Genomic DNA, 51,829 nt, shown 5'->3' with positions numbered 1-51,829 from the left:
TTTTTTACCTTTATAGATCAAACCTCTCCTTCCCCATGGGTCAATGTGCAAAGCGCAAATCGCCCAAAGATGTGGCGAAGTGCGTTATGCACTTTGTCCCATGTGAAAGGAGACGTTTGCAGCAGCTGTGAGTGAATGGGCCCTAATAGCCCTGTGTGCCTGTCCTGGTGAGATGATCCCTATGCTAATAGTGTACCTGTGAGTGGTACTTCCGGAAACACTCTCCAAAGCATAGGGCAGGGTGGTCAGGACAGTCAGGACAGAAATAGCGGGTGTCACGCCTTATTCCACTCCTGCTACAGACACGACATTTTTTTCGGGGTGGCGGTCGGTTTGAGGTACCAGGAACGACACTGGGGAAATGTCGCTCGTGTAGACGGCTAACTACACTGGTGGATGGGGCCACGGAACCTCCTGGGTACAGGAGGTTCGCGATGATCTCTTCCTGAAATTTGAGGAAGGATCCAGTTCTCCCAGCCTTACTGTAGAGAACAAAACTATTGTACAGAGCCAATTGAATTAAATATACAGACACCTTCTTATACCAGCGTCTGGTTCTGCGGGACACTAAATACGGAGCCAACATCTGGTCATTGAAGTCCACCCCTCCCATGTGGAGGTTATAGTCGTGGACTGAGAGGGGCTTTTCAATGACACGGGTTGCTCGCTCAATTTGGATTGTCGTGTCTGCGTGAATGGAGGAGAGCATGTAAACGTCACACTTGTCTCTCCATTTCACCGCAAGCAGTTCTTCGTTACACAGTGCGGCCCTCTGCCCCCTTGCAAGACGGGTGGTAACGAGCCGTTGGGGGAAGCCCGCGCGACTAGTTTGCGCGGTACCACAGGCGCCAATCCGTTCTAGAAACAAATGCCTAAAGAGGGCCACACTTGTGTAAAAATTGTCCACATAAAGATGGTACCCCTTGCCGAATAAGGGTGACACCAAGTCCCAAACTGTCTTCCCACTGCTCCACAGGTAGTCAGGGCAACCGGCTGGCTCCAGGGTCTGATCTTTTCCCTCATAGATCCGAAATTTGTGGGTATAGCCTGTGGCCCTTTCACAGAGCTTATACAATTTGACCCCATACCGGGCGCGCTTGCTTGGGATGTATTGTTTGAAGCCAAGGCGCCCGGTAAAATGTATCAGGGACTCGTCTATGCAGATGTTTTGCTCAGGGGTATACAAATCTGCAAATTTCAGGTTGAAATGGTCTATGAGGGGCCGAATTTTGTGGAGCCGGTCAAAAGCAGGGTGGCCTCTGGGACGGGAGGTGCTGTTATCACTAAAGTGCAGGAAACGCAGGATGGTCTCAAATCGTGTCCTGGACATAGCAGCAGAGAACTTGGGCATGTGATGAATTGGGTTCGTGGACCAATATGACCGCAATTCATGCTTTTTTGTCAGGCCCATGTTGAGGAGGAGGCCCAGAAAAGTTTTAATTTCGGAAACTTGGACTGGTTTCCACCGGAAAGACTGGGCATAAGAGCTTCCCGGGTTAGCGGTTATAAATTGTGTGGCATATCTGTTTGTTTCGGCCACAACTAAGTCTAAGAGCTCTGCAGTCAAGAACAGCTCAAAAAATCCCAGGGCCGAACCGATCTGAGCTGTCTCAACCCGAACTCCAGACTGGGCAGTGAAAGGGGGAACTAATGGTGCGGCTGAAGTTGGGGACTGCCAATCAGGGTTTGCCAGCACCTCTGGGATTCTAGGGGCTCTACGGGCACGTCTTTGCGGTGGCTGCGACGGGGTCACTACTGCACGTGCCACCGTACCAGCTTCAACTGCCCTTCTGATGCTCGCTACTTCACCAGGTTGTACGGCAGTGCTGGTACTAGGTCCAGGAAGGGCTGGGCTGCTGGTGTATGCCTCACCACGTAATCCGACAGCACCAGCCCCACTCTGCTGCTCTTGAAGCGGATCCTGCGCAACCTGCGGTCTAGCGACACGGGGCCGGGTACACCTGCTGCTATCAGTGACCTCAACCTCCTCGTCCGAACTTTGGGTCAGAGAGCCACTGCTTTCTACAGGTTCGTATTCTGACCCGCTGGATTCATCAGATGAGGGTTCCCACTCATCATCCGACTGGGTCAGAAGCCTGTAGGCCTCTTCAGAAGAATACCCCCTGTTAGACATTTGGGCAACTAAATTTAGGGGTATTCCCTGAGACTACCCAAGAAAAAAAAAGCAAGCCTGTCTTACAAAGGGGAGGCTAGCGAAGTACCGGAGGCCGCTGCGGTTGATAAAAAATATCAAAACTGATTTTTCTATCGCCGCAGTGCGTGTAAAGTGAATGTGCAGTGATCAAAAAAAAATAATTTTTTTGTCACTGCGGTGGGGCGGGCGTGGGCGAACGCACGTGTGGGCGACCGATCAGGCCTGATCGGGCAAACACTGCGTTTTGGGTGGAGGGCGAACTAAAGTGACACTAATACTATTATAGATCTGACCGTGATCAGTTTTGATCACTTTCAGATACTATAAAAGTACAAATGCTGATTAGCGATACGCTAATCAGCGAATAACGGACTGCGGTGCGGTGGGCTGGGCGCTAACTGATCGCTAAACTACCTAACCAAGGGACCTAAACTATACCTAAAACCTAACGGTCAATACCAGTGAAAAAAAAAAGTGATAGTTTGCACTGATCACTTTTTTCCTTTTCACTAGTGATTGACAGGGGCAAGAAGGGGTGATCAAAGGGTTAATTGGGTGCTGGGAGGTGATCTGGGTGCTAAGTGTAGTGTAGTGGGTACTCACAGTGATGTGTGCTCCTCTCCTGGAACCAACCGACCAAAAGAAGGAGCAGAGGAGCACAGCAGCCATATAACCCCATCATATTTACTAATATGTGGGGTTAAATGGCTGCTGATTGGATTTTTTGAAAATCATCAACCTGCCAGCCAATGATCGTGGCCGGCAGGTTGATGACGAACTTCTTCTTTGAATTTTGCCGGCCCGCGATGCGCATGCGCGGGCCGGCATACCCGGAAATCTCGCGTCTCGCGAGAGGACGCACCGGCGCGTCCACCCAGAAGAGCACGACCGCCGAGAAGACGCAATCCTGCGTACGGCGGTCGTGAGGAGGTTAAGCAGCTAGAAAATTAAAATGTTCTGGGTCTTGGAATGCGTTGACACTATTATTTGGTTAAAAATAAGGTTGTACAACCGATCCTGAGGATGAGTAATCAATCTTTAATTCCTGGAAAACACCTTTAGGCCTCATGCACACAACCATAGTTTCAGTCAACATGTGATCTGCATTTTTTTTTTTTTGCGGATCTTTTTTGCGGATCGGATACAGACCCATTCATTTCAAAAACACTGTGTGCTGTCTGCATCCGTATGTCCATTCCACAGCCTCGCAAAAAAAAAAAAATTGAATATGTCCTATTTTTGTCCATTCTGCGGCATGATGTACCGATCTGCAAAATGTAGAATGCACACAGCAATTTGCGGACCTCAAAACAGGATACGGCCGTGTGCATGAGGCCTTAGGATGATGTCACACATTTTGTGGTTTTTGGTTTCATTTATTTTGCTAGTATTTTTTGGGGTGTCATTATTTAAAGTGAAGTGCCCTGGAGCACGGGTACTTTGGACTATAGACATTTGCCCATCTTGCTACTATGCAAAGCCATCACCTCACTGCTTTATGACACTCTGAACTTGCACTGTGATTAAGGCCTCATGCACACGAACGTTCCATTTTTTGCGGTCAACAAACCTGGGATCCGCAAAAAATGGAAGTCGTCCGTGTGCCTTCCGCAATTTGCGGAACGGAACGGGCGGCCCATTGTAGAAATGCCTATTCTTGTCCGCAAAACGGACAACAATAGGACATGCTATATTTTTTTTGCGGGGCCACGGAACGGAGCAACGGATGCGGACTCAGTGTGCTGTCCACATCCGTTGCTCCGTTGTATGGTCCGCAAAAAAAATATAACCTGTCCTATTCCTGTCTGTGCTTTGCGGATAAGAATAGGCAGTTATATTAAAGGCTGTCCGTGCCTTTCCGCAAATTGCGGAACGCACACGGACGCCATCCGTGTTTTGCGGACCTCAAAACACACAACAGTCGTGTGCATGTAGCCTTATACTGTTTCATATTGTTGAAATCAGTGTCGGACTGGGGTGCGTAGGGCCCACCAGTAAAATTTATTTTGGGGGTCCACATAAATTTAAATAGGCTGGTGGAGGTGCTGTACGTTGAATATATGTATGTAGTGCAGTAAGTCTATGCGTTATATGCCACTTGTGCAGGGGGTGGGAGACTAGGGGCCCACCTTGCTCAGGGGCCCACCCTGTACCCCTGTAGGCCAGTTTGAGCCTGGTTGAAATGCATTTATATGTTTATTGTAATATATCTTGTTTAGGGATGAGCGAACTCGAACTGTATAGTTCGGGTTCGTACCGAATTTTGGGGTGTCCGTGACACGGACCCGAACCCGGACATTTTCGTAAAAGTCCGGGTTCGGGTTCGGTGTTCGTCGCTTTCTTGGCGCTTTTGTGACGCTTTCTTGGCGCTTTTTGAAAGGCTGCAAAGCAGCCAATCAACAAGCGTCATACTACTTGCCCCAAGAGGCCATCACAGCCATGCCTACTATTGGCATGGCTGTGATTGGCCAGAGCACCATGTGACCCAGCCTCTATTTAAGCTGGAGTCACATAGCGCCGCCCGTCACTCTGCTCTGATTAGCGTAGGGAGAGGTTGCGGCTGCGACAGTAGGGCGAGATTAGGCAGATTAACTCCTCCAAAGGACTTGATTAACTGATCGATCTGCAGCTGTGGATCATTGAGCTGCTGATCCTCAATTGCTCACTGTTTTTAGGCTGCCCAGACCGTTTGTCAGTCACATTTTTCTGGGGTGATCGGCGGCCATTTTGTGTCTTGTGGTGCGCCAGCACAAGCTGCGACCAAGTGCATTTAACCCTCAATGGTGTGGTTGTTTTTTGGCTAAAGCCTACATCAGGGTGAAGCTGTCACACCAAGTGCATTTAACCAGCAATAGTCTGTTCATTTTTTGGCCATATACAAAATCAGGGGCAAGCTGCGCCTGTCACCAAGTGCATTTAACCCTCAATGGTGTGGTTGTTTTTTGGCTAAAGCCTACATCAGGGTGAAGCTGTCACACCAAGTGCATTTAACCAGCAATAGTCTGTTCATTTTTTGGCCATATACAAAATCAGGGGCAAGCTGCGCCTGTCACCAAGTGCATTTAACCCTCAATGGTGTGGTTGTTTTTTGGCTAAAGCCTACATCAGGGTGAAGCTGTCACACCAAGTGCATTTAACCAGCAATAGTCTGTTCATTTTTTGGCCATATACAAAATCAGGGGCAAGCTGCGCCTGTCACCAAGTGCATTTAACCCTCAATGGTGTGGTTGTTTTTTGGCTAAAGCCTACATCAGGGTGAAGCTGTCACACCAAGTGCATTTAACCAGCAATAGTCTGTTCATTTTTTGGCCATATACAAAATCAGGGGCAAGCTGCGCCTGTCACCAAGTGCATTTAACCCTCAATGGTGTGGTTGTTTTCTGGCTAAAGCCTACATCAGGGTGAAGCTGTCACACCAAGTGCATTTAACCAGCAATAGTCTGTTTATTTTTTGGCCATATACTACATCAGGGGCAAGCTGCGCCCGTCACCAAGTGCATTTAACCCTCAGTAGTGTGGTTGGTCAAGCTGTGACACCAAGTGCATTTAACCAGCAATAGTCTGTTCATTTTTTGGCCATATACTACATCAGGGGCAAGCTGCGCCCGTCACCAAGTGCATTTAACCAGCAATAGTGTGGTTATTTTTTGGCCATATCCCAGTCTAATTCTGTCACTAAATCCATACCGGTCACCCAGCGCCTAAATACTAGGCCTCAAATTTATATCCCGCTAAATCTCTCGTTACCGCTGTCCTGTTGTAGCTGGGAAAGTTATTTAGTGTCCGTCAAAGCACATTTTTTGTTCTGGGTTGAAGTACAATTCCCAATTTAGCAATTTCATAATTTAGTGGTTTCTGCTATATCAGAGCTATTTGAAATCTATCCCTAAAAGGGTATATAATATTCAAGGTGCACATTGGGTCATTCAGAATAACTTCACACACACCCGCTACTGTGTATTTTCAAGTCTAATTCTGTCACTAAACCCATACCTGTCACCCAGCGCCTAAATACTAGGCCTCAAATTTATATCCTGCTAAATCTCTCGTTACCGCTGTCCTGTTGTAGCTGGGAAAGTTATTTAGTGTCCGTCAAAGCACATTTTTTGTTCTGGGTTGAAGTACAATTCCCAATTTAGCAATTTCATAATTTAGTGGTTTCTGCTATATCAGAGCTATTTGAAATCTATCCCTAAAAGGGTATATAATATTCAAGGTGCACATTGGGTCATTCAGAATAACTTCACACACACCCGCTACTGTGTATTTCCAAGTCTAATTCTGTCACTAAACCCATACCTGTCACCCAGCGCCTAAATACTAGGCCTCAAATTTATATCCTGCTAAATCTCTCGTTACCGCTGTCCTGTTGTAGCTGGGAAAGTTATTTAGTGTCCGTCAAAGCACATTTTTTGTTCTGGGTTGAAGTACAATTCCCAATTTAGCAATTTCATAATTTAGTGGTTTCTGCTATATCAGAGCTATTTGAAATCTATCCCTAAAAGGGTATATAATATTCAAGGTGCACATTGGGTCATTCAGAATAACTTCACACACACCCGCTACTGTGTATTTCCAAGTCTAATTCTGTCACTAAACCCATACCTGTCACCCAGCGCCTAAATACTAGGCCTCAAATTTATATCCTGCTAAATCTCTCGTTACCGCTGTCCTGTTGTAGCTGGGAAAGTTATTTAGTGTCCGTCAAAGCACATTTTTTGTTCTGGGTTGAAGTACAATTCCCAATTTAGCAATTTCATAATTTAGTGGTTTCTGCTATATCAGAGCTATTTGAAATCTATCCCTAAAAGGGTATATAATATTCAAGGTGCACATTGGGTCATTCAGAATAACTTCACACACACCCGCTACTGTGTATTTCCAAGTCTAATTCTGTCACTAAACCCATACCTGTCACCCAGCGCCTAAATACTAGGCCTCAAATTTATATCCTGCTAAATCTCTCGTTACCGCTGTCCTGTTGTAGCTGGGAAAGTTATTTAGTGTCCGTCAAAGCACATTTTTTGTTCTGGGTTGAAATACAATTCCCAATTTAGCAATTTCATAATTTAGTGGTTTCTGCTATATCAGAGCTATTTGAAATCTATCCCTAAAAGGGTATATAATATTCAAGGTGCACATTGGGTCATTCAGAATAACTTCACACACACCCGCTACTGTGTATTTCCAAGTCTAATTCTGTCACTAAACCCATACCTGTCACCCAGCGCCTAAATACTAGGCCTCAAATTTATATCCTGCTAAATCTCTCGTTACCGCTGTCCTGTTGTAGCTGGGAAAGTTATTTAGTGTCCGTCAAAGCACATTTTTTGTTCTGGGTTGAAATACAATTCCCAATTTAGCAATTTCATAATTTAGTGGTTTCTGCTATATCAGAGCTATTTGAAATCTATCCCTAAAAGGGTAGATCATATTGAAGGTGCACATAGGGTCATTCAGAATAACTTCACACACACCCGCTACTGTGTATTTCCAAGTCTAATTCTGTCACTAAACCCATACCTGTCACCCAGCGCCTAAATACTAGGCCTCAAATTTATATCCCGCTAAATCTCTCGTTACCGCTGTCCTGTTGTAGCTGGGAAAGTTATTTAGTGTCCGTCAAAGCACATTTTTTGTTCTGGGTTGAAGTACAATTCCCAATTTAGCAATTTCATAATTTAGTGGTTTCTGCTATATCAGAGCTATTTGAAATCTATCCCTAAAAGGGTATATAATATTCAAGGTGCACATTGGGTCATTCAGAATAACTTCACACACACCCGCTACTGTGTATTTCCAAGTCTAATTCTGTCACTAAACCCATACCTGTCACCCAGCGCCTAAATACTAGGCCTCAAATTTATATCCTGCTAAATCTCTCGTTACCGCTGTCCTGTTGTAGCTGGGAAAGTTATTTAGTGTCCGTCAAAGCACATTTTTTGTTCTGGGTTGAAGTACAATTCCCAATTTAGCAATTTCATAATTTAGTGGTTTCTGCTATATCAGAGCTATTTGAAATCTATCCCTAAAAGGGTATATAATATTCAAGGTGCACATTGGGTCATTCAGAATAACTTCACACACACCCGCTACTGTGTATTTCCAAGTCTAATTCTGTCACTAAACCCATACCTGTCACCCAGCGCCTAAATACTAGGCCTCAAATTTATATCCTGCTAAATCTCTCGTTACCGCTGTCCTGTTGTAGCTGGGAAAGTTATTTAGTGTCCGTCAAAGCACATTTTTTGTTCTGGGTTGAAATACAATTCCCAATTTAGCAATTTCATAATTTAGTGGTTTCTGCTATATCAGAGCTATTTGAAATCTATCCCTAAAAGGGTATATAATATTCAAGGTGCACATTGGGTCATTCAGAATAACTTCACACACACCCGCTACTGTGTATTTCCAAGTCTAATTCTGTCACTAAACCCATACCTGTCACCCAGCGCCTAAATACTAGGCCTCAAATTTATATCCTGCTAAATCTCTCGTTACCGCTGTCCTGTTGTAGCTGGGAAAGTTATTTAGTGTCCGTCAAAGCACATTTTTTGTTCTGGGTTGAAATACAATTCCCAATTTAGCAATTTCATAATTTAGTGGTTTCTGCTATATCAGAGCTATTTGAAATCTATCCCTAAAAGGGTATATAATATTCAAGGTGCACATTGGGTCATTCAGAATAACTTCACACACACCCGCTACTGTGTATTTCCAAGTCTAATTCTGTCACTAAACCCATACCTGTCACCCAGCGCCTAAATACTAGGCCTCAAATTTATATCCTGCTAAATCTCTCGTTACCGCTGTCCTGTTGTAGCTGGGAAAGTTATTTAGTGTCCGTCAAAGCACATTTTTTGTTCTGGGTTGAAATACAATTCCCAATTTAGCAATTTCATAATTTAGTGGTTTCTGCTATATCAGAGCTATTTGAAATCTATCCCTAAAAGGGTATATAATATTGCAAGGTGCACATTGGGTCATTCAGAATAACTTCACACACACCCGCTACTGTGTATTTCCAAGTCTAATTCTGTCACTAAACCCATACCTGTCACCCAGCGCCTAAATACTAGGCCTCAAATTTATATCCCTGCTAAATCTCTCGTTACCGCTGTCCTGTTGTAGCTGGGAAAGTTATTTAGTGTCCGTCAAAGCACATTTTTTGTTCTGGGTTGAAGTACAATTCCCAATTTAGCAATTTCATAATTTAGTGGTTTCTGCTATATCAGAGCTATTTGAAATCTATCCCTAAAAGGGTATATAATATTCAAGGTGCACATTGGGTCATTCAGAATAACTTCACACACACCCGCTACTGTGTATTTCCAAGTCTAATTCTGTCACTAAACCCATACCTGTCACCCAGCGCCTAAATACTAGGCCTCAAATTTATATCCCTGCTAAATCTCTCGTTACCGCTGTCCTGTTGTAGCTGGGAAAGTTATTTAGTGTCCGTCAAAGCACATTTTTTGTTCTGGGTTGAAGTACAATTCCCAATTTAGCAATTTCATAATTTAGTGGTTTCTGCTATATCAGAGCTATTTGAAATCTATCCCTAAAAGGGTATATAATATTCAAGGTGCACATAGGGTCATTCAGAATAACTTCACACACACCCGCTACTGTGCATTTCCAAGTCTAATTCTGTCACTAAATCCATACCTGTCACCCAGCGCCTAAATACTAGGCCTCAAATTTATATCCCGCTGAATTTGAATACAATACATTGGGCCAAATAATATATTTGTTGTTGTGGTGAACCATAACAATGAGAAAAACATCTAGTAAGGGACGCGGACGTGGACATGGTCGTGGTGGTGTTAGTGGACCCTCTGGTGCTGGGAGAGGACGTGGCCGTTCTGCCACATCCACACGTCCTAGTGTACCAACTACCTCAGGTCCCAGTAGCCGCCAGAATTTACAGCGATATATGGTGGGGCCCAATGCCGTTCTAAGGATGGTAAGGCCTGAGCAGGTACAGGCATTAGTCAATTGGGTGGCCGACAGTGGATCCAGCACGTTCACATTATCTCCCACCCAGTCTTCTGCAGAAAGCGCACAGATGGCGCCTGAAAACCAACCCCATCAGTCTGTCACATCACCCCCATGCATACCAGGGAAACTGTCTCAGCCTCAAGTTATGCAGCAGTCTCTTATGCTGTTTGAAGACTCCGCTGGCAGGGTTTCCCAAGGGCATCCACCTAGCCCTTCCCCAGCGGTGAAAGACATAGAATGCACTGACGCACAACCACTTATGTTTCCTGATGATGAGGACATGGGAATACCACCTCAGCATGTCTCTGATGATGACGAAACACAGGTGCCAACTGCTGCGTCTTTCTGCAGTGTGCAGACTGAACAGGAGGTCAGGGATCAAGACTGGGTGGAAGACGATGCAGGGGACGATGAGGTCCTAGACCCCACATGGAATGAAGGTCGTGCCACTGACTTTCACAGTTCGGAGGAAGAGGCAGTGGTGAGACCGAGCCAACAGCGTAGCAAAAGAGGGAGCAGTGGGCAAAAGCAGAACACCCGCCGCCAAGAGACTCCGCCTGCTACTGACCGCCGCCATCTGGGACCGAGCACCCCAAAGGCAGCTTCAAGGAGTTCCCTGGCATGGCACTTCTTCAAACAATGTGCTGACGACAAGACCCGAGTGGTTTGCACGCTGTGCCATCAGAGCCTGAAGCGAGGCATTAACGTTCTGAACCTGAGCACAACCTGCATGACCAGGCACCTGCATGCAAAGCATGAACTGCAGTGGAGTAAACACCTTAAAACCAAGGAAGTCACTCAGGCTCCCCCTGCTACCTCTTCTGCTGCTGCCGCCTCGGCCTATTCTGCTGCTGCCGCCTCGGCCTCTTCCTCCGCCTCTGGAGGAACGTTGGCACCTGCCGCCCAGCAAACAGGGGATGTACCACCAACACCACCACCACCACCTCCGTCACCAAGCGTCTCAACCATGTCACACGCCAGCGTTCAGCTCTCCATCTCACAAACATTTGATAGAAAGCGTAAATTCCCACCTAGCCACCCTCGATCCCTGGCCCTGAATGCCAGCATTTCTAAACTACTGGCCTATGAAATGCTGTCATTTAGGCTGGTGGACACAGACAGCTTCAAACAGCTCATGTCGCTTGCTGTCCCACAGTATGTTGTTCCCAGCCGGCACTACTTCTCCAAGAGAGCCGTGCCTTCCCTGCACAACCAAGTATCCGATAAAATCAAGTGTGCACTGCGCAACGCCATCTGTAGCAAGGTCCACCTAACCACAGATACGTGGACCAGTAAGCACGGCCAGGGACGCTATATCTCCCTAACTGCACACTGGGTAAATGTAGTGGCAGCTGGGCCCCAGGCGGAGAGCTGTTTGGCGCACGTCCTTCCGCCGCCAAGGATCGCAGGGCAACATTCTTTGCCTCCTGTTGCCACCTCCTCCTTCTCGGCTTCCTCCTCCTCTTCTTCCACCTGCTCATCCAGTCAGCCACACACCTTCACCACCAACTTCAGCACAGCCCGGGGTAAACGTCAGCAGGCCATTCTGAAACTCATATGTTTGGGGGACAGGCCCCACACCGCACAGGAGTTGTGGCGGGGTATTGAACAACAGACCGACGAGTGGTTGCTGCCGGTGAGCCTCAAGCCCGGCCTGGTGGTGTGTGATAATGGGCGAAATCTCGTTGCAGCTCTGGGACTAGCCAATTTGACGCACATCCCTTGCTTGGCGCATGTGCTGAATTTGGTGGTGCAGAAGTTCATTCACAACTACCCCGACATGTCAGAGCTGCTGCATAAAGTGCGGGCCGTCTGTTCGCGCTTCCGGCGTTCACATCCTGCCGCTGCTCGCCTGTCTGCGCTACAGCGTAACTTCGGCCTTCCCGCTCACCGCCTCATATGCGACGTGCCCACCAGGTGGAACTCCACCTTGCACATGCTGGACAGACTGTGCGAGCAGCAGCAGGCCATAGTGGAGTTTCAGCTGCAGCACGCACGGGTCAGTCGCACTACAGAACAGCACCACTTCACCACCAATGACTGGGCCTCCATGCGAGACCTGTGTGCCCTGTTGCGCTGTTTCGAGTACTCCACCAACATGGCCAGTGGCGATGACACCGTTATCAGCGTTACAATACCACTTCTATGTCTCCTTGAGAAAACACTTAGGGCGATGATGGAAGAGGAGGTGGCCCAGGAGGAGGAGGAGGAGGAGGAGGAAGAGGGGTCATTTTTAGCACTTTCAGGCCAGTCTCTTCGAAGTGACTCAGAGGGAGGTTTTTGGCAACAGCAGAGGCCAGGTACAAATGTGGCCAGCCAGGGCCCACTACTGGAGGACGAGGAGGACGAGGATGAGGAGGAGGTGGAGGAGGATGAGGATGAAGCATGGTCACAGCGGGGTGGCACCCAACGCAGCTCGGGTCCATCACTGGTGCGTGGCTGGGGGGAAAGGCAGGACGATGACGATACGCCTCCCACAGAGGACAGCTTGTCCTTACCCCTGGGCAGCCTGGCACACATGAGCGACTACATGCTGCAGTGCCTGCGCAACGACAGCAGAGTTGCCCACATTTTAACCTGTGCGGACTACTGGGTTGCCACCCTGCTGGATCCACGCTACAAAGACAATGTGCCCACCTTACTTCCTGCACTGGAGCGTGATAGGAAGATGCGCGAGTACAAGCGCACGTTGGTAGACGCGCTACTGAGAGCATTCCCAAATGTCACAGGGGAACAAGTGGAAGCCCAAGGCCAAGGCAGAGGAGGAGCAAGAGGTCGCCAAGGCAGCTGTGTCACGGCCAGCTCCTCTGAGGGCAGGGTTAGCATGGCAGAGATGTGGAAAACTTTTGTCAACACGCCACAGCTAACTGCACCACCACCTGATACGCAACGTGTTAGCAGGAGGCAACATTTCACTAACATGGTGGAACAGTACGTGTGCACACCCCTCCACGTACTGACTGATGGTTCGGCCCCATTCAACTTCTGGGTCTCTAAATTGTCCACGTGGCCAGAGCTAGCCTTTTATGCCTTGGAGGTGCTGGCCTGCCCGGCAGCCAGCGTTTTGTCTGAACGTGTATTCAGCACGGCAGGGGGCGTCATTACAGACAAACGCAGCCGCCTGTCTACAGCCAATGTGGACAAGCTGACGTTCATAAAAATGAACCAGGCATGGATCCCACAGGACCTGTCCGTCCCTTGTCCAGATTAGACATTAACTACCTCCCCATAACCATATATTATTGGACTCCAGGGCACTTCCTCATTCAATCCTATTTTTATTTTCATTTTACCATTATATTGCAAGGCTACCCAAAGTTGAATGAACCTCTCCTCTGCCTGTGTGCTAGGCCTAAATATATGCCAATGGATTGTTGCAGTGGTGGCTGACGTGAAGCCTCATTCTCTGCTATGACATGCAGACTGATTCTCTGGTGACATGAAGCCAGATTGTCTGTTACGGGACCTCTCTCCTCTGCCTGGGTGCTGGGCCTGAATTTATGACAATGGACTGTTGCAGTGGTGGCTGACGTGAAGCCTGATTCTCTGCTATGACATGCAGACTGATTCTCTGCTGACATGAAGCCAGATCCTCTGTTACGGGACCTCTCTCCTCTGCCTGGGTGCTGGGCCTAAATTTATGAAAATGGACTGTTGCAGTGGTGGGTGACGTGAAGCCTCATTCTCTGCTATGACATGCAGACTGATTCTCTGCTGACATGAAGCCAGATTGTCTGTTACGGGACCTCTCTCCTCTGCCTGGGTGCTGGGCCTAAATATCTGACAATGGACTGTTGCATTGGTGGCTGACGTGAAGCCTGATTCTCTGCTATGATATGAAGACTGATTCTCTGCTGACATGAAGCCAGATTGTCTGTTACGGGACCTCTCTCCTCTGCCTGTGTGCTAGGCCTAAATATATGCCAATGGATTGTTGCAGTGGTGGCTGACGTGAAGCCTGATTCTCTGCTATGACATGCAGACTGATTCTCTGCTGACATGAAGCCAGATCCTCTGTTACGGGACCTCTCTCCTCTGCCTGGGTGCTGAGCCTAAATTTATGAAAATGGACTGTTGCAGTGGTGGGTGACGTGAAGCCTGATTCTCTGCTATGACATGCAGACTGATTCTCTGGTGACATGAAGCCAGATCCTCTGTTACGGGACCTCTCTCCTCTGCCTGGGTGCTGGGCCTAAATTTATGAAAATGGACTGTTGCAGTGGTGGGTGACGTGAAGCCTCATTCTCTGCTATGACATGCAGACTGATTCTCTGCTGACATGAAGCCAGATCGTCTGTTACGGGACCTCTCTCCTCTGCCTGGGTGCTGCGCCTAAATTTATGAAAATGGACTCTTACAGTGGTGGGTGACGTGAAGCCTGATTCTCTGCTATGACATGAAGACTGATTCTCTGCTGACATGAAGCCAGATCCTCTGTTACGGGACCTCTCTCCTCTGCCTGGGTGCTGGGCCTAAATATCTGACAATGGACTGTTGCATTGGTGGCTGACGTGAAGCCTGATTCTCTGCTATGATATGAAGACTGATTCTCTGCTGACATGAAGCCAGATTGTCTGTTACGGGACCTCTCTCCTCTGCCTGTGTGCTAGGCCTAAATATATGCCAATGGATTGTTGCAGTGGTGGCTGACGTGAAGCCTGATTCTCTGCTATGACATGCAGACTGATTCTCTGGTGACATGAAGCCAGATCCTCTGTTACGGGACCTCTCTCCTCTGCCTGGGTGCTGGGCCTAAATTTATGAAAATGGACTGTTGCAGTGGTGGGTGACGTGAAGCCTGATTCTCTGCTATGACATGCAGACTGATTCTCTGGTGACATGAAGCCAGATCCTCTGTTACGGGACCTCTCTCCTCTGCCTGGGTGCTGGGCCTAAATTTATGAAAATGGACTGTTGCAGTGGTGGGTGACGTGAAGCCTCATTCTCTGCTATGACATGCAGACTGATTCTCTGCTGACATGAAGCCAGATTGTCTGTTACGGGACCTCTCTCCTCTGCCTGGGTGCTGGGCCTGAATTTATGACAATGGACTGTTGCAGTGGTGGCTGACGTGAAGCCTGATTCTCTGCTATGATATGAAGACTGATTCTCTGCTGACATGAAGCCAGATTGTCTGTTACGGGACCTCTCTCCTCTGCCTGGGTGCCGGGGCCTAAATATCTGAGAATGGACTGTTCCAGTGGTGGGTAACGGGAAGCCAGATTCTCTGCTATGATATGAAGACTGATTCTCTGCTGACATGAAGCCAGATTGTCTGTTACGGGACCTCTCTCCTCTGCCTGGGTGCTGGGCCTAAATTTATGAAAATGGACTCTTACAGTGGTGGGTGACGTGAAGCCTGATTCTCTGCTATGACATGAAGACTGATTCTCTGCTGACATGAAGCCAGATTGTCTGTTACGGGACCTCTCTCCTCTGCCTGGGTGCCGGGGCCTAAATATCTGAGAATGGACTGTTCCAGTGGTGGGTGACGGGAAGCCAGATTCTCTGCTATGGAACCTCTCTCCAATTGATTTTGGTTAATTTTTATTTATTTAATTTTTATTTTAATTAATTTCCCTATCCACATTTGTTTGCAGGGGATTTACCTACATGTTGCTGCCTTTTGCAGCCCTCTAGCCCTTTCCTGGGCTGTTTTACAGCCGTTGTAGTGCCGAAAAGTTCGGGTCCCCATTGACTTCAATGGGGTTCGGGTTCGGGACGAAGTTCGGATCGGGTTCGGATCCCGAACCCGAACATTTCCGGGATGTTCGGCCGAACTTCTCGAACCCGAACATCCAGGTGTTCGCTCAACTCTAATCTTGTTCATTTGCACTGTTATTACACTATAGCTGCGCTGCAGAGCTTAGGCGGAGTGCACATCACTGGTTATTTTTCCATTCTTCTGATCTGTCAGAAGGACAGAAAAATTATGAAAAAGATGTCTCCTGTAACAAAAAAAAAAAAAAATGGCTCAAACAGATGTCAAATGTGCATAACTAATGCTCAGGATCAGTTTTTTTTTTCTTCTTTATTTTCTGTTCTGCTGCCAGATCAGAAGAATGGAGAAATAAACGGTGATGTGCACTCAGGCTAAGCTGGCTGTGCATTAACCCTTTCCTCACTGCAGTGCAATGTAGAAAGCTTCTATCACAGGGCAGGACGTACCAATCCGCAACATGCAGAACACACACGGCTACTACCCCTGTATGGTGGATACAAATGGATACGGTCGTGTGAATGGACCATAAGGCTTGTTTCACACTAGCATTAGACTTCTCCAGCAGGCTAATTGGTCAGGGAACAGTCTGGATCCGGCATTGCCAGACGCTACCTGCTGGATCTCTTGGCATTCCAACATTGCCGGAAGCTTAAACGTTGCCATCTGGCCCCATTAACTATAATGGGTGCCTGCGGAGATCTGGCTGCAACCCGGCAAAGTTGCCGAGAATCGGCCAGAGGATAAGCGCTGCCCCAGGGGCTGGGGTAGTTTTTCAGACAGGCGTATGGACTGCCATATATAAGCCTAATTTATGAAGAGGCGCACACCTTGTCATAAATTAGCCATAAACTACGGCAGCACAGGGGGGACAACTAAGACCGGCGTAAAAAGCCGTCTCACTAAATGTTCCCCTATGTTCCGAAGAAAGGAGGAGGAAGAACCAGTAATAAACCACTTACGTCTTTTCCTCAGGGTCATGTGGCGGTCTAGGGATCTGACTGCAGGAGCAATAAACCCACACTGTACATGTATGGTGCTTCAGATTAAAGGACAGGTCATCAATATCAAATTGGCGGGCATCCAGCAGTCAGACCCCCGCTGATCGGATATTGATGACTTAGGCCTCATGCACAAGGCCGTTGGGCGGCCGTGGCCATATTGCGGCCCGCAAACGTGTGCACAACGCATCACAGATGCGGACCCATTCACAGAGTCACGGAACGGAACACAGGAAGCACTACAGAGTGCTTCCATGGTGTTTCTTTCCGTTGTTCCGCACCGCAAATAAATATGACATGTCATATTTTTTTGCGGTGCGGACAGACCATAGACCCATTTAAGTTGAATGGGTCTGGCCCGCTGCACGGATGTTGCCAGTGCATTGGGGACTGCAATTGCGGTCCCCAATGCACGGAATGGCCGCCATGTGCGTGAGCCTTATCCTGAGGATAGATCATCAATAGAACAAAAGCGGACAACCCCTTAAAAACTCAGCACCCGCTGCTGGTGCATGATCATAAACAGGTCAAAAATAAGTCGTGGTCATGTGAGGAGCACCCTGGAGCTGCTGGTTATCTTGTAGTGTCAAGCACCTGTGTGATGGAGCGCTAGAGCATAGAAAAACAAAACGCTATCAAGGAAAACCACTTGTCGTGTATATAGCCTGGCAGCGGGACCGGCGGCGGTTTTCTTCCGGACGATTCTCTGCATATTTGTCGGGCTGTGGCTGGATCTCCGCCAGTCCACATTATAGGTAATGCTTCCGGCTGAAATGCAGAAAGATCCAGCAGGCTGTACCGGATACCAAGCTCTAGTGTAAAACTTGTCTAAGCGAATATGAACCTGTCTAAGGGCTGATGCACACACCTGTAGACGTTTTTGAGGTCCGCAAATTTGCGGAATGGAACGTCCGGCCCATAATAGAACCATACGATCTCTGTCCGTAATTTGGACAATAATAAGACATGTTCTATATTTTTGTCGATGCCACAAAACGGACATACGGTTTCGGACAGTCCGTAATACAGAACCATTAATTTCAATGGGTCCGCAAAAAAACGGAATGTACTCTGCATGCATTCCATTTCCGTTCAAAGATAAAACATATCCTATTATAGTCTGTATAAAGGACAAGGATAGTACTATAAGGGGCCAGCTGTTCCGTTCCGCAAAAAACAGAATGCACACGGACGTCATTCATATTTTTTGCAGCTTTGCTTTTTGCGGACCGCAAAATACTGAAAAAGCCATATGGTCGTGTGCAAGAGGCCTTAGGCTGCGTTCATACCTGAGCGTTCGGGATGGAGCGCTCTTTATGCGCGATTGTATGCGCGTTTACCATCGCGGCTCCGGAACAAGCGAACGCCCATTTTTGCGCGTTCCCGGAAGTCTATGTACGGAAACGCGCGACAAGACGCCCCAAAGAAGCTCCTGTACTTCTTGGGGCGCCGGGCGTTTTACAGCGCGATCGTACGCGCTGTAAAACGCTCCGGTGAGAACCATTCCCATAGGGAATCATTGGTTCTTGCCTGTTGCCGTAGGAACGCGCTGTAAAACGCTCAGGACTGAACCCAGCCTAAGGGAAAGATCTGCACCTGTTCTGTGTTTAGAGCCGCACCTGGTTTTGGCTCACAATCACTGATGGAAATCACTGACCAAACACTGATATGTGAATGAGGCCTTTCTGCGACTCTTCTCACCGTGTAGCCCCAGCCTATAAAGATGTAAAAGTAAAGGGTGCGATCCGCAGCAAGTCTGTAGGAAATCTACATTTTGTGGCTCATCTGTTTGTGGCATAAAATGATATCATGGGTCTCTCCGCACAAATGGGGAGTTAAAAAAAATATATATATTAAGTTGAATTGTGCTAGGTCTGGGAATGGAAGGAAAGCAATGCGGAGGTCTTGGATAAGGGAAAGACACAAAGCATTCACTATATAGAAGGGACAGAGCACGGGATGCCAAACATCTCTATGGGTCTACAACAACCTTGTGTGCACCTCTTGTACTGAGGGACGCCCTTGGTGCACTTGGAGACTCATTTGCATATTGATCAAAAGTAGGATTTCTCAGCATGGAAGCCACATATTGATAAAAGACAGAAAACGGTTTACTTAGGTGAGAAAAAATGATTTGTCACACTCTTCTCCCCCCCCCCCCCTGTGACTCTCTTCTCCCCCTCCTCCCTTGTCACTCTCTTCCTCCCCCCCTTGTCACTCTCTTCTCCCCCTCCTCCCTTGTCACTCTCTTCTCCCCCCCTCCCTTGTCACACTCTTCTCCCCCCTCCCTTGTCACTCTCTTCTCCCCCCTTGTCACTCTCCCCCCTCGTCACTCTCTTCTCCCCCCCCTCCCTTGTCACTCTCTTCTCCCCCTCCCTCCCTTGTCACTCTTTCCCCCCTCCCTTGTCACTCTCTTCTCTCCCCTCCCTTGTCACTCTCTTCTCCCCCTCCCTTGTCACTCTCTTCTCCCCCTCCCTTGTCATTCTCTCCCCCCCTCCCTTGTCACTCTCTTCTCCCCCCTCCCTTGTCACTCTCTTCTCCCCCCTCCCTTGTCACTCTCTTCTCCCCCCTCCCTTGTCACTCTCTCGCCCCTCCCTTGTCACTCTCTTCTCCCCCTCCCTTGTCACTCTCTCCCCCCCTCCCTTGTCACTCTCTTCTCCCCCCTCCCTTGTCACTCTCTTCTCCCCCTCCCTCCCTTGTCACTCTCATTCCCCCCTCCCTCCCTTGTCACTCTCATTCCCCCCACCACTTGGTGAGCACTTCCTGTCAGTCCGGCCGTGTACAGGAAACAAAAGCTCTTGTACCACGGACCGAACAGAGCTCGGCCACGCTACATTAGAGGCGCTTCCCTCCTGTCAGTCCCTCTCTTCAGGCTGCGCCCGGGCGGTGCACAACCATAGACGCGCCAGCCCGGGCAGTACGGTATCCGCCCGGTGTGGGGGAGGGCCCGCCGCCGTACTTAAAAAAATAGACGGCTGAGGGGCAGTAATGGTCAGTTCGCAGTGTTCGCCAGCAAATGCGAATGTGGTCACCGGGAGCAGGCAGTTCCGAGAACAGCCCGATGAAGGCCCCCGGTGGCTGTTCTCAGAACTGCCTGCTCCCGGTGACCGCATTTGATTTTAGACCGGCTCCCGTCACAGGTAAGGGCTTACCTGTGCATCGCCGGACGGGTGAGTCTACCTTACTAAAGATGGCAGCCCGCATGTGTTCGCTGGCGAACACTGCGAACTGACCATCACTGCTGAGGGGAGATCTAATTACTACAGTCCTGATCAAAAGTTTAAGACCACTTGAAAAATGGCAAAAAATCTTATTTTACATTGTTGGATCTTAACAAGATTCCAAGTAGAGCTTCAACATGCAACAAGAAGAAATGAGAGTGAGACAAAACATTTTTGGAGCATTCAATTAATTGAAAACAACAAATAAACTGAAACAGGCAGTTTTTCAGCTGATCCAAATTTTAGGACCACATGCCTTTAAAAGGCCAAATCTGTGCAAAGATGTGGATTCATTGTCATTTTCTGTCAGGTAGTCACACGTTGTGATGGCAAAGGCAAAAGAACTCTCCCTTTTTGAACGTGGTCGGGTTGTTGAACTGCATAAGCAGGGTCTCTCACAGCGCGCCATCGCTGCTGAGGTGGGACGCAGTAAGACAGTCATTTGGAATTTCTTAAATGATCCTGAGGGTCAAGTGGAAGACCCAATTTTTTTTTATCAGCACTGAGCCGGAGGATCCAATTGGCTGTCCGTCAAGACACTGGACGATTCTCGACCCAAATTAAGGCCCTTACTGGTGCTGACTGCAGCCCCATAACCATCAGACGGCATCTGAGACTGAAGGGCTTCAAAAACAAAAAACGTCTTCAAAGACCTCGTCTCTTTGAACCCACAGAACTGCTCGTTTGGACTTTGCAAGAGAGCACCAAACATGGGACATTCAAAGGTGGAAGAAAGTTTTATTCTCTGATAAGAAAAAATCTAACCTTGATGGTCCTGATGGTTTCCAACATTACTGGGAACCCTCGTCTGTGTGGTAACGACTGGGTTTTTCAACAGGACAACGCTACAGTACACAATGCCCGCAGGACAAGGGACTTCTTTCAGGAGAATAACATCACTCTTTTGGCCCATCCTGCGTGTTTCCCTGATCTAAATCCAATTGAGAAACTTTAGGGATGGATGGCAAGGGAAGTTTACAAAAATGGACAACAGTTCCAGACAGTAGATGGCCTTTCTGCGGCCGTCTCCACCACTTGGAGAAATGTTCCCACTCACCTCATGGAAACGCTTGCAGCAAGCATGCCGAAACTAATTTTGGAAGTGATAAACAATAACGGCGGAGCTACTCATTACTGAGTTCATGTTTGGAAGTTGGATTTCTGTTTTGAGGTGGTTTAGTTTTTTGGGGAGGTGTGGTCCTAAACTTTTGATCAGCTGAAAAACAGCCTGTTTCAGTTTATTCGTTGTTTTCATTAAATTAAATGCTCAAAAAATGTTTTGTCTCACTCCCTGTAAGATCCTCACCTGCTTTGCACTCCAGGGGAACCAAGAGGGGTCCTCGTGGAGTTGCGGGACAGGTTATGCGTGTCTCTGATGCACCAGCGCTGACCCCTTTGCGAGCCAGTGCGGAGATGCGTTCGCGTGGACATCGGAGGGGAGGACCGTCGGAGTCCCGGGGACAGAGTGGCCAGGCGAGTGACAAGACGCCGCGGCCAGGGTTGTCTCCGGTGTCTCCTGCGACTTCCGTTTCCGCATCTGGGTCCACGCGCTCGCATATTCGCGCTGAGTCAATCATGCGTCCGTGCGTACGCACGAGGGCAGGTTCGCAAAGAGATACACGGTCGCGAGTACGCGCTTCTTATGCACTTCGTCGACCAGTGGGGCATATTATACTGACTCACAAGAGCAAAGTGGATTAGGGAGCCAGACATGGGTTAATCAACTTGTGATTGCCTTAGGCCTTGTCCTCAGGTGCAGGGCAATTTGTTCACCTATGGTAGTGGACACTTGGCACCCTGGGATTGGTCAGCAGGCATTTAAAAGGAGGTCTCTCAGGGTGATCAGTGCCCATTGTTATTTTCCCTCAACCAGGTATAGGTCACAACTCCTAGTGACTGAAGACTGCCAGGAACTTTGTCCTTACAGCGGACCCAAGATCTGGAGTGACTCGACTGCCAAGTGCACAGCATCATTCAGCACTGGTTGGGACTATTCCTGGAATCTCCTTGCCTGGTTTTTTGTTATTATTCCTTGTTACCAGCAAGTGTCCTGGACGTTTATGTTTCTGGTGAATAAACACCTTTTTGCTTTCATCACTGGTCTGTTTGTTGGTGCCTTGCATTACACTCCCATTTCTTCTTGTTGCATGTTGAAGCTCTACTTTGAACCTTGTTAAGATCCAGCCATGCTAAATATCATTTTTTTCCATTTTCAAGTGGTCTTAAACTTCTGATCAGGACTGTATGTATAAATATATCAGGGGTCAGTACAGAGATCTCTCCCATCTATTTATCCCCAGAACTGTGACGAGGGGACATCCTGTGTCTGGAGGAAAGAAGGTTTGTACACAAACATAGAAGAGGATTCTTTACGGTAAGAGCAGTGAGACTATGGAGCTCTCTGCCTGAGGAGGTGGTGATGGTGAGTACAATAAAGGAATTCAAGAGGGTGGATGTATTTCTGGAGTGTAATAATATTACAGGCTATAGCTACTAGAGATGGGTCGTTGATCCAGGGAGTTAGGCCTCTTGCACACAATCGTGTGTCCCCTGTGGTCGTATTGCGGCCTGCATATGGTGGGTCTGCAGTACATGGGACACCGGACATGTGCATTCCGCATCATGGGTGCGGACCCATTCATGGGTCCGCAAATCCGGAGATGCAGTGCGGAACGGAAGCACTACGGAGTGCTTTCGTGGGGTTCCGTTCTGTGCTTCCGTTCCGCAAAATGATAGAACTTGTCCTATCTTTTTGCAGAACGGACAATTCACAGACCCCATTCAAGTGAATGGATCCGCGATCCTTATGCGGCTGGCCCACGCTCGGTGCTCGTGCATTGCGGTCCTCAATCTGTGGTCCGCAGCACAGGCACGGGCAGCACACGTTTGTGTGCAAGAGGCCTTATTCTGATTGCCTGATTATTTTCCCCTTAAGTGGGGAAAATTGGCTTCTACCTCACAGGGTTTTATTTGTCTTCTTCTGGATCAACTTGCAGGATAACAGGCTGAACTGGATAGATGGATGTCTTTTTTCAGCCTTATATACTATGGGGGACATTTACTAAGACTGGTGATTTAGATGACGGTCTTAGTCCATGTCCGCTGCCGCTTGATGCGCCTAAGTTATGTAGACGCGCCAGCCACTACATACTTAACTTAGGCACTTTACCGGCAGCCATGTGACTTGCGTAAATCAATTTTAAATCGCCTTGCTGACGTAGATTTAAAGGGATTCTGTCACCTCTTTTTAGCTTATAGAGCTGCGGACATGCACGACTAGATCGCCGCTAGCATGTCCGCAATATACCTGTCCCATAAAGATGTGTCCTTTTATTCCAGCACCGCCTGCGTCCTCCGACTCTCCTCCTTGCTCACAGTTAGATTGCCGTAATCTCGCGGTGCGCGAGCTCACGCATGCCCAGTTCCTTCCCTGAGGCTGATGCCAGCACAGAGAAGGAACACTATACCGGCACTGTGCATGCCCAAGCTCGTGCATCGCGAGATTACGGCAATCTAACTGTGAAGAAAAGAGGAGATTCGGAGGACGCAGGCGGTGCTGGGCTCCTTCACAGGGGGCGTGGCTGGGCTCCAGGAAGGTTAGTACAGCCCCTTGGGCTCCTTACAAAGCTCATTTACATATCTCTAAAATCTTTTTTTAAACACAATAAAAGCACACAGCCCTATAGGACAGGTATATTGCGGACATGCTAGCGGCAATCTAGCCGTGCATGTCCGCAGCTCTATAGGGTAAAACGAGGTGACAGGATCCCTTTTAAGAAAATTTCTATGTAAAAAACAGGCGTAGAAAATGATAAATGGGGAAAAGTCGCAGATTCGTCCACAAATGCTCTTTGCGACCAAATCTTCGACAAAAGTACGCCCATACTTCCCATAATAAATGACCCACCATGTTACTATGTAAAATGAAAACCCCCGGATACGTGGCAGATTTAGTCGCGGAGTAACATCCCCTCAGTATGCTCAGCGCACAGGCTTGTTCCTGCTGACTGACTCCTTAGTATATTAGTCACACAAGTTAACTAATATAAAAAGTCTTATTTTTCAATGTATTTATGCATAAAAAACTTGATAAACGTGCCCGAATGTCCTTATGACAACACTTACTGCTTAGGCCTCTTTCACACTTGCGTTGTCCGGATCCGGCGTGTACTCCACTTGCCGGAATTACACGCCGGATCCGGAAAAACGCAAGTGAACTGAAAGCATTTGAAGATGGATCCGTCTTCAAAATGCGTTCAAAGTTACTATGGCATCCAGGACGCTATTAAAGTCCTGGTTGCCATAGTAGTAGTGGGGAGCGGGGGAGCGGTATACTTACAGTCCGTGCGGCTCCCAGGGCGCTCCAGAGTGACGTCAGAGCGCCCCATGCGCATGGATGACGTGCCATGCGATCCATGCGCGTGGGGCGCCCTGACGTCACTCTGGAGCGCCCCGGGAGCCGCACGGACGGTAAGTATGCTGCTCCCCCGCTCCCCGCTACACTTTACCATGACAAACAGGACTTTAGCGTCCCGGCAGCCATGGTAACCATTCAGAAAAAGCTAAACGTCGGATCCGGCAATGCGCCGAAACGACGTTTAGCTTAAGGCCGGATCCGGATCAATGCCTTTCAATGGGCATTCATTCCGGATCCAGCCTTGCGGCAAGTGTTCAGGATTTTTGGCCGGAGCAAAAAGCGCAGTATGCTGTGGTATTTTCTCCGGCCAAAAAACGTTCCGGTCCAGAACTGAAGACATCCTGATGCATCCTGAACGGATTTCTCTCCATTCAGAATGCATTAGGATAAAACTGATCAGGATTCTTCCGGCATAGAGCCCCGACGACGGAACTCTATGCCGGAAGAAAAGAACGCAAGTGTGAAAGAGCCCTAAGAATAGAAGAGAAGGTGTTGTCAATTCTTCCTTTAATCAGACTAAGGCCTCATGCAGACGACCCTATTTTGCGGTCCGCAAAACACGGATCCACAAAAAATATGGATGACGTCCGCGTGCATTTCGTATTTTATGGAACGGAATGTCCAGACCCTAAGGGCTGTTTCACACGAGCGAGTCCATTGCGGGAATCGCGCTCCGTGTGTGAGCATGATCCTCCGCTCTAGACTTGCTGGAGCGCACGGCATTATCATGATTTATAATGCTGTGTGTCTCTGCATAGGCTTTTTTCCACAGAATCATAGTGACATAAAGCTGTCAGTATGATTCTGTAGAAATAAGGCCATGCAGAGACACACAGCATTATAAATCATCATAATGCCGTGCGCTCCTGTAAGTCCAGAGCGGAGGACCACACTCACATGGAGCGTGATTCCCGCAATGGACTCGCTCGTGTGAAACAGCCCTAATAGAACAGTCCTATCCTTGTCCATCATGCAGACAACAATAGGACATGTTCTATTTTTTGCGGAATGAAAATACGGACATACGGAAACAGAATGCACACGGAGTAACTTCGTTTTTTTTTAAAAGAATGGTTCTGCATACGGCAAATAAAAACTGAACGGACACGGAAAGCAAATACGTTTGTGTGCATGAACCCTAAGGGGGAGATTTATCAAAGTGGTGTAAAGTAGAACTGGCTTAGCAACCAATCAGATTTCACCTTTCATTTTTTAAAGGAGCTCTGAAAATGAAAGGTGGAATCTAATTGGTTGCTATGGTCAAGTACGCCAGTCCTACTTTACACCAGGGTTGATAAATCTCCAATGTAATAATGCAAATCTATACTTCAGATCCAAAACAGGGACATTTAAAGCGCAAAAAGGGACAGAGGGACTTTGGTCAAAAGTAGGGACTGTCCCTCCAAAAGAGGGACGCTTGGGCGGTCTGCATACACGTACTTCACTTCCCTCTTCCCCTCTACACAGTATGTCCCCCTGTAATGCGCCGCTAGCCTAGAACTGCTCAGCAGCTCCCCCTCTGGTCATGTGCACAAGAGCCGCTCCGCTCTCCGTGACGTCACCGGTCCTTCTTTCGCTCTCCAAGAACTTTATGGTGCTGTTGCCATGGCTCCGCTCAGCTCCGTGGGAGAAAACGTGACGTCAGGCGACTTCCGCTTTGTAGAGGTCCGCGGCGTCTTGTGAGGGCTCCTGTGTTTATCTCTGGGCTTCATGGAGCTGTACGTGCGCGGTGTGACGGTGAGGAGGGGGTAGACGGCGAGGCCCGCTTCACAGCCTGCTAGTGGCCGCACCTGTGGGCAGGTCATGTCGGGGGGCACTAGGTATTTACTGGGTGTATAATGTGGGGCTGGAGACTGTGTGTGACAGACGTCACCTGTCTGGTGGTATCCTGGGAACTGTCAGTGTATGTGCCATCACCTTACCATCAGAGGGGAGACTGGCCTAGGAGCCAGCTTAAAGGGGCTGTCCACTTTTTACAAGTGATGGCCTATCCTCAGCGTAGTCCATCACTATCTGACCAGCCGGGGTCTGACACCCCGCACTCCCCCGATCAGCTCACCGCTGCGCCCACAGACTTCACTGCCTGTGTGATACTACTTGGACTTCTTGCTACAGGCTGGTTTCACATAGTGTTAGCACAGGAGCAGACCGCCGGAGTGCATGGTATCCGGCATAGTCCCAAATGGCCGGAGAACCGCCAGATCCCTATGACTATAATGGGGTCTGCCATTAGTGCTGGGATTCGGGCGTAGAAAACCAGTTCCTGTAGAGGTTTTTGTCTGAGCAGATCCCCTCTGGTCGCAGTATAGTAAACTGTGGACCAGCCGGCCCCTAATAGGACGGTCCTTTTCTTGTCAGTGGTAGGACATGTTCTGTTTTTTTGTGGAAGGGGCATATGGACATACGGAAACGTAATGCACACAGACTAACATCAGGTTTTTTTTTGCGGACCCTTTGAAATGAATGGTTACACATACGGTCTGCAAAAAAAAAATGGAACAGACACTGAAAGAAAATACATTTGTGTGCATGAGCCCTTATATCGATGGTGTTAAGGTTGGAAGGGGTCCAGTTTTCAGTTTCCAGGCATGCGTCAGTGGTCGATTACCTGTTCATCCTTAGGGGCCATTCACACGTCCACATTATGGGTCCAGAACGGGTGCGGGCCCATTCATATATAATGGGACTGCATAAGATGTGTGCTCTCCGCATCCGCACTTCTGTTCCTCGGCCCCGCAAACAAAATAGAACATGCCCTATTCTAGTTCGCAGCCACTGACAAGAAAGGGCATTTCTATTCTTGTGCCGGCCATGTGTGGTCCGCAGAATGCAGAACGCACATGGCCGGTGTCCATGTTTTGCGGATCCACAATTTGCGGACTGCAAAACACCTCCGGATGTGTGAATGGACCCTTAGAAGACACAGCAGAGGCTTTATTTTTGGGCTCGGTTATGTGGTGAAATACTGGTTGTTTTTTATCGCAGCACCATTGAGAGTATTGCGACCAATTGCGTTTCCGTTTGGTTCGGCAGCTGTTCCGCATCTGACCGCAAAGCCCTTTAGAGGGTTGGTAAATCTGCGCAGTGGATTATCGGCGTGCGATTGCCCTGATGTCAGAGCATCTATTTAGCACGCGGTTTGAGGCGGGCGAGAAGAATCTTTGAAGATGATTCTCACTCGGGTCGTAAGTTTTGCTCCCTACTTCCATCGGGGAGACGGCACAGGAACATGTGTTGCTACATGACAAGGTTGAGGAAAAGTTATTTTCCAGAAAGGAAAACTGGCTTAGTTGCCCATAGCAACCAATCAGATTTCTCCTTTCATTTTCAAAAGGAGCTGTGAAAAATGAAAGGTGGAATCTGATTGGTTATTATGGGCAACTAAGCCAGATCTACTTTACACCAGTTCGATAAATCTCCCCTATTGTGTTTTATTGGCATTGTACTTGTACTCGCTCAATGACAATAAAGTTTAAATATATTTAGTTTTATTTTTTTGTGGTAAGGTGTACAGTACAGTCCTGGAAGCGGTGTATATCAGTCAGGGCCTCAGCTGGGTGAGATGGAAGAAATACAGAAAGCTGCATTTCTTTCAGCAGAGTGTAGTTTGCTGAAGCTGTTTGTTTAGATTCTGTTTTGAGCTGGATTTTTTTGGGACTGGTAGGTAGGTTGGTAGTGGGACCCAGCGGTCCACACACTTGCTCCCCTAGCCGGAGGCGACCCCAGGTATGACTGTTCGGATCATTACTGGGCAATAAAAGAGGCCTCAGACTGTCACTCTGGGTCAGAAAGCCTGGAAGCTAGCTGACCTGCCAGCGGTCTGAGCCTGACTTCCCCATGTGAACTGCACTGTATAGGTGAGACGGAAACAACTTGTCTAGGTGGCGCCCAGACGGACAGGAGTTTATTTTGTTTGTTTTGCCATGCTGGTGCCAGTTCGTCACCCCACCAACTGAAGTTATAACTTTGAGGCTAGTTTGTATGCAGCATAGCAGAAAATCAGCCGTTTGGACTGTTTAACCTGCAGTTAGGTATTTACTGTGTGTATAATGTGGTGCTGGAGACTGTCTGGTGGTACCCTGGGTACTGTCAGTGTGGCTCTGTATATGTGCCTTCACCTTAAAATGAAATGTAACCATCAGGAGGGGGATGTCTGGACTAGGATAATGGGAAAATTAAAAATTGGTTTAACATAAAAACAATAGGTCATTTTCTGACGACCCATTCCCAGGATTACAGTATTGGTCTCTTCTTTGGATAGGCCTTCAATATCAGATCAGTCGAAGTCTGACCCCCCCCCCCCCCCCCCCCAGTTCCCCCTTTGAAGGGCGAGTGCTGTGGCCTCTTCATGCGCTGTACACTTGCACGCCATACATTTTACAGTAGCTGTGCTGACCCCCGCCGACCACTAGTTTTTAATTATGCCAGGCAACCCTTTTGGCCCACTATAAACACTTATCCCCTATACATTTGATAGGGGGATAAATGTCTGATTGACTGGGGTCCAACCACTGGGTCCCTTGCTGGTCAACAGCACAGAGGCCTTGTGTTCCCCAGTTTGAATGGAGTGGTGATGACGCATGCGCACTGACTCTCCATTCATCTATGTGGGATTGCCATAGATAGCCAAGAGTAAAACATAAAAGAATTGCTGGATACTTAAGACCCCAAATAGGCAGATCTTCAGGGGGTTAATTCTTGACTTATCAATGCAGTCAATCATTTCATAGATGTGCCTTGCATATGCAGCTGCTAGGGACAGAACTACCAGTGTAGCAGCCAGAGCAGAAACTATGGGACTTGCAATATCAAAAGGGCCTGGTCAGTAAGCGAGGCTATAGCCGACCGGACAGGACGCTGCTTTAATCTGCCATTCCTCAGGCTGTGTAGCAGCTACAGTTATGAGTTAAGGCTTGTTTTAAAGCTGACAATCTAAGCTTTAAAGCACCAGGGTCATGGCACTAGCCAACATACAGCCAAAGATGGAGCCTTTAGAAACGGGGTTGAGAGTTCTGCAATTAAAGGGGTTATCCTGGAAAAGTTATTGATGACTTAGGCCTCATGCACACGGCCGTTGTTTGAATCCGCATCCGAGCCTCCGTTTGGCAGCTCGCATGTGGACCCATTCACTTCAATGGGGCCGCAAAAGATGCGGACAGCACTCCGTGTGTTGTCCGCATCCGTTGCTCCGTTCCGTGGCCCCGCTAAAAAAAAATATAACATGTCCTATTCTTGTCCACGCTTTGGGGACAAGAATAGGCATTTATATTGATGGCCGCCTGTTCCGTTCCGCAAATTGCAGAAGGCACATGGGCGGCTTTTTTTTTTTTTTGCGGATCCGCGGTTTGCGGACTGCAAAAAAACTGAATGGTCGTGTGCATGAGGCCTTATTCTCAGGATTATCGCGTCAGTGGGCGCCCAATCCCAGCATCCTCAACGACCCCCCCCCCCAGGTAGCCACTGTGCGCACCAAAGTTCTGGGGAGCAATGCAGACTCCCAGCAGCTTTCCAAGGACAGCGCTGTACATCCTATAGTGCAGTTATGGCGAACCTTTTACAGACCGAGTGCCCAAACTGTAACCCAAAACACACTTATTTATCTCAAAGTGCCAACACGCACTTTAACCTGAATGCCAATATAGTGTATCTTCCATGTACTTTATCATGTAGCTGTAATAGCCTGCCTACATTCAGTGCGCTGCCTGTGCTGTTCATAGTGAGCCCTGCGCTGATGAATGGCAGGAAAAGTCTAAGGCATATTGGTACACCATACCAGGGAGCGGGTGCCCACAGAGAGGGCTCTAAATGCCACCTCTGGCACCCGCGCCATAGGTTCGCCACCACTGCTATAGTGGAACTGCTTGGTATTGCAGCCCAGCCCCTTTGATTTGAATGCGGCTGAGCTGCAACTAGGCCATGTGACTGATGTACAGTGATGTCACTGAGGAAGAGGCTGCAGCACTCAAGGCCACTTCTAACAGCTGATCGGTGGGGTCCCGGGTGTCGCACCCGCGCAGATCTGATAACCTATCCCGAGGATACGTTATAAATATCTTTTTCTGGAAAACCCCTTTAAGACATATCTACAGATTCTGTTTCTGGCTGTACGTCGACTTGAACCATAACTTTTAAAGCTGACAATCTAAGCTTCCATTAATGCTTAGAAACAAGAACCCATATGTCTAGCTGCTACCCAGCCTGAGAAGAGAGCAGGTTAAAGCAACTGCCCCTCCTCATCTGGCTATGCTCAGCCAGCATTCAGGAGGAGGGGGTATGGGGAGAGGACAGAGGCCTACATCATCTCCTCTCTGGGTAACTACAGTACATGTCTCCAAGGGGAGGGGTAACATGCACTTTTGTGTTATCCATCAATCGCAGAGTATACTGATTGTCACATATGGGGAGTCTTATTTTCCAGAAAAGGATTGAGCGGACCGCTTGCTCATCTGGTCACCCGTCTGCACCCAATTAGGCTGTGTGTTGATGCCATGACCCATAAATTTACCAGCGTCCTGATCTTGGAGTAAAATCAATCCCCCCCGCACTCACACTAACATCAGTGGTGTTACACTGTCCCTATCCTGTCCTTTTTACATGAAATGTGCTATTGCTATAGAAAAGTAGTGGAACATATAAAAACTGCACATATTTGAAATTACTGATTGATGTTATTATTGTACTGGCCCAGAGAATAACAAATTATTTATGCCATGTGGTGAGGAGGGGGGGCCCGTTAACAAGTTAGCTATGGGGCCAGTCTTTGCTAGTTTCACCCCTGCAGGTACTGTACAGACTGATATAGAGGGCTCATGTGACATCTTGCACTATATTCACACTGTCGCAGCAGCAATGTGATTCCGAGTCTGTTCACCATGATGCTGCTACAACATGAAGTTTTTGCAGCACAATCTGAAATCTGTGCATTCATCGTTTTAGGGTCCCAGTTATCCCAAACATGAGGCGTTTGGACAAGGTTGGTCATTTCTACAGCCTGAGATGTGAAAGGTGAGTAAGTGATGACTATACCCAATGGTCTACAATATAGACTCTCGCATCGTAGCCATGGGAGTGTAAATGAAGAATTTGATGTTTTTATAGTTGCGTAAAGGGGTTTTCCAAGACTTTTCAACTGATGACCTATCTGATTGGTGGGGGTCTGACATCCTGAACCCCCGCTGATCAGCTGTTTGAGAAGGCACTGGTGCTCATGTGAGCTCCGCGGCCGCCTCACGGCACGCGGTGTGCTGTCCGCATCTTTTGCAGCCCCATTGAAATTAATGTATAAGTAAAAGAGTAAATCCAGCTTCCAATCAACCATATAAATGCTTTAATGAAAAACGTGCTAAAATCCAGACATGTACATCAGGTCTGCGTGTTTCAGATCAAAAAATTCTGATCCTTACTCAATAAGTAATGATTTTTTTAATCTGAAACGCGTAGACCTGATGTATATGTCTGGATTTTTAGCACGTTTTTCATTAAAGCATTTATATGGTTGATTGGAAGCTGGATTTCCTCTTTTACTTATATTTCCATTATCGCTGAGTTCCTGGCGAATATCCGTGCCTCCACTTCAATCTGGGACCAGGTGAGCCTCGACCATTGCTTTTTCTTGGATTACCCATTGAAATTAATGGGTCTGCACCCGTCGTGAAAAATTGCGGAACGGATGCGGGCTCATTCATATGGTCGTCTGAATGAGCCCTAATACTGAGACATAGTTTTATGTCAGAATTGTGGAGCAATTTTGGAACGAAATGTTATAGCCCTAGATGCGCCAATTTTGGCCACTTTTTGACAGATTTTTGGCACAGACACGTTAGTAAATCTGGGTCAGTCTGTTATATCCCTGCCCTCGTGTCTTTAATTATCCCACGGGGCCTCCACAGAGAAAATGAAGAACTGTTTGCTGCCCTTTAAAATGTATGGGCTGTTCTCTCAAAAACGAGAGGTGCTCTTTGGGGCGCTCTCTGCTGGAGGTTCTGGGACCTGAGCTTAGTTTCTGAGTAGTAAGGCCAGTTTGTTTTCTAGGTACTTTAAACAATATGTATACATTACAACCCTTTTCCACAGGAAGATTTGCGAGACAGTGGTCAGTGTAAATTTTAATGTTTAAAAAAAAAAAAAAAAAAAAAAAAAAAAAAATATATATATATATATATATATATATATATTTTTTTTTTTTTTTTTGGAGCATTTTGATGAAATTGAGCTTTACCTGAGCAGAATCGAGCATTGACAGTTGTGTTTTATAAGGAAACACTTGTACGGCGTAGAACTAGTCTGACCAGATATAAGCTTCCTACCTGTTTTATGGAACAGAAAATATTTTAACGCTGTATAAATGTTCATAACCTGCTAGACCTCACCCTGAAGCTGAAGACTGAAGTCCTTCAGGAAACTATGGCAGAAAAGGTCACCGGAGGCTTTGTCCTTATCTAGTCCAGACACATGTACATAGTAGGCATCTCTGTACTTGTACTCAACATACAGTAAAAGTATATTTGGCATCTACAATATGTGGCAGAAAAAAATTAAATAGGTGGAATTGCATTTTTTTAATTTTTTATAAATAGTTTATATGTAACCCAAAATAATAATTAAAAAAAAGTACAACTCCTTGCACAAAAAAATAGAAAACAAGTCATGTATCAAAAGATAATCACGTATTAACTTCTTAACGAGTAGGACACTTTTTTTGTTTTTTCCTTCTTTAACTTTTAAGATATATATATATTTTTTTTTTTTGTTCAAATAGCCATATAAGGGCTTCTTTTTTTTGCGGAGCAAGCAATATTCTTTTTTTTTTAACCCCTTCCCAACATCCGCTGTGCATGTATGGCGGATGTCGAGTCTTTAAAGATGGTGCCCATAGCGAGCGCCATAGCCCCCGGGTGCCTGCTGTTTAATAGAGCCAACACCCGCGGCTAATGTCCTCAATCGTCAGTCAAATGTGACCGCGGTGTCTTAGAGGGCTAAAACCTGGAAGTGCAGCAATGCTTTCCCTCGGTGGATAATGGGGAAAGCGCTCTATGCTGGTAATGAGCCTGTACTAAGCCTCCTGGCTCATTACTTGCATATAACAGTACAGGCCAGCAGGTGGCAGCACTGATCTGTAATTTACCAATTCTGTATAGAATAAAGGAGCAAATTCTATTCTATACAAATTACAATCAGATGATTGCAAGTTGGGATCCACTTGGGGACAAAAAAAAATTAAGTTTTGAACACTATAAAAAAAAAAAAAAAAAAAATTAAAATCACCCCCCTTAAATAATTGATAAAATAACATCATGGGCATTGCTGCATGTGAAAACACCCATGCTATAATTTAAAAAAAATTTTTTTAATAACTATCCCATACAGTAAATAGCGTAACGGTAAAAAAATTAAAAATATCACCCCCCCCCCCCCAAAAAAATTAATAAAAAGTGATAAAAAAATTCATACACACCTCAACGTGGTATTAGCAAAAACTACACATCGTCCTGCATCTGAGAATCTGTGCGGAAAAACTGTGCATAATCCGCAACGTGTGCAGGTAGCCTTATACAGCCTGCACCCCCCATGTATGGAGCGAGCTCAGTGTGCGAAACTGCTGCATACCACCCCTTAATACTTGTGACCTACATGTTCGTGTCTAGTGTTAAGGGGATGTCCAGGAGGAAAATATTGGTCCTATCCATCCTGAGGATAGGACATCAATATCTGGTGGGGTTCCAACAGCCAGCACCCCCACCGATCAGCTGTTTGAAGAGGCTGTGGCACTGCGGTGAGTGATGTGGCCTCTGTATAGCATACCAGGCACAGTGACGTGCCGTCCATGGTAAAGCGCTGTGCTTGGTATTGTATCCCAGGCCCTTTCACTTGAATGGGACTGTATGTGACATTACTGGCCTAGGAAGAGGCCATGGCGTCTTCAAACAACTGTTCGGTGGGGGTGCCAGGAGTTGGACCCTCAGCGATCAGATATTGATAGCCCCTTTAAACAGTAAGTTGCTTAGGATAGTTTCACACTAGCTCTTGAGATCCCGCCGTGAGCAGCGCTTTTCTTCGGGCCGATTCTCAGCATACTTGATTGGGTCGGATGGAGACTGCAGAAGGATACAGCCGAGTGTTCCCTGCCGGATCAGTCGACCAGATCTTAAGTGCTAGTGTGAAACTAGCTTTAGCGCTTTGGAATTTCTTACTGTGTTGGAAGTGCTGGAAGTTGTCCAGTAGTTATGTTTCTAGTTAGTAGACATTTGCTATCAATTAGATATGACCCAGAAAGGCAGTGCATGTTGCAATACAGGGCTGATGTTCCAGTGCTCCTGTTTGTTGGTAGATTATATATATATATATATTTTTATGTTTTCTTGTACTCGGTTACTATATCAGTAAAATTACAGTTGACTATATTCAGATATTGCCCGTACTGTATACCGAGGGTTTGTAGTTTGGATAAAAAAATACCTTTGTACCTATTAGCTTATTAGTATCTTGCATTGCTCCATGATGAATATTTTCTATTTTTTCCAAGGTGCAGTTGATGCAAGTACATCAGTTCATTCATATTTTCATACACCATGCCACATGGAAGACTGAGTTTTTCCCGTGATGGGCTGTGGGACAAGCAAAGTGCTTCCCGAACCTCCAAAGAACATCCAGTTGGATTTAGTCAAAAAAGTCGAACCATTCCTAGCCCCAAAGAATGACCAATACAAGCATTTCATTACAGACCATGGGCGAATTGACGCTAAAGGGGCCTCCCCGGCTCCTCCGTACGCAAATGGCCACCCACACAGTCACTCTGAGACCGCTGATCCCCGGAGACACAAAGTAGCGAAGTACAGAGCTAAGTTTGATCCACGAGTAACCGCAAAATATGACATTAAAGCCCTCATTGGTCGGGGAAGCTTCAGCCGTGTGGTAAGAGTGGAGCACAAGGCCTCCAAGCAGCCGTACGCTATTAAAATGATTGAAACAAAATACAGAGAGGGCAGGGAGGTCTGCGAGTCTGAACTTAGTGTCCTGAGGAGAGTGCGACATACAAATATCATCCAGCTTATTGAAGTCTTTGAGACACAGGAAAGAGTCTATATGGTCATGGAACTGGCAACAGGGGGCGAACTTTTTGACCGAATTATCGCCAAGGGTTCCTTCACGGAGAGGGACGCCACTCATGTACTGCAGATGGTATTGGAAGGGGTGAAATATTTGCACACTCTTGGGATCACACACAGAGACCTGAAACCAGAAAATCTGCTGTATTATCACCCAGGGACAGACTCCAAAATTATGATCACAGATTTTGGTCTTGCAAGTGCTCGAAAAAAAGGGGATGACTGCTTGATGAAGACTACCTGTGGAACCCCGGAATACATCGCCCCGGAAATTCTCGTAAGGAAACCGTATACAAACTCTGTGGACATGTGGGCACTAGGAGTCATATCCTATATTCTGTTGAGTGGCACTATGCCGTTTGAGGATGACAATAGAACACGTCTGTACCGCCAGATTTTAAAGGGAAAATACAGCTACTCTGGTGAGGTAGGTATTTTTTTAACTTGTTTAGATACCATGACATTAAAAGGCATATAATATTTTAATATACAATAAAGAAAAAGAGGAAAAGATGGCACCTACTGCCAGCAGTGGGACAGGGGATGCCATCTTTATGACCATCAGCCATTTTGTGTCACCCAACACTCTCTCTCAGGGCACAGATATCCCCAGCCTTCTATTAGGTACACTGAGGGGTACGGTAAGTTTTGACCATCTTCTCTTATACTGGCTTTAAATTCCTTATAATGAATAATAAAGACTCCAAATAATATAGAAATTATATTTGCTAAATGTACATCGCCTGCCAGATTCTAAGTGAGCTGTGATCCTTTAATCAGCCTTTCAGTTCCTATCAATTGAAAACGGTTTTCCAACGGGATTGTATCATCTCAGGCATTTGTGGCATATTGCTAGGATATGCCCCCGATGTCTGGTAGGTGCGTGTACCAGAGGTAGGACCTGCACCTTTCTCTAAAACAGCACCTGCAAAGTGAAGGAGAGCAGATCGCACATGCCCAGCCGCCCTCCATTAATTTCTATGAGTGTAACGAAAATAGCCTATTTCTGTTAGCCCCATGCGGCGGTGCGCTTCCCATTCATTTCTATGGTTCTGAGGAAAATAGCCGCTCTGCTGTTTTTGGCACTCCCAAATATAAATGAGTGGAGGGCGGCGGTGCATTTGTGGTCCGCTCTCCTCCACTTTGCGGGATCCATTTTAGAGATGGGTGGGGCTCACAGAGGATACCACCAATGCTTGAGATGACATGACCCCACAGAACCTAAAAATTACTGGCAGGAGATAAACTTGCCCCCATTGTTAGTCTTCTGTGTTTTCTGCATTTTCCTAAAATATACAGGCCCAGATTTAGGGCTTGTTCACACGACCGGATCTGCAATACACCCGCCGCCACCCCCATAGAACTGCCTATTCTTGTCCACAATTGCGGACAAGCATGGGACATGTTCTATTTTTTTCCGGAGCCGCAGACCGGAAGATTGGGGGCGCGCTCCGGAAATGTGGATGCGGATAGCACACTGTGTGCTGTCTGCATCCATTCCTGCCCCATAGAGAATAAATGGATCCGCACCCGTTCTGCAAATTGCGGACATGTGAATGGACCCTAAGTAAACCAATAGTTGGTATAGAGCAGGCATCCTCAAACTGCGGCCCTCCAGCTGTTGTAAAACTACAACTCCCACAATGCCCTGCTGTAGTCTGATACCTGTAGGCTGTTCGGGCATGCTGGTAGTTGTAGTTTTGCAACAGCTGGAGGGCCGCAGTTTGAGGATGCCTGGTATAGAGTGAGAGAAAAGTGCGTATCCCTGCACTGCATTTATCATCCTGCCGGAGCCCCTGTGGTAAATCTGGTGCAGGTCTAGACAGCCCCTCTAAGCTTCCGCCATCTACAGGCTTAGTAAATCTGGGCCACATTCTTATATAAAGCCTGAAGGGATGGGAATGGGAGTGGGGTGATTGGGGGGGGAGGGGGGGTGAGGCTCCTGAGGCACCAGCCATCATGCAGACTTGGTTGTATTTAGAAGGTGAGGGTGAGTCATGGCTGATCTCCAGGGACTTGTTTAGATTTTTAAATATATTTTTAATTGTTTTAATCAATAGGAAGGAAAAAATGCTCTTCCTTGTGTAAGCCATAGCAGCTGCCTGTATGCCATAAATACACAGAATAACATAGTAAACGAATCCGTCAGATTCTGTGTACCCTACTTTAACACGTGACTAGAGGACATCCTCTACATCTACAGGAAAGAAGGTTTCACCCTCATCTTTACTGTAAGAGCAGTGAGACTAGGAAACTGCCAGAAGAGGATGTGATGGTGGATTCACTGTACACGTCATATATACTAGGTTTCTGGAGAAGTGACGTTGATCCAGGGATTTATTCTGGTGGCCATATTTAGAGCCTGGAAGGAATTTTCTCCCTTAGTCCTGTTTCAGATGAGCGTGTTCTGTACGGAAATAACGCTCCATGTGTCGGCATGATTCCCCGTTATGGACACTGCTCGTTTCTCAGGTGCTCGTGACATTATACTGATTTAGACTACTTTCACAATAGCATTGTTTAAATCCGGCGTTCAATTCCGACACCGGAACTGTCTGCCGGATCCGGAAAAACTTGTGAAAACGGATTACATTTGAATCCTGATCAGGGTTTTGATCACAATAAATAAAATGCATTGGAAAAAAACTGATCCGCCATTTATGGACTTTAAAGAGGACCTTTCACTAATATAGAAACTAAAAACTAACTATACCTGTGGGCAGAGCGGCGCCCAGGGGTCCCCCTGCACTTACTAGTATGCCTGGGCGCCACTCCGTGGCCAGCACTGCAGCAAGGGACACGCCTCCTACAAAAAAATCTGTCCAATACAACAGACGGAGCTGAGACACCGGAGCATTTACCGGGCGAACGGAGCGGCGCCCAGGCATACTAGTAAGTGCAGGGGGACCCATGGGCGCCGCTCTGCCCACAGGTATAGTTCGTTTTTAGTTTCTATATTAGTGAAAGGTCCTCTTTAACTTTTTTTTAAAAAATTATCGGGTTTAACGCGCAAAAGCCGGATCCGGTTTGACTGAACACATGGTGCCGGCGTTAATGCAAGTCAATGGAAAAAAGTCCGGATCCGGCATTCAGTCAAAGTGTTCAGGATTTTTGGCCGGAGGTAAAAATACAACATGCTACGGTTTTCTGAAAAGCCTGATCAGTCAAAAAGACTAAACTGAAGACATCCTGATGCATCCTGAACGAATTACTCTCCATTCAGAATGCATGGGGATAAAACTGATCAGTTCTTTTCCGGATTTGAGCCCCTAGGACGGAACTCGGCGCCGGAAACGCTAGTGTGAAAGTACCCTTATAATGGTATGTGTCTCTGCATGACCTTGTTTCTTCAGAATTATACTCATGCAGAGACTAACCGCATTATATATTATTATAATACCATGCAATCCAGAGAAACGAGCAGTGTCCATAACCGGGAATCGCGCTCACACACTGCGCGTGATTTCCGCATAGAACATGCTCGTCTTAATGAGTCAGTTACCATCTGCCCCATCGGGGATTTTTGTCTTCCGCTGGATCGCCACAGTAGGATTATAGGTTGGAGTTGATGGACCTGTTTCCCTTTCCAACTTTACCATATATGTACAACTTAAATGCATACCTACAGATAAATCTGTCACCACTATCCCGGACTATTAATTTAAAACAAGTAGAGCGACCCCGGGCCCACCACTCGCCAGAGTTATAAAGTCTGTATTGTCGGCCTTGCAGATGCCTTTATTTTTCCCATGCACGGGAGGCTGATTGGTTCATGTGGTGATGAATTAATAAGTCTGTGTATCATAATATCGGGCACTGACGTGAATGAAGAACTTACCCTGTAGAGGCAAGTCTGTCCTAATAAACACAGAATAAGATGATTAAAGGGATGACTGATTCAGTCTTCTTCCCCTTTCTATTCACTTGCCCTGGTGTTCAGTGATTAGTAAATAATTGCAGATATCCCCAACTCTATGCGCTGGTAGGAAAAACATTCATTCGATCAACGTGTTTCAGCGTAAATCTGCATCACCAGGAGCCATTTACTATGTAAGTGCATACTCACTCTGACCTCCCCTGGTGCGGCGCTGGCACTGGTTTCCTTATGCGTTCCTACCTAAATCAGCCTATATGAATGCCGTGCCCACACCAGGGTATGCCAGTGTGTTTGTTCGCCTAGGGAGTGAGACTTGATTGTGATGACGGTAACCTATGATATATAGTGCTGCCAGTTGCTGACCTCCCGTGGCTGTGCTGACTGAGAGCGAGCCGGACAACCCTAACTAGTTTGGTAGGGGGCCATTCTTGACTGTCTATAGGTTTAGGTCCTGATCCATTTGGATTTCCCCCATACTGTATATTGGGATACACTGACAGCCACTGTTTCCATGTTGGCAGTAATGAATTCATTACCATGGTAACCGATCCGTGTACCAACTAAATGCGTTCTCGTATGTCTGTGAGCACATTTTGTAATTATACTAATTTGTATAGCCCGGGGGAGCAGTGGCTCATGATTACTCTTGTTTTACTGTGTGTTTACTAAAAGTTGTGTTTTTAATCTTCCTTTTAATGTAGGTATCTGTAGGCTAATGTAATATCAAAATGATTTAAAGGGGTTTTCCGATATTGATCACTTATCCTCAAGAGTAGAGTATCAGATCAGTGGCCCCCACTGAACAGCTGATAACAGAAACTATAGAGTGTACAGAAGCCGAAGGCTCCTTCCACTGCGTAGTGGCTGCGCCGGGTACTGCAACTCAAGTGAATTGGATCTGAGCTGTAGTGCTCCAGAGCCAGAAACTACATGGTGGATGAAACCTTCCATACTCCATATAGCTTTTGACACTGGCGGCTTCCCCAAACAGTTGATTGGTAGGGGTTCTGGTTGTTGGACCCAACCAATTGATATTGATGACCTATCCTAAGTCTCCCACCCTTAAAGAGGACCTGTCACCCCCCTGACATGCCCGTTTTAATATATTTGTGCATTCCCCATGTAATAACCATTTTGGAGCATCTATTGTTATGACTCTGTTGTGCCATTCCTTTATTATTCCTACTAGAAGTTATAAATGATTTGCTATTAGCCTTCAGTAAGGGTACAGAGGGGAGGTAACCAGCTGGGGGGGTGTACCTGCACACATGAGCATGGCAGCACTGATTGGATAGTCAGTCTGTGCAGGTACACGCCCCTCTGTACCCTTACTGAAGGCTAATAGCAATTCATTCAGAACTTCTAGTACAAATAATAAAGGAACGGCACAACATAGAGCCATAAAAATAGATGCTCCAGAATTGTTTGTCACGGCCTCTGTGGTGTTCGCCGTGACACGGTTGCCGTGCATGCTGTTGCCAGCGGCAATGTGTTGTGGTTGCAGCATGTAGGTGCCTCCTCCTTTCTCCTGGGGCCTTCCCTGTCTGGTGCCGGAGGGGTTAATTATCTAGCTGGTGGGGATGTAGGTGTGGCCATGAGGTTTATATTGCCTGTGGCTTGGTGGCTGGGTTCAGTGTTCCTCCAGCCTTGCTGTGTGCTGAAGCTGTGCTCCTGCCCGGCTCTACCATCTGCCCAGTGCTTGAGGGCCACCTTGTGGAACATCAAGGTCATCTATTTCATCCCGTTGTCTACCTTCACTTCAATACCCTTTCATATGTTTGGTGATGTTTATGTATGGGTGGTTGTTGTCTTGTCTAGTGGTTGTTACATGTCTGGTCTGTTGGTGTCTGTAGTCCAGCATGTTTGCTAGACATGTTCCCTGTATGGTGTGCCTCCGGAATGGGGTCTCAGGGTTTCCCAGAGGGGGAACCACTAGCCTCTATGCAGTGCTGCCTGGGGCCGCTGTGCATCTTGCTGCATGGGGGTCTAGGCAGTAACTGGTGTGCTGGGCACCTGCATGTGTTGTTTGTACGGTGTCCTGTTTGGCGTGTGGGCTCCAGTACTTATGCACTGGTTCCAGTCGTGGTGGCAACGGCAGGTAAGTGTCTTGTTCTGTGTTCTTACCTGTCGATCCAGTTGCTGTTTATGATCTAGGCCAGGGGAGACTCCTGTTTATACGTGTCTGGGATGAACAGGTCGACTCAGCCCCTTCCCTATTATGAGGGATTATCAGGACGACTCGGGGTCCGACGTTCCTGGGTATAAGCCGTCCTACCATCCAGATCCGCTCATATGGTGAGGATTAGGGGAGCATTAGGAGGTGATCTGCTCCCTTTTCCCGGTGCCCAGGCCTAGCTGCTTCCCCGTTTTCCCACGTCTTACGGTAGGGAGTTTTCCCCCACTCCCCACTGTGACATTGTTATTACATGGGGAATGCATGTAGATATTAAAACAGGCATGTCAGGAGCAGTGAAAGGTCCTCTTTAAATATGTCATCAGTATCTGATCGGTGGGGGTCTGACACCTGGGACCCAAGCTGATCAACTGTTTGAAAAGGCCTCAGCATTCCTGTTAGTGCCACGGTCTTCTCAGTGCTCACCAAGTACAGGGTTGTACTTTGTATAGCGGCTGTAGTTGGTATCGCGCTCAGCGCCATTCACTTCAGTGGGGCTGAGCACGATACCAAGCACAGATGCTATACAAAGTATGGCACTCCAATAAGATAGGTCATCAATATCAAGATCCCGTAAAACCTCTTTAAAAAATATTGCACTGTTTTATAAAAAAAAAATAATACAAGAAATAAACTGCAAGTCCCTCAAAAATGTAATATACTGTTCACTCTAATCACAACTGTAACAGCCTAACAATTAGGGTTGCACCAGGGTTCAAATTATCAATACTGTTTTATGCAGTTCGGTTCGATACCGGGATTGTTTTTTTTAATTTATTTTTTATTTTTAATACTATGCTGCACTATTGTGCTGCTTAGTGTCAGTTAGAGAACATGGTGCGAGCAAAGCGCAGCCCACGCCATTCTCTCATAAGTGGTCACACAGTGAAGGAGGAGGGAGAATGTCCTCCACACTGTGATCTGGCCGGCCACTGCCACCAATGAAACAACTGTGTAGATACATTGCACACCCATTATTATTATTTATTAAAGCGCCATTCATTCCATGGTGCTGTACATATGATAAGCGGTGCACATACATAATATAAAACAATTGCACTAAGCATGAACAAGACAAGTTACATACTGGTACAGAAGGAGAGAGGGCCCCGCCATCGAGGGCTTACAATCTACAAGGGATGGAAGATGGATACAGTAGGTGAGGGTAAAGCTGGTCATGGCGGTATAGAGGCAGCAGGGTTACTGTAGGTGGTAGAACTGTCTGAAGAGGTGGGTTTTCAGGTTTCTTTTGAAGGTTTCCACTGTAGGTGAGAGTCTGATATGTTGGAGTAAAGAGTTTGAGTATAGGAGCTACACAAGAGAAATCTTAAAGGCGATTGTGCGAAGAGGAGAGAAGGCGGTCTTGTGGGGATGTATCGGGAAAGCAGCTCAGAGATGTACAGAGGGGACAGGTTGTGGACGGCCTTGTATGTCTGTTAGTATTTTAAACTGAATTTGCAGGGCAATGGGGAGCCAATAAGGGGAGAGGCAGAGGAGTAATGGGGGTAGAGGTGGATTAGTCGTGCAGCAGAGTTGAGGATAGATGAGAGGCGTGCGAGGATGCTAGATGGGAGGACACAGAGGAGGATGTTACAGTAGTCTAGGCGGTTAGATGAGGACATGTACAAGCATTTTTGCACACTTTGGATTGAGGAATGCAAGAGATGTTTTTGAGTTGTAGGCGGCAGGAGGTGGAAAGGGCATGGATGTATGGTTTGAAGGACAGGGCAGAATCCAAGGCAGCAGACTTTGTTGATTGGGGACAGTGTGCAGCCATTGACTGTGATAGAAAAATCTGTTGGGGCGGCTGAGTGAGATGGGGGGAAATGATAAATTCTGTTTTATCTATGTTAAGTTTTAGAAAGCGAGAGAAGAAGGCTATAGAAGATGGGCATTGTGGGATTCTGGATAGTAGGGTGGTGATATCTGGACCAGAGACTTAAATTTGCAAGTCATCAGCAAAAAAGTGATACTGACGTCCATGGGACTATATGAGCTATCCCATGCCGAAGGTGTAGATTAAAAAGTGCAGGGGTCCTAGGACAGAGTCTTGAGGGACCCCGGCAGAGGAGGGGATGAGGAGGTGGTGTGAGAGTGGGAGACGCTAAATGTCCGGTCTGTGAGGTATGATGTGATCCAGGAGAGGGCCAGGTCAGTGATGCCAAGAGATGGGAGAGTTTGTAACAGAATAAAGAGTATAAGAAATAGATCTGTATAGGAATTTACAGATGTTGGCCTACCCAGGCTAAGCAAAAACTGTTAGTGTCTATGAAATGATGTATACTAACACTGTAATCTTTTCGATCTGCAGCCATGGCCTAGTGTTTCAAATCTGGCAAAAGACTTTATTGACCGTCTGCTTATGGTGGAGCCATCTGAGAGAATGACTGCGACCCAGGCACTTAAACATCCCTGGGTAGTAAGTATGGCGGCATCTTCCTCTATGAAAAATCTGCACAGGTCCATCTCTCAAAACCTCCTCAAGCGCGCTTCATCCCGCTGTCAGAGTACAAAGTCTGCACAGTCTGTTCGTTCCAGTCGATCCACGAAGTCAACAAAGTCTCGGCGCGTGAGAGAACGAGAATTGCGAGAACTCAATCTGCGCTACCAGCAGCACTACTATGGCTGAGCACATGGTGCAAAAGTTACAGTGGAATTTCCAGTGCCTTTTTTATTTTTTTTGTGGACCAAATGTTCCTGAACGTGCCCCAGTATATTGCTTCTTAACATCAGAGCTGTGCAGGAAAATATAGTTCACAGGCTGCATCTCTTAACCTGTTACACCTCCGAAATCTCCCGAAAATATGGCCTTCAAAAGTTGGGCGTCTGCAGTAAGTATTTCGGTACTGTGGCTACCAAGTTCCTGGAGCACTTGCTCTGTCAAGCATCATGTAATGAATGTTTAAAGAAACATTTGAGCAGCCAGTTGTGAATTTTTGAATCAAAGCATTTCTTCTGGAGCTCTGCCAGTGTCAAAAACCAACATAATATTAGTCCTCCGCAGTAAATGAAGTAGACTACACCACTTTTCCGCCATGTTAACATCTATCAGTTGTACGGTCAGTTTGGTGGAAAGGAAAGATCTGTCAGTTCTCTCGTAGAAATTCTATCAAATGCTTGACAGGCATTTTAAAAAAGTAGTCCTAGATTTCGATACTGATGGCTTATAGGTCCTTCCGTATCTGATTGGTGGGGGTATGACTCCCGGCACCCCTGCTGATCAGCTGTATGAAGAGGTGTGGTGTTTCAGTGAGCAGAATGGTCTCTTCCTAGGCCAGTGACGTCACGCTCATTGGTCACCCGGCCTAGACACCGCTCAGTCCTATTCAGTTGTTATGCAGTGTGTGCTTGGTGTGATCAGTCAGCAGTGCTCACTGGAGTGCCACCACCTCTTGGAAACATCTGATCATCAGGGGTGTTAGGAGTCAGGTCCCCGCCAATCGGATACTGATATCCTCTTGTGAAGATACACTATCAAAATGTTGGACAACCCCTTTTAATAAAGTCTATTTTCACATCATTTCTGTGCCGTTTGTAAAATCCGGACCAAAGAGAAATTTTGTATAAACTATGCAAAGAAAAAACAATGCTGCAGACTGCATACTTTTTAGCCATTTCTATAAAACACCACAGAGCTGTTTTACTTGTGTATTATACGTTTCAGTTCATTTTTATGTTTTTTGTTTGTTTTTTCTTCCCCATTTAATGTGGTCATGTACAAAATACTGAACCGTTTTCTGCCAGTTTACCCTTTTTGATTCAGGAGATCGTCTAGATTTGCTGGAACTGGACAACAGAATTTTTATTACAGTATCTGTAACATTATTTTGCCACTATTATTGACCTGGAAGTTTTGGATGAGTTGGATTTAAAGAAGTTTTGGGGATTTTGATTACCACATCAGGTTATGCCTCGTTCACACGTGTTGCATCTGTGTGTCATCCGTTTTTGACTGATGCTGCCCAACTGAAAATGAATTTCCATAGCAGCTCCTTACCAGCAGTCCGTGAAAAAGGGATGCAACATGGATGCCATCCATATTGTGCCCGTGATTTTCAATGGACGTGTTTGGTCCACATCACGGACCAATGCAGTGCATGTTTCAGTCATTTATTTTCTCACTGACCCTCAGTCAGTAAAAAAATACTGTTGTGTGTGTGTGAACAAACTTTGAAAATGTGAACGAGGCCTTAAAAGCTGTTTTACACGGGGCAATGATCAACCAAACTTTCTCTCCTGACAATTGCCCGGTTTAGGCATACCCTCAGATCAGCGTCCAGATAAGCAAATGTTTGTGGTTGATTGCATCTTTTATGCGGCAAAAAAATAATCTTTTGCCTGCAGAACGTCGCCTCATGAAAACAGGAGATGTGCTGCCAGAAATCTGCAAACCATGACCAATCAACAAACGTATTAGCAGTAGGATGATGGTGCAAGTGATCGGCGTGCCATTTTGTCAATTAGCTTGTTTCCTGCCAGATAATCGGCCCATGTAAAAGGACTGTAAAAGCGTTCCTGTCACAGTATACATGCTGTCTGATCTGCAGGAGCACGTTGTAGAGCACATGATCTAAACAGATTGATAAACTGATGATCCAGAAATTTAAGATAAATCCACTTGTTTTCAATTTGGAGTTTAGAGTCGCCATACTTTGACATCATTTTACTTAATAGAGAATGATGTAACTAGCAAATTTTCAAAAAAACGTCATTTAAAAAAATATTCCTGCATCAACCTAAAAAAAACTGTAAAGTCAACTTAAAGTCAAACTTCCATGTCATTTGAAGTCCACTGCCAGTTTTTTGGGAAGATCAATCCCTAGTAAAAGAGACCTAGAAGACAGCTCACAGGAAATAGGGTCTTGTCAAAGCTAGCCGAGATCCTGAGCCTGATTAAAACTGCTTCTTCACCGCTTTTAAAGGGAACCTGTCACCTCCGAAATGCATGTAAACCCGCCAGCAGGACCTCAGGGTAGCTCGCAGTGTGATACTAATCATACTTTTCATCCTGCAGTCCGGTGCTGCATAAGGACATGGGATCGCGCAGTAAAACAGAGGGCACCGCACATGCGTGAGACTTGGGAAAGCAAAGCCGAATTGCAGGCTGTCACTCAAAGGCAAATGGGGGCAGTGGTTACCTTGACTTGAAGCATAGAGGCCGCTGCCCCGTTGACTTCAAGCTGACATGCAAATTAGCACGGACAGAGGATAAAAGATAGTTTTCTGACCTTATGCAGCATCGGGCTGCAGGATGACGAGTATGATTAGTATCACACTGCGGGCTACCCTGAGGTACTGCTGGCGGGTTTACATGCATTTAGGAGGTGACTGGTTCCCTTTAATGATTATAAGAACCCCCTGTGTGTCTCCAAGCGGGATTTCCCCCTACTTATCTGTTCTGTGAGTGCCACAGCAGGCAGTCACAACAGTACAGTGCTGACAGATTCTACAAAAGGGATACACCCCCTGCTTCTGAATGAAATGCATATAGTTGTGCAGCTGAAACAGATAATATAGGTGAAAGATATTAAGGAAGCCCAAAAAAGACCTATTCATTCACAGTTATCATTGTACAAAGAAGCACAAGCCATAATACAATTTTTAATTTTTTTTTGTAATCTACATGATTATCAGAGTTGCTTCATTTATTTTATATTTGATTTTAAAAACCATTTAAGGGTACAGACACGTGTGGTGTAAATGTTTTCCACAGCAGAATTGTGTAGAAAATCTTAGCACCAAAGTGGATGAAATTGAAAATAATCTGCAGCAGAAATTTTAAATCCCCAGCATGTCGGTTTATGCTGTGGTTTTTCGCCCTTTACAGTGCACAGGGAGAAATCTGCAACAAAACCGAAGCAAAATCCACAACTGTGTGAACTTTTTTCGCGGTGTGTAGATGAGATTTCATAAATCTCAATCATTTTGCTTCTACTGTAAAACGCTGCAGATTTACCCCATGCAAATTCAGGGGCGGAAGATTTGCAGCGTATCCATCCACTATGGACATACTGTAACGGAATCAAAATCCCATTACCAGCAGTGCAAGACACAAAATTGCCTTTCATATTTGCATCATATATGATCAAGTATTCTGAATATGAGATTTTGTAAGTAAAAAAATACAGGATGTGTTTTTACTGCTACAGGAAATCCGAGTAAAACTGTAGGATGTACAGTTATCTGGCAATAATTTAAAGTGTACCTAAACTTTTGAATATACTGTATTTTCTGTACTATAAGACATACTTTTTAGCAAGAAAAAGTGCCTGCGTCTCACAGTCCGCAGTCAGGATGATCCAGCAGTGCCAGACCTCCCTGACTGCTTCTGCACTCATACAGCGCTCTGCTGGATCAGAGAGAGAGTTGTGCACACTTCTGTCTCCCTGCCGGACATTGATCTGTGGGAGAGGAGGCTAAACCATGGGTTAGCATGTGCAGCACAGTAAAGGACTGTGAAAGTAAAAAACAAAAACAAAAAAAAACTCTAAGCTGCAGTTACTGAGATGAAACTGCAGCTTAAGGACCTTCTATGATGTCATCGGTGGGCGGAGTGAGACAAAATGCTGAAAAAACGAGTTTTTACTAAAGATTTACCCTATGTCTGTGTGTGTGACCGCATGGACTATGTTTGTGTGCGTGTAGCAGAATTGTGTGTGTGTGCGCATGTGTCAAAGAGTTATATTTTATAATTTTCTGTTGTCTAAACCTTGGATGCATCTTGTAGACTGGAAAATACGGTACTTTAACTATTCTAAATGCCATAAAATTAATAATACACTTTTTATTTTTCACATTTTCCTTACGAAATAGACATGTGCCTATAGCGCGTTGGAATCTGTATACTTGTACCATATACAGGCAGGAGCAAGCATTGCTGTTCCTGTCAGCACCAACTCCGTTCTTCTCAAAGCTGGAACAGTGGTGTGTGCTCCTGCCCGTACATCGCTCCCTGCGGCCCCACAGTGGAGTCCGTAGCACTTTTTACAGCCCTATAGGCACATGAAAGTAGAGTACCTTTTTGTAAGAAAAATAAAATGCATTATAAATATAAATTTTATGGCATTAGAATAGATTTTGAAAAGTATATTCAAAAGGTACACTTTAACATCAGCTCTTTATCATCAGTTTTATGAAATGTGAAATTATTTATAAATCTTACCACTTTATCATTTTATAATCTATCTTTTCTATGTGTAATGCATTTGAATTATGAATTAGATGTTGCAAAATGATCTCTGTATCATAGCAAATTTTGCATGTATTAAAAGAAAATACTTTTTGTATGTGTTTTGTCTATTGTATAACATTTAATAAGTGGCAAAACTTATTCTTGAATTTTTATTTTTTTTAAACTTTGTTATAGCATTTAACATGTATTTGGCCCAATATTTGGTAAATTGTGATAGAAACAAACCTAAAATTTAATTGGACAACCATTTGTTTTATACACAATAAAGGTAATTTACACAGAAGTAAAAGGTACTTGTATGCATCTTTATTTGTGGAGATTTTCCCCATTGTCCTTTTGGGTTGGCAATACTACTACAAATGTATTTATAAAGAACAGAAATCGAGCCTCTTAAAACTTTTAAAAACTGTGCTGTACTTTTACTTTAGTTTTGTAGATATTAAAGGGGTTATCCCATCTTAGACAATGGGGGCATATCGCTAGGATATGCCCCCATTGTCTGATAGGTGCGGGTCCCACCGCTGGGACCCGCACCTATAAGGAGAACGGAGCAGAGAAAGTGGAGGCGGGCGCACTGCGCATGCGCAGCCGCCCTCCGTTCATTTCTATGGAGCCGCCGAAAATAGCCGAGCGCTGGCTCGGCTATTTCCGTCGGTCCCATAGAAATGAATGGGAGCGTTGGCCGCGCATGTGCGGTGCGCTCCCATTCACTTCAATGGGAGAGGCGGGGAGCTGCGCCTGGTGGTGGTCGGACCCTGGGAAACCCGGGGTCCTCCAGCCACAACTCTCCCCGGCTCCGTTCTCGTTATAGGTGCGGGTCCCAGAGGTGGGACCCGCACCTATCAGACAATGGGGGCATATCCTTGCGATATGCCCCCATTGTCTAAGATGGGATAACCCCTTTAAGCTAAATGTTTCTGAGTTTTTTTTAAAATAAATCTTCAACTGTTACTCTGCAGCCTGCACAATTTCACCTACATTGCAGGCTGCTCTGTACTGTTGAGTGCTAATCCCATCAGCTCGGTCTGTAGACTCACCCCCCTCTGCTTTCCTTAATTCTTGTTAATTTAAAAATGAAAATGCTCAATAAAAGCCTATTGCAAAAATGTTTTGGCTCTAAATCTAAAACGAAGAAATTCAGAACCTATATTTTTGTGTAATGTTCTCGGTCTCCAAAAATAGTTCATTGTAAAAAATAAAATAAAAATTACTCCTAGTGCCCCTTCTTTAAACCAAATTATTTTATTCAAGACCTTATTATATCCTATTTATAAAGGGGTTATATTAGTGGATACACTATGCAGCTCCCACTAACAGAATTTGGGAGGCTGCATACCGTGCCAGAAATCCAGCTAAAAAGGACATCTGGGGGAAGGGGGGGGTGTTCGGCCTCTCCTCGCAGCTCCATAAAGGCCCTGCTAGTACCTCCCCTAGCTTACCCCAATACATCTTTATCTTTGGTGGTGCAGTATTGAGGTGTTGACGCCGCTTTCCCTCCTGGGGCTCTGAGCTTGGCTGTGAAATTTTCCTCCGGCATTGGCGGCACACATGACTGCAGTGTGTGAGGTCACTTCCAGTGACCTACTCGCTTTCCAGAAGTGATGCATCCAGTGGTGTACCTACCATATAGGTAGACCATGCAGCTGCTATAGGGCCCGGAGCGCATGGAAGGCCCCACCCCCTACATCTGCAGACTTAGTTTATCAGGCATTGAGGTAGCCCGCCTACTTGTCCTCCGTTCAGTCCTGGCCGGGCCCTGTTTGCTTCTCCTATGCTCAGTCAGGGGCCCCTTCCAAACCTCCCTAATCGCCCCCCCCCCCCCCCATTGTGTACAGAAAGGGAGCCCATGCTGCTGATGTCCTGACCCTCCCTGTCCGACTCAAGCAGACAGTACTTCACCAACCACGCCCAACTCAGTGAAGCCACGCCTCCATTGTCAGTCAGGAAAAATTCTACAGCAGGAAAGAATCTCAGGTAGGAAACTAGCTGCCTGCCCCCCTCTATCCTGCTGTTACCTATCATCTCCCTCCTGGCCCCCCACAGAACCTCTCTTGTATGCCCCTCTACTACTGTCCCCACAGAATAGCTGCAACCATCTGTGGCCTCCAGCCACTATCATCTTCTATGTTCACTGAAGTCCCCAGAGACTCCTTCCCACCTTCTGTGACCCAAAGAACCTGTACCAATTTATGTGCCCCCCTTCCCATAACAGAGCCCCTGCCACCTTTTTGTATTCCTTGTCACCCCCCCTCTTTACAAAGCCCATGGAACCCTCTGTCCTCCTCCAATCTGTTTCTGTTCATCCATCAGTAACTGAGCCCCTATCACCTATTGGACTTGATGTGCCCAATCCCTTAGCACAGAGCCCTTGTCAACTTCTGCCCCCTGATCTAACAGAGTCCATGCCACCTGCTTCTTTTCCCTTTAATATAAAAGAGCCTATGCCAGCTGCTGCTATCCTCCCTCTAATAACAGATCTTCTCCATCTCCTTTTGTCTTTTTATGTTGACTCCCCTCATAGAGCCTTCAGCAGCTTCTAATCTCCCACCCACTGGAGTGTCCCTGACATCTGCCTCCTCTAACAATGCCTAGCGGCACTGACTCTGTGGCAATAATGGGACAAAAAATTGCTAATAGCTGCCCTGTCCCACTGTGTAGAGGATATGGTGGTTTTATCTGTGTACATTGTATAAATGGGATTATTTATCTGTATAGCATATTATGTTTTTTGTGCATAGTGTATGGGAGAAGCACTATATGGTGGAGTTACTGGTGTGTGCAAAGTTTAACAACATTATTGGTGTGTAACGTGTAATAGCTCATTTTTATGTGTATAACTTATGATCACGCTTTTATTTCTTGCACGTTATGACAGCAATATCAACTTATACTCGTCATTATTCATGATAAATGGCTATTTTTTTTTTCTCATGGTAAACTAAGCATCAGCAGCAAGGAGTTAAGGGGG

At 46.5% G+C, this 51,829-nt stretch overlaps 1 protein-coding gene across 6 annotated transcripts; it reads left to right on the top strand.

Annotated features, from left to right (window-relative positions):
- The first annotated feature begins 26,121 nt into the window (after window positions 1-26,121).
- On the top strand, window positions 26,122-49,215 carry PSKH1 (protein serine kinase H1). 6 transcript variants are annotated; one of them, XM_044270031.1, is made up of 4 exons: window positions 26,122-26,232; window positions 31,451-31,519; window positions 35,037-36,046; window positions 43,981-49,215. In XM_044270031.1, the coding sequence occupies exons 3-4, from the start codon at window positions 35,114-35,116 to the stop codon at window positions 44,296-44,298; spliced, it is 1,251 nt and encodes a 416-aa protein (XP_044125966.1). In that variant the 5' UTR covers window positions 26,122-26,232; window positions 31,451-31,519; window positions 35,037-35,113; the 3' UTR covers window positions 44,299-49,215. The 6 variants fall into 6 exon arrangements, with proteins under 6 accessions (XP_044125966.1, XP_044125964.1, XP_044125960.1 ...); XM_044270029.1 differs by having other exon boundaries at window positions 26,123-26,232; window positions 35,043-36,046; XM_044270025.1 differs by having other exon boundaries at window positions 26,129-26,251; window positions 35,043-36,046.
- Window positions 49,216-51,829: the final 2,614 nt, after the last annotated feature.

Source organism: Bufo gargarizans, chromosome 10 (genome assembly GCF_014858855.1).
Source record: "Bufo gargarizans isolate SCDJY-AF-19 chromosome 10, ASM1485885v1, whole genome shotgun sequence".
In the NCBI taxonomy this organism is placed as follows: Eukaryota; Metazoa; Chordata; class Amphibia; order Anura; family Bufonidae; genus Bufo; species Bufo gargarizans.
The sequence above is the reverse complement of the archived record's forward strand: the minus strand, read 5'-3'. Positions and strand labels throughout refer to the sequence as shown.

What these genes read in the sequence shown, in the direction of transcription:
- PSKH1 (XM_044270031.1), top strand. Translation starts at nt 35,114, where the DNA reads ATGGGCTGTGGGACAAGCAAAGTGCTTCCCGAACCTCCAAAGAACATC. An exon ending in AATACAGCTACTCTGGTGAG is followed by an intron (nt 36,047 to 43,980) that starts GTAGGTATTTTT and finishes TTCGATCTGCAG; the next exon opens with CCATGGCCTAGTGTTTCAAA.